The 70,480-nt window shown below is 36.7% G+C and overlaps 5 protein-coding genes across 13 annotated transcripts; 4 read left to right on the top strand and 1 right to left on the bottom strand.

The window, feature by feature from the left end:
- The first annotated feature begins 4,848 nt into the window (after positions 1–4,848).
- LOC113057908 (probable palmitoyltransferase ZDHHC24) lies at positions 4,849–7,864 on the top strand. 2 transcript variants are annotated; one of them, XM_026225500.1, is made up of 4 exons: positions 4,849–4,984; positions 5,218–5,619; positions 5,751–6,028; positions 7,005–7,864. In XM_026225500.1, exons 2-4 carry the CDS (start codon positions 5,315–5,317, stop codon positions 7,295–7,297), a joined length of 876 nt encoding a protein of 291 aa, XP_026081285.1. In that variant the 5' UTR covers positions 4,849–4,984; positions 5,218–5,314; the 3' UTR covers positions 7,298–7,864. The 2 variants fall into 2 exon arrangements, with proteins under 2 accessions (XP_026081285.1, XP_026081286.1); XM_026225501.1 differs by having other exon boundaries at positions 4,861–4,984; positions 5,255–5,619.
- A 780-nt stretch (positions 7,865–8,644) lies between these two features.
- LOC113057907 (sodium/potassium/calcium exchanger 3-like) lies at positions 8,645–24,197 on the top strand. Of its 3 annotated transcripts, none has more exons than XM_026225498.1 (18): positions 8,645–8,736; positions 8,912–9,167; positions 13,935–14,030; positions 16,895–16,971; positions 17,792–17,866; positions 17,953–18,037; positions 18,114–18,217; positions 18,295–18,369; positions 18,461–18,486; positions 18,579–18,632; positions 18,804–18,946; positions 19,038–19,123; positions 20,360–20,636; positions 21,779–21,945; positions 22,050–22,164; positions 22,286–22,398; positions 22,931–22,996; positions 23,118–24,197. In XM_026225498.1, the coding sequence occupies exons 2-18, from the start codon at positions 9,002–9,004 to the stop codon at positions 23,226–23,228; spliced, it is 1,836 nt and encodes a 611-aa protein (XP_026081283.1). In that variant the 5' UTR covers positions 8,645–8,736; positions 8,912–9,001; the 3' UTR covers positions 23,229–24,197. The 3 variants fall into 3 exon arrangements, with proteins under 3 accessions (XP_026081283.1, XP_026081281.1, XP_026081282.1); XM_026225496.1 differs by having other exon boundaries at positions 19,038–19,204; XM_026225497.1 differs by having other exon boundaries at positions 8,662–8,736; positions 8,980–9,167; positions 19,038–19,204.
- A 4,051-nt stretch (positions 24,198–28,248) lies between these two features.
- On the bottom strand, positions 28,249–34,457 carry LOC113057906 (chloride intracellular channel protein 2-like). Its single transcript, XM_026225495.1, has 6 exons — positions 34,228–34,457; positions 31,531–31,640; positions 30,992–31,117; positions 30,227–30,327; positions 29,173–29,342; positions 28,249–29,054 (listed from the first exon to the last, which is right to left on the bottom strand). Exons 1-6 carry the CDS (start codon positions 34,279–34,281, stop codon positions 28,896–28,898), a joined length of 720 nt encoding a protein of 239 aa, XP_026081280.1. The 5' UTR covers positions 34,282–34,457; the 3' UTR covers positions 28,249–28,895.
- A 3,427-nt stretch (positions 34,458–37,884) lies between these two features.
- LOC113057905 (protein eva-1 homolog C) lies at positions 37,885–43,061 on the top strand. Of its 2 annotated transcripts, XM_026225493.1 has the most exons (8): positions 37,885–38,084; positions 39,857–40,059; positions 40,167–40,290; positions 40,548–40,700; positions 40,883–41,026; positions 41,118–41,189; positions 42,028–42,108; positions 42,446–43,061. In XM_026225493.1, exons 1-8 carry the CDS (start codon positions 37,991–37,993, stop codon positions 42,832–42,834), a joined length of 1,260 nt encoding a protein of 419 aa, XP_026081278.1. In that variant the 5' UTR covers positions 37,885–37,990; the 3' UTR covers positions 42,835–43,061. The 2 variants fall into 2 exon arrangements, with proteins under 2 accessions (XP_026081278.1, XP_026081279.1); XM_026225494.1 differs by lacking the exon at positions 42,028–42,108 and having other exon boundaries at positions 37,886–38,084.
- Positions 43,062–43,362: 301 nt separating this feature from the next.
- Positions 43,363–60,286, top strand: LOC113057904 (inositol polyphosphate 5-phosphatase OCRL-1-like). Of its 5 annotated transcripts, none has more exons than XM_026225489.1 (23): positions 43,363–43,972; positions 44,556–44,635; positions 47,560–47,651; positions 47,941–47,979; positions 48,090–48,203; positions 48,801–48,950; positions 49,125–49,419; positions 49,502–49,603; positions 50,714–50,828; positions 50,975–51,091; positions 51,323–51,504; positions 51,644–51,755; positions 52,014–52,123; positions 52,228–52,363; positions 52,437–52,547; positions 52,981–53,146; positions 53,567–53,802; positions 55,398–55,421; positions 56,394–56,510; positions 56,588–56,672; positions 57,071–57,198; positions 57,697–57,808; positions 57,893–60,286. In XM_026225489.1, exons 1-23 carry the CDS (start codon positions 43,928–43,930, stop codon positions 58,015–58,017), a joined length of 2,793 nt encoding a protein of 930 aa, XP_026081274.1. In that variant the 5' UTR covers positions 43,363–43,927; the 3' UTR covers positions 58,018–60,286. The 5 variants fall into 5 exon arrangements, with proteins under 5 accessions (XP_026081274.1, XP_026081272.1, XP_026081273.1 ...); XM_026225487.1 differs by having other exon boundaries at positions 43,368–43,972; positions 49,101–49,419; XM_026225492.1 differs by lacking the exon at positions 43,363–43,972 and adding an exon at positions 44,188–44,204 and having other exon boundaries at positions 44,522–44,635; positions 49,101–49,419.
- The last annotated feature ends 10,194 nt before the right edge of the window (positions 60,287–70,480 follow it).

The following is a 70,480-nucleotide window of genomic DNA, read 5'->3' as shown; positions in this document are numbered from 1 at the left end:
AAAATCATATATGTACCAAATAAATATTAGAGGAACATTAAGATTATGCATATTAATTTATGAGTATGAGTTGGAAACAAAAATGTACATTTATGGCATTTATGTCTTTTAATGGGCAAATAAAATAAGTTATAAATAAAATTATTTTATCATAAAACATATGATAAAATAATTAAATAAATAATTTACCAGTATATGAATTACAAATAATAATAATAATGATAATAATGGCACAAACATGTATCTAAACAAGCAGAAAAGCAAACAAATAAATAAAAATACTATTGTATTATATATTATCAAATAATGAAATAATATAAAATTAATGTATATAAGGGGATTGTGTATATTACTTTACTAGTGCATTAATTTGGAATAAAAATGCTACATAAATTACAAATAAAATGAAATGATATGATAAAATTAATGAATAAAAAATTTATTTACAAGTAAATGAGAAAAATTAAATAAAAATGCTTATTTATGACACTTACATGTCCCTAAACAGTCAGGAAAAACCTGACAGATTCACTGATGATATAAGATAGGTTAGTGGTTAGTGTCCAGACATGGCTTGTGATTTTGACTAGTTGGTGTCTCATGGGCTGAATGCTAGCAGAAGAAAGGTTGCAACCCCCTTCATCCACTCCTAGCCTAACCTTTGATTCCTGGGTAAGCAGGGTTGTGTTGAGTGTGTGAGAACAATAGGAAGACACTGGTCTTAATGGTGGACCTCCCCAAAGCAGTGTCTTCTCAACAATAGGACACAGGGACACCCACAGCGATCTGAGCAGAAGCCACAGACGCCTCAGTGTGTGTCCGAGATTCAGAGAGAAGGCGAGACATGAGGAGTTCATAAGATTTCATGGTTATGATCTATTCCTGCACAGATTATTGCCTTCTTTAGAAATCGGCTCACGGCAGATTCTGCTGTATGTTGATGATGGATGACTATGGCTTTCTAAATATCTAAAGAGTCTGGCTATGTGTATTCAGTTCTTAGCATTACAAGGGTGTGAATGTGGATTTGTAGGGTGTGAAGATGCGTTCTGCAGGTCATCAGTTGGCCAGCTGTGAACGCAGACTGTGTGTGTGTGTGTGTGTGGTGGGGTTGGGGAAAAAGTTTGTCAAATTCAGTTCAGTTATTCTGATTAGTTCCATTTATCTTAAATACATAGCAACATTAAGCAATATATTGATAATTACAATGTTTATTAAGCACATTTAAATTAAAATAGAAAACTGTTACTTTATATTGCACTAATATTTCACAATATCACTCTTTTTAACGTTTTTATTATTATTATTAAAATAAATGCAGCCTTGTTTAGCAATAGACTTCTTTAAAAACACTTACTGACCCCAAACCTTTGAACACTAGTGTGCAATAAAATAAATAATAAATGTAATAAATCTTAAATAAATAATGCCATAAAGTTATTTATAGTTTATGAATAAAAATGTATATATGTAATTAAATTCAAACTGTATAATTATGTTCTGGCCCTTTTAAGCTTCACACCTTTTTGTTTTTGCAAGTTCATTTTAAACATGCATGTGTTGCAACAATGCTTAAAAGAAAAAAATTCATAGGTCATAAAAATAATCAGCATGCTCAAGAATGGCAACATGCTGTTTAAACCAGTACAACATTTCACTCCACATGGACATGTCACTTCCAAAACATATCAACTAAACGCAGATAATATTTTATTTCATAAGCATTCAAATGGCTGCTTTAAACATCTGATGGAGGTTTTGTTCCACTTGTCAAAAAGCTGGCATGTGATTGGCTGGAGAGTGGAAGCTGCCCTGTTGGCATGGCAGCGGCCGAACAGACCAGGCCATGTTGTTTACACAGTGGCCAGCTCTTTATTGCCTGTCTGTGCCTGCGCGTCTCCGTTAGTGTCCCTCCGTCTCCTTTCACAAGGGCTCGGGTAAATATGCCTGTTCAAATAGCCATCACTCAGAGGCAGTGACAGGCCTGTACTCCTTCCCGTAGCACCCCCTCTTCCCCCGAACCCCCACTCATGCCCCTCGTTTCAGGCCACGCTCCCCATCTGAATGAGAAAACGCTCAAACTCTTGCTACATTTAAACTAATGGCAAAGAATTCAGGTTAAACACTTTCATTCCCTATATGACATAACTAATACATGAATTTAGATAAATTAAATGCTTTACTGTTTTAGGAAAATGAAACCATTTTAGGTATGTGCTTAGAATAAAATCTATAACATGGCTTCTCTCATTTAACATCATCCACTAGTCATCTCCTCTATTATTCTCTCTTCGTCTCTGGATCCACCTGTGTTTGCAGAGTGACAGTGGTGTGGTTCTTTCAGGACAGTCAGATAAGCTACCAGCAAATAACAAAAAAAGATGAGGGACACCCAGCATCTATTTATCCCTTTCTTTTCTCTTTCATCCCTTTGTAATCTGATTCCTCTATTCATTGCTCGGCCTTGTGGCTCTCTGGCTGGTCTGAATCTGCTGTTTAGGGCGTGCACCTTGCTCATTTTCTGAAAGCATCGAGTTATTGCAGCTTCTGTCCAGCGTATTCATCCATTGTTGGTTTCCCCTTTCCATTGTTTCCCATTTATGATCTAGTTTCTGGTTTAATCTAGAAGTGGTCAAACTCATAATCAGACTCCACTATCTCATCTGTGGCTGCAGGATGGTTCTTCTGTGCTAGATTTTCCTCCTCTGAACCAGAGGGTTGATCTGGATAAAAAAAAATTAAAAAAAAAAAAAAAAAAACTATAAAACCTATGCTGATTGCAAATAATAAAATTTCACTAACTCAAGGTGACTAATATAATGCTGAATAGATAGATAGATAGATAGATAGATAGATAGATAGATAGATAGATAGATAGATAGATAGATAGATAGATAGATAGATAGATAGATAGATAGATAATCTTTAGAGATTATTAGAGAGATACGAATTCAGAAAGGTTAGTTAAACACAAATTCCCTTACTACAGAATGATGTAAAAGAGCAGTTTATGTCGTTGTTCCAAACTTGTACTTTGTAAAAGGCATAATGACAACCACCATTCACTTTCATTGCATCTTTTTTACTAAGCTATGGAGGTCTTTCATTTCACATAACCACATCTTCTACAGATGATACTACTTTAAGAGGTATCAAATAACATGAGGGTGAGTAAATAATTACAGAATAGTCAGTTATGTGTGAATCATCACTGTAATATTTTTTACAGCCTTTGTGGACAGACGATAGCGCCCTCTCATGGGTTTTAAAGGTAAGGGGGAGAACTGGAACAAAGTTTACATCACGGAAAATTTGCGCCACAAAACCTCGACATCACAAACTAAATTATTCTAAATAGAAAACGTAAAAGTAAAATAATAACTGAGTAAAATCATTTTAAAAATAAACCGATCTGGGACTGGTACTGGGACGAAATTAATAAAATAAAGTGCAAAGTGATCACACGAGCACTCAGAGATTGTCGTATTCCTTCCTTTGGTGACTGTCATGGCTCTCCTCCTCACTCTTTGTAAAGGATGTCATGTTAAACTCGCTCTGAATGGCTGTCTGCTTTCTCTCAGACAACAGTGCGGATTATGAGATTAGGGATTATTCTTTGAGATTGGGGTCAAAAGGAAAGGGGTGGTCAAAGGAAAATTGTGGTTGTCTGTGTTTAAAGATTACGTCTTACTATTACTAACATCAAGGCTTTGACATTTCACTATATTTTACAACTTTAGATTATTTCAGAGAAAACCGCTGCTGCGACATCATCACACTTCAGAAAGAGCATTCTTCAAATTACAGTTAATTATCTGAAATCTGTTCTTCAAATCCAATTTATCACGTTATACATATTTTTACAATAGTTTTTGAATAAAAAAACTGAAGAAAATGAAAATGTTAACATCCCTAGTTTCAATTTATGTGTGCATGCATTTACGTATTTAGCTGCAAAGACTTTAAGGCATATGTCTATAGCCTACCGACTTTCATAAAATAAAATCACTGGAGTAAACCTTGTGATTATTAGACACGGGCTCCCCTGCTTGTTAAGCGATCCAGTTCTCAGGTAGGGAGGGCCAAATGACTCAAAATTAAATAATTAAATAAATGTTTAAATATATAAATAAAACGTTAAATACATAATGAAATATTTAAACACATAAATAATTTCATAAATAAAAATTAATTATTTTATGTATTCATTCATTTCTTTATGTACTTATTTATTAATTAATTCATTTATGTACTAATTTATTTATGTATTTATTCATTTATTGGTTTATGTATTTATTCATTAATTCATTTATTTCTCCCCTCCACGTTTCATTTCCAGGGTTAGGGATGTGGGCATGTCACTTAGTGTGCAGTGTCACCTTTTAAAACTCAATTTCTTTGGTCCTTTTTCTTGATTTTCGCATCACGAGCTATGGCTGAGGATGGTACAGTAAAATATATATTTTGTTTTACTTGTATTAAAATAATGTCATAGTCAACGTTTTGATTGATAACTTCACCTGCAAGAGTAAACAACAGATCTTTTACTGTACCATATCCTCAGCCATAGCTTGTTTCGAAAACCGTAACCCTGAAAATGAAATGTGGAGGTATGAAATAAATGAATAAATAAATAAATGAACGAATAAATAAATAAAGACATGAATGGATAAAAAAAAATATTTATTTCGGAATTTATGCATAAATTTATGTATTTAATTATTTCAATATGTATTTCACAATTTATTTCAACATTTATTTACATTTGGAGTAATTTGGCACGCCATAGTTTCTGTACAATCACCTTATTTCCGGGAACATGGAACTCTTGTAGAGTGTCATTTGTGTTAGAGGGACCGATTCAGTTGCAACACACATATACATCAGTGCCATAGACAGTAAAAGAAGTGTTAAAGACAGCAGCCAGCAGGGTATCATTGGTTCTGCATTTATCGTCGAAAATATACTCTGAATGGAATGACAGGTCGGTATGCATTAATAAAAGGAAATCGTAGCAGTGTTTTATAATTTTTAATCGCTAGCTGCTGTCAGTGTGACTGGAACATTCAGTCTTATCTGTCAGAGTTTGTAATGTCTGTTACTAGTAAGCTTACTTATTTGTAACAGCTTCTATAAATGTCGTTAAACCAGCAGACTTTTGAAATATTTTTTTAATGCTTCTCTCAATTTGCCATCTTTTTTTATGTTTGTGTTCAGATTCAAGCAAACGTGAATCGAGTGGCTTTACATTTAGGAAACAGGTTGATCAGGTAACGTTAGAGTCTCACGCAGCAGATGATTCAAAGCTGAAAAAATGGCCAGGTTCATGAGTAGACTGTGGTGTAAGTTGGAGTCGTCCGGTCGTCATCTGCCCATCGTTCTGAACGCTGTGCTGGTGTTCTCCATCACTGCTGAGGTTAGTTATTTGGTGCTGGTCGAGGCTCCCCTTGAGCCAGAACAGAAGAAGACTGAGTGGTCCAGTATGTGGAAGGCCATGCATCTCTTCGCTCAGTACTTCATGTTGGGAAATATAACCTGGAATGCCTCTCTGTTTGTCAAAACTAACCCCAGTATTCGCGGAGTGTTTCTTGGAGGCGATGCATTGGGTCAAGGGTGGAGGTAATTGGTTTGTTTTGATTTTACAGTGTTTATATAGCATTTATTTCTGCTTCTAAATCTCTGTTTGACATTTTGTGGCATTCATGAATTCAAGTAATGAAATAATTAGATATTTTGTTCTTTTATTATAGGTACTGTTACAACTGTGAGACACACACTCCTCCTCGGTGCTCACACTGCTACGATTGCAATGTGTGTGTACTGCGGCGTGATCACCACTGTGTGTTTTTTGGCCAGTGTGTGGGTTTCTACAATTACCGGTATTTCCTGACCTGTCTGCTCTTCATGTGGGCAGGGCTGCTCTATGCAGTATTCATGAATGCTGAGGTTTTCATTGTCATCCTGAAGGAGGGTGTAACATTTCACAGTGTCTTGCTCTTGCTTATGCCCTGGATAATGCTCGTCTCTGGTACGTATGAAATTTCTTATCAGTGTCTGCTCTGAGAAATGCGTAATGTCATGAGAAATCAAACTTTCCTCCATCTTTTGAAATGAGAGTTGAATGTGCTGTGAATATTCTGCACATTTTCTAAGTCAAATTTAACTACATAGTCAAAATCTCAACAATGATGAAGGGCTTGTGCAGCTCTGGCTTCACATATTCCACATTTGTTTTTTATACTATACGTGTTGTGGTGCCCTGCAAAACTAAATACTATTTGTATAGTGCTGATTTTAATATGGTGATATTATCTTGGCTGGCCTTTTTCTTTATGTGTTGCTCATTTATGTCATTTTGGATAAAAGTATCTGCTAAATGAAAAACTGAAAATAACATAGAGGAGGATGTTTTGAAAATGCATGTTTTTGTGTGTTTTTATAGACTTTGGAGTTGATATTTTTTTTGTTTGAGGGGGGTAGAATTGAATATTTATATTCAGCAAGGATGCATTAAATTGATCAACACAGTAAAGACATTTATAATATGTAACAAAAGATTTATTTTGTAAATAAATGCTTTCTGTTCATTTTTTTTTTTTTTTTGCTTTGCCATCACAGAAATAAATTACATTTTATATATATATGTGTGTGTGTGTGTATATGTATGTATGTATATATTATATATATGTGTGTATATGTATATATGTGTGTGTATATATATATATATATATATGTGTGTGTGTGTGTGTGTATCTATATATATATATATATATATATATATATATATATATATATATATATAGACAATTGTAATAATATTGCACAGTATTACAGTTATGAAAAAGTCTTATTGACCCCATATTTTTGAATAGCTGCAGCAACAACAACAAAAGTTAAATTCTAAAATTATGATTTTTAGCTAAAAATTTAATTAAACTTAAATGTATTGTATGACCCCTTTTAAATTGTCACACAAATACCCATCTGTTTTTCTTCCATCACAGGACAAGTGACGGCACGAGCGTTTGCTTTTGCATTCATTGCCGACACTTGTGTAGTGGGCTTCCTATTGGTTGCTGCCTTCCTCTTTTTTCATGTGATTCTGATGCTGAGGGGACAGACAACACGTGAGTGGTACTCCACACGGAAGCCTTACAACCTGGGAGCAGTGGCTAACATCAGGGAATGCTTGGGCAAGTACTGGTACATCTGCTGGCTCTGTCCTTTGATACCTTCCCCGCTGCCTGGAGACGGCATAAACTTCAAGGTGACTGGTTCGCTTGAGCCCATGAAGTAGGATGTGCACTGATAGATACTTTCTCCTTGCAATTTTAATACATTTGCCCAGCTGATGCAGAATGAAGTTGTTGATCCTGAAGCAGCAGTTGCTCACACCAAACAATTAGCAGCTCTTACCAGCTCTTTTTTTTTTAATCTGAAGAACCAGCAGGATTTCGGATTTCACTTTACAGTTTGTTTTTGTTCATTACAGCACTCTTATGGTTAATTGGTGTTAATTTGGTGTATGTAAAGTACATAATTTGAAATATTTTATGCATTTTTTTTCTCCCTTGTTCTGTTGTGCAGTCTTTGCATTCGTAAAGCTAAACAAAATTTGGAAGGGGATGTATTTTTTCTGATTGAATTGGTCATACAGTCATTGATGTGCCAAATATCTGTTCAAACAAATGTGAATGTGCTATATGCCAAGCTGTCTTTTTCGTTTGTCCTGAGTTATAAAACATCTTTTTTTTTTTAATGATTGAACTGAATATTTTTTATCTCAAGTCTTATGTTTATATTTGTTATTTTGAATCTGTACCAATTTTAATAATCTTTATTTACAATAAATGCCATTTGGTTTAATTAATTGTTATCCAATGCAGTGATATTCATTTTTAGATATATCTTAAAAGGATCACCCAAAAACGAGAATTTGATGAAAATGTACTATATTTCAGGTCATCCAAGATATAGATGAGTCTGTTTCTTCATCAGAACAGATTTGGTGAAATTTAGAATTGCTTGCTCACCAATGGGGATCCTCTGCAGTGAATGGGTGCCGTTAGAATGCGAGACCAAACAGCTGTTAAAAACATCACAAATAATCCACACGACTCCAGTCCATCAATTAACATGTGAATCAAAAAGAGCTGTGTTTGTGAAAAGCAAATCCATTTACTAATTGCAGTTGTGTGGTTTTTCATTTTTGAGTGAACTGTTCCTTTAAATGTCCAAATTGTATTATTGACTGTTTCCATGAATGTTGTCATCCTTTCAGAAACAACAAATATTTTATCAGTAACCACAAAACATACTTTCGCCCCTAATATGTGAAAGGTTGCCAAATTTAGCCTAAACTGAGCTATAACTTCTACTATTATTATTACTTTTTAATTGTCAGTTAACTGAGTATAACAGAGACAATTGCAGAATCACTTTTAGAGTTACTAGTACTGCTTTTGCCCATGAGGATAAAATAATAATAACACGATCAAAGTAATTTTAAGAGTTTCTTGCCCCATTCTGTACCCTATTAAGTACTCCAAATATTTTTGAGGTCGGTACATCTAGCCTTGAAACAATCAACTGGGTTGATTTCCCCCAGCTGGATAAGTGTGGTGTTATTATTGTGAACCCTGGATGAGGGCGCAGTTGTGAGTTTGAGTGACGGAGACGAGCGCCTTGTGTGGAGGGAGGAGAGCGCGCGAGAAACGGACACGGATGGAGATGGAGGTGGGTGTGATTAGAATGCATAAGCTGAGACACAATACGTGAAAACATTTGAATATTTCTATTCTTTTCCTGCTCTGCGACATTTAAGAAATTTTCGTTGCAGCTTTATATTACTGAAATTCCTGAAGGGGTTCACTGTGGTTACGTGAAAGATGATTGTGTATCTTTATTGAAGCGATAGGATGCTGAGGCGACAGACGTATGACTGAACTTAAGCAAGCTGGTCCACCGTATGTTGAAAAGAATGCCAATATAGGTGTTGTGAATGAAAGAAGAGGGCTTCTCGCTTGGATGGACGTGTTTTGAGAGGTGTGGTGGAGGGATGAAGGCGGTGTTGGCATCCAGACGGCAGCGGCTCTTCTATCGGCTCTTCATATGTGCAGTCGGGCTCATCGCAGTCACCTGCTTCGCTCAAATTCTTCATGTAACAGGTGTGTTTATTCATTACCATAAGTCTTTCCGCTGCTAATTTTGATAAATATTTTTTTAAATGTTTGTGGGGAATTCCCGTTTTACTGCGGTGCATTATATAGGCTGAATATCATCCTTTTGAGTGTTTTTCATTGTCGTGGAGATGTGGAACATTCTTGATTAATTGACGAGTTTCTCGTCATTATGACATATTAATGCGTTTAAGTTATGCAATATGTCTGTGAATCAACCACATGAGCAGCAATAGTAGCGTGCATGATCAAAACAAATTATTAGATCCACTACTTTCAAGAAACAAAATTACGAATTTCAATTAATCAGACAGCAAAATAAATCAGAAATTGAGGTAACAAGAATAATATAAGTGAATATTTGTCACTTCATTGCATATTTACATATAGCAAAAAAGAAGAAAAAAAATATATATATATAATGTCTTTTGGGTGTTTGAGGTGCCAACATACAATCAAAGTCCTTCTATAGTCTTTGTTACAATTCATTTGTGGAAAAAAAAAATCTAAATTGGTTACAAAATTACAGTGTCAGAAATGTACTTTAAGTTGCTGAATAGGTTGGCCACTGATAAACAGTTTCTAAAGCATCATTTTAAAATGCCAAAAGCAGTAGTGGAGGAGCAGCAGGGACTGCATGGGTGGCAGACCATGGCAGCCACATAATTGGCTGTCTGTAAAGGGCATGACTGTGACAGCTGCCTCAGCTTGACATATTTCACAGTGACCTCTCCAGAACCTTGAGAGCATTGTTACCTGGACATTACACTTGTGTCTTGGGTCTTCAATATTACTCATCCCTAAAGGTTCAAGGGTTAAATTAGCAGGGGTTTAGAAGTTCTTCAGTCATCAAAGAAGTCAATTTCGTCATATTTCATTTTTAGTGATACAAACTTTGCTTGTAATTGAAGTTCTTGCTTTGAGCACTATGGAGTTTTAAAATGCCTTTTTTTATTTATTTAAATGGTATAAAGAGACAATCTACCCAAAAGTGAAAATTCTGTCATTATTTAATCATCCTCTTGTAATTTCAAACATGGAACGACATACATTAAAAATGCATAAATACTCAGTAAAAATCAAAAGCTCTCTAATAACAGACAAAGCAATAGTGAGCTCATATTAAAACAGTTACTCACTCTTGTGTGTTTTGACATTGGATCCAATAGTTTCCACAGCATCATCTTTTAGTCTTTCTAAAAATCCTGTATTGAATTGTATTTTGTTTGCAGACGAATCCGCAGTATGAAGTGAACAAAGAACCAAGTTCTTACTGACACAGTCTGGATCTTCATTAAAAATACAGTTCATCCACTCTTTCCTAATGTTGGGATCAGAAGGATGGCAATGCAAAAACTGTATTTTTTCCCCACAACAATCTTTCTTTCTTTCTTTCTTTCTTTCTTTCTTTCTTTCTTTCTTTCTTTCTTTCTTTCTTTCTTTCTTTCTTTCTTTCAGGACAACACACATAAATCAACATTTCTGTAAATGTGCCAGGGTTAGCCAGCTGGCTAATTTTCAACTGCAGTCCTTTGACAAGATGTTTAAAATAACAACAGGAAACAACAAAACATCAGCACAATAACTCCGTAACATCAAATACCATTTCCACAATTAGCTATGCAAGCACACAAAGCGGATACACACAAACCTAGATAGATAAGATGTAAACCTGCTAGAAAAATAGTAAACATAAAGCACATCAGATGCTATTTTGAGTTAATAAAAAAAAAAAAAAATTAGTATAACAACACTATAATAACCATTCCAGACAATTAATAAAATAATAATTAAATCATCCAAACATAACCAAGCCATGCATTTGGCCGTAAGCCAGTAAGCCTAAAACAAATTTACAAAAAAATAGGTGGCAGAAGTAATACACAAAGTAAAACTGTATACAGCAGTTACTCCAGCCCATAAGCCTTTTTAAAAAGATATGTCTTTACTAAAGATTTAAAAACGTGAATAGAAGTGACTGATCGCAGGTAAAGAGGAAAAGCATGCATACGAATGCTGACCGAAATGAATGTACAATGTGACCTACTTCTGCGTCACCATTCTGTGTTGCTTATAATTTGATCTTTTCACAGTGACTTTAACTTTTCCACCTTTGTCTGTGTGAGTAATGAGTTCCTCTGGGAGGCTGAGTTTGAATGTTAAGCAGCTCCTTAAAAAAGTGCCATCGGAATCTAGAGCTGAATGAAATGAGTGTGATTTCTTTCCCTTTTTGGTAACTGGAGCTTCACTTTAATAATAGACTGTAACATCACCATGTCAAGAACAATGCAGGTTTAGATGTGGATCTACAGATACGTCAAAAACCGAAGAATCCATAAATAGATGTAGAAACTGCTCTGTACTTGAAAAATAAATAAAAAATAGCAGGCAACCAATCATTGAATTTATATATAAATCTAAAAGTAATTTTCAAATATATAGTTTACAGTTATGTGTCAATCATGTGCTCTTGAATTTTATCCATCACTACCATGCCATTGCCTATATGTCTACATTCTGTCAACATATTCTAATACGCAGCCATGTTGCCTTTTGCAGTTATATTTGGAACTGATTAGTTTGCATATGCAAATGAGAACTATCTTTGTCATTTGTTTCTTGGGTAAACCACACCACACATCCAGTTCCATACCATTCATTAGACACTGCTTTTGGATGAGGTTTCCATGGGAACTTGAGAGAAGGGAAGGAAGCATTCTGATTGCCTCAATCTTTTGCCTATTTTTAAATGAGTTGGGGTTCAAGTTTAATACAGGGTGTCCAAAACTCAGAAAATTATTATTTAAGTAATTTAATGAAAAATAATGATAATAAAAAATAATTCATAATAATTCATAATAAAAGCATTTTAGCAGACTTTTGGACCCTGCACTTGATGGTCGTAAAGATTCTCTCAACTCATGATACATTGCAATACGAATACATGCAATACGATTCACAATACTGATTTCACGATACCATCTGCATTTTAATCATGACCCAAACAAAGATTCAACGATTCATGTGCAACGAGCAGTTTTTGATTTAAATTAGATTGTATAATTTGAACACAAAAACAGAATGATCTGACTTTAACTGTGTGAAACTCAACTACATAAAACATCTGGATGAAACCACAGCAGACATGCTGAATTAAAATTCTGACAGCAGGTGGCGCTTATGGAATAGCCACAATATAGTATTTCCTTGGTTACTGCTGTAAACAAAGCAGTGCTGCACTTATAAACGCTACATTTATATGCATCATACAGAGGCAAGCCATCTAAACTTTACTGAAGACTGTCAATTCTTCTCAGACAGAGATTCATATAAACCCCCATCCCCAGTTGTATTGCGATTCGCTTAGCATCTCAACCTACTTGAATCGTCACTTTTTTTTTCTTTTTATTTATTTATTTATTTTTTGTACAGATTTTCAACCGGTTCGGGGTGCATCATTACATCCCTACTGCACTGTAATGATGGTGTAACTAAAGAGTTGTGGTTAGATATGAAATATTGGTTAATCTAATTAATAATAATTACATTAATAATTATATTAATACATTTAATAATAGTAATAATTCTATTTTAGGTATCAATTGACTTGAACATTTGTGCCAATGTTTTTTCTTTAAAGGGGGGGTGAAATGCTATTTCATGCATACTGAGTTTTTTACACTGTTAAAGAGTTGGATTCCCATGCTAAACATGGACAAAGTTTCAAAAATTAAGTTGTACGTTTGAAGGAGTATTTTTGTTCCAAAAATACTCCTTCCGGTTTGTCACAAGTTTCGGAAAGTTTTTTTCAAGTATGGCTCTGTGTGACGTTAGATGGAGCGGAATTTCCTAATATGGGTGCTAGGGCACTTCTGCCGGAAGAGCGCGCGCTCAGGTACAGCGAGGCTGAGCACAGACATTTCACTGATCAGAGCGAGAGCGTCGCGAAAAGTCACAAAAGAAGTGTGTTTTTGGTTGCCAGGGCAAGACAACCCTAGACAGATTACCAAAAAAAAAAAAAAAAACAGCATTAAGGGACCAGTGGATGGAGTTTATTTTTACAGAGCATCAACGGAGTTGTGCAAGTGTTTTTGTTTGTTCCCTGCAATTTCGAAGATGCTTGTTTTACAAACAAGGCCCAGTTTAACGGATTTGCGTATCGTTTATTTCTTAAGGATGATGCAATCCCAACGAAAAAGGGTCACGATTGTGTGTTGGAACCGCAGGCGGTGAGTAAAACTGCTTAAAATATCTCTGCCTCCTTGTTAGTGCGTCCCCTCCCATGCCGGAGACCCGGGTTCGAGCCCCGCTCGGAGCGAGTCATTGCTGCTGCTGCTCTCGTTCAGTTTCAGCCTCGGGATCTGATTCTGGATCATAAATATACGGTGAATCTGACTGTAAACCATGGTTTGTTTTGGATGATGGTTTTTCCCTCACGGTAATGTCACAGTTTCCACATGCTCTCAACGCAAAAGCCTGGCGCTTGTGTTTGTTTAGCTCCGCCCACACGTCACGCCTCCAGTCGGTCGTGTTTTTCCGGGAAAAATCGGTACAGACTATCTTTCTCTTATGAATATAATAAAACTAAAGACTTTTTGGAGTTATGAAGGATGCAGTACTACTCTATAGGTACTCAAGATTAACAGGATATTGAGTGAAAACGAGCATTTCACCCCCCCTTTAATTCAATTAATCCGTAACTAAGCTGGACCAGTTAACAAGATAAAGATGAACATGTGTTTTGTGTTTTTACAGCCCATTCCAAAGAGGATTCGGACTTGACCTGGGCCCGGCGTAAACTAACCCAGCAGATCATAGAGGAGAACCAGACATCAAGTTCACCCAGAGCTGGTGAGTGAAACCCTGAGCAGTTCTCTCTCTGATGTTCTCTCCAAATCATGCTATCTTTCCCCCTGCCTCCTCATTCTGTGAAGTGATGCAGACAGGTGCCCTCTTCATAGTCAAGCCCCCTTTGAGGCTTGTGTTTCTAAGCAACGGAATCTCTAATTTCAGAACAAAGGATAATCTGTTCTAAGCATTCAAAGTGTGCCACTTTAGAGAGATACGTCATATGTCCTTTTTTTCTTTTAATCAACTCCACAAATCACTCATCCCCAGAGGTGTTTCTCTTTTTCATCTGTTTTCTTTTTTCCTCTTCCACCAATCCATCTCACTCACTTTCTAACCTGTAGAAAAGTGTTTTTTCACCAGCACAGTTTTCAGTGCCTTGTGTAGGTTGCAACTCTTTCTGAATTTTATTCATGATAATGGGCCCTATCATACACCCGGCGCAATGAGACACAAGTCGCGGCGCAAGTGTTTTTGCTATTTTCAGTCCGGCGCCATTCGCATTTTTCCATCCAGCACAACGTCGTTTAATTAGCAAATGCATTTGCACCCATTTGTGCGCCCATGGGCGTGCTGGGCTAAAAAAGAGGTGTGTTCAGGCACATAATTATGAAATTAATGTTTTTCTTTAATACACATTGGCCACAATTATTGGCACCCCTAGAAATTCTTATGAGTATAATATCTCTGAAGTATATTCCCATTCATATTCACAATTTTGAGCACTCCATCATGATTATAAACATGAAATCATCCAGCACTGGCTTTCTGTTTAAGAGAAATATAAAAAGAAGGGAAAACAAAGCCCAAATTCCCTTAAATCATCCATCACAATGAGAAAAACCAAACAATATATTTCTGATGTGCAGCAAAAGATAACTGAGCTTCACATATTAGTGAAGTGGCTATAAGAAAAGAGCTAGAGCAGTGCCCATCAGGGCAATAACAGAAAATGTTACAAAACTGCCTGGAAGAGGACATGTGTCTATATCGTCTTAATGTGCGGTAAGAAGGAGAGTTTGAGTAGCTAAAGACTCTCCAAGGGTCACAGCTGGAGAACACAGAAATGGGTCACTGAGCTCAAAACCAAGCTTCTGTTATAGCCATTCCAGTCCTCTGACCTGAACCCTAACGGAAAATGAGAGGAGACAACTGAAGAGGAGAAGCACCAACATGGAGCTGGGAATCCAAAGGATCTGGAGTGATTCTGGATGAAGGAATGGTCTCTGATATCTTGTCAGGTGTTCTCTAACCTCAAAATTTTGACCTGTTAAACTGGCAAATGGAGGTTTCAAACATTATTGAATTGTGACCAATGTGTATTAGAGGAAAACATTTATTTCATAATGACATTTTTGTAACTTTTTTAAATAAAAGACTAAAAGGATCAACAATGCAGATGAATTTTCACAGTCTTCTCTAAACACACTGTAAATATAAAAATGTAATGAGGGATAATCATTGCATGTATTAGAATTAGGCTACCTATTTCCAATTCAGCCTATTGGTTTATTGAACATTACGCCATTTACTCATTAAGAAAATAGGGACAACCCATTCCAAAAATGCGGCCATGTGCATGGACCGTTTTTTCCGTTGTTAAAATAGCAAAAGTGGATTTGGACACGCCCTGAGTGCACCTGTGCCGTGCGCTTTACACTTTGCATTTAGATCATTAAAATAGGGCCCAATATGTTCAGTGACATTAATTATATTTTGCAGACTGCATACGATTCACTTCAATCATGTAAAACACATTTAAGGTTGTTTTTTGTAATGCAGAGAAAATAGAGCCAATGGTTATTTGCTTGCACTGTTCATACATCACAAGTTATTGTTTGAAGTTATACATTTTTTTTATTTGATACTTTCTATTCTTATCTATTATTGCTGTTTATTGAAAGTTGATTGCAATGCTTTTTGGAAAATTAATGTTTAAAAACAGCTAACTAAGATATCAGCGGTAGCGCAGGCTGAGCAGATTGATTTTAGAGGACAAATGTAATAAAATGCAATGCTCTAAAAGCTCTTGAAATCATTAAACCCCTTTAATTATTTATAAATCCTTCTGATTTATGAAATTCAATTAGAAAGTCCTTGGTAAATTGAATCTTAAATGTAACTGAGCAGCTATTAATTCCAGCTATGCATCAAGATAACAGATTTAATAGTATTGCTCAGAGGAATCAAGACAAATTTCCCGTCGCTTTTGACATTATCTAGTGGAATAGAATTTTTAAATAAGCTAATTGTATGCAAATTCTATACATTTTCAAAATGTGAGAAGTTGAAAAACAGAAAAGCTAATTGCTTTTAATCTGTGCATTTAAAGCGTGCCCTTTTTCCTGCCTGTTTATTAGACAGCTGCCCACTTTAAAGCAGTCAAGCAAGAATCGTCTTCACGCTGATTGCATCTCAAGAAGTTGTGGGCTAAAGTATTACAAGTCATCTAATTTAACTAGGCCTACTCTTCCTGGCCTCTTAGTTACCACTTAGTTACCACGGATAAAAGCTTCTTAACAACCTTAAGATAAATGGAGAGCATTGCCTTGACATGGACTACATCAGTGAAGTAAGAAAGTACAACACTATATAGATCAGTGTATTCATAGATTAAATACAGTTTACTTTGCCTTCTTTTTGTTTGTTTGTTTGTTTGTTTTTCCTCTACTACAATATACATCTGAATGTGTGGTTACACTTTACCATGTCAGCCACAATTTCTTTAGGGCCATTAGAAATGTTACGTAAATCAAAATAAGGTTTAATAGCCACTGCGCTGTCAGATGCGAAACCTTGATATTATGTGACCTTTAATGTAAGCATGATTGCATAGTTTCTCTGTGTGTGTTCACTTTTCCACCCAGCTATTCATGAATTTCCTGAGGACATCTTCACTAAGGGACAGAGGAGGCATGGGGCAATTCTACTGCATGTGTTTTGTGTAGGTATACCAAAGTACGGTGAGAAATACAGAGAACTGTGATGCAGTGATTGACTGTATAATGATAATTACAGGACTGTTCAAAAGTTTAGTTTTTAAAAATATTTTAAAGACATCTATATTTTTATTCAGCAAGGATGCATTGAACTGGTCAGATGTTACTGTAAAGAAGATCTCCATTTGAAATAAATACTGCTGAACATACGTATTATGATTTGCACAAAGCAGCTGTTTTCAACATTAATATTAATATGAAGTGTTTCTTCAGCACCAAATCAGCATATTAGAATGATTTCTGAAGGATGTGACTCTGAAGTCTGGAGTAGTGATGCTGAAAAATCAGCTTTGTCATCTGGAATAATTACATTTTAAAATATATTAAAATAAGAAATGGTTATTTTAAAGTGTAGTATTCACAGTATGCATATATAACAATGTTACCATTTTAACTGTATTTTTGATCCAGTGAATTCAGCTTTGGTGACCATTAGAGATTTTAAAAGCATTAAAAACATAACCACTCCCTCAAACGTTTGAACGGTAGTGGACATTCCGTTTTTTATTTGTTTTAGTAGAAGTTTTTGTATTTGCATTCTGGTTTCACTTGTAGAATTATAGTTTGTAATTTGATTACACAAACACATTTGTTTACTGAGTGCATAGCAAAATTCAAAATAATGATACAACTACAGCTGAAAGAACTCATTCAGTAGGGTCTTTGATAGCACTGTTATTGGTCTTGTGCTATCAAATTAGTGTTTGTAAAAGTTAAGTAATGGATTTCTGCTGAACTATCTATTGTGTGCTCTTGTGACCACAGACGGTTTACATGTTTTATGCCCTTGCTATTGTCTGCGACGTCTACTTTGTCCCCTCTCTGGAAAAAATTTGTGAGGTGAGTGCAATTTGTTCTACAGGCGGGAATCTCAGTGTTCCCGGGAAACATCAGAGCATATTCTGAGCTGGAGTTTGTATTTTCAGAATCTGCACCTCAGTGAGGATGTTGCAGGTGCCACTTTCATGGCAGCAGGAAGCTCCGCCCCTGAGCTTTTCACTTCTTTGATTGGTCAGACCTCTAGCAATGTTTCAATAAGCTGCTGGTGTAAATAAGTTGTCATTAAGATAGTGTCTCTTCTTATCAGGTGTGTTCATCACCAAGGGAGACCTGGGGTTGGGAACTATTGTGGGATCAGCGGTCTTCAACATCCTGGTCATCATCGGAGTTTGTGGAATATTTGCTGGACAGGTAGTATATGCATATTTATTACATTAAATATGCAATGTTACAGATTCTTGTTACAATCCAGCGTTCCTGCTTCACAGACCATCACTCTGACATGGTGGCCGCTCTTCCGTGACTCTATCTACTACATACTTTCTGTGTTGGCCTTGATTCTGGTAAGCGTGAGTATGACTGTATCTGTAGGTTGAATTTATAGTCAACCCTAATTTATTTTTGTGCTTGTGTGTGTGTGTGTGTGTATTTCAGATCATATATGATGAAAAAGTAATTTGGTAAGTGTACTGAAATCATCATAAAGGAGGTGTAATATTACTCATTGACATTTAAGTGTACTGGGCTTTATCATATAATATAACTGTTGCAGGTGGGAGACTATAATGCTTATATCAATGTATGGAGTTTACATCCTTATCATGAAGTGAGTATTTAACATGTTTATATATTATATACAAGAAGAGTTAAAATGTAAGTAATGTTAATGAAATTAGATTTATTGTACTATATACTGCAAATAGTATAGTGTAAATGTATTTATTTTTAATGTAATTTTCACATGATATAATATGAGTTTCTGTGTGTTCGTTTCAAGGTTTAACAGTCAGATTTGGGGCTGGGTGGAGCAGAGGTTTGGTATCCCAGGTCAGCCATGTTTGGTGAGCAGTCTGCGCAGAGATGTGTCGGTAGGAGAGGCGAGCTCACACTGTGACACCTCCATGATCCTCTTGAAGAAAGGTGTGTGTGTGGAGGGTGGAGCTGTGCAGATCATACTGAGTGTGTGTGTGCATTATAAAGTATCACATCTCTCTCTCTCTCTCTCTCTCAGGTCAGGATGCGGGTGGCCAGGACTCCCCGGTGGTGATGGTGGATGAGATGATGAGTCTACACCCTCACCAGTTCTCTTTCTCAGAGGCAAGCCTCCGTGTCATGATCACGCCCCACTTCTCCCCCCGCACTCGCCTCAGCATGGCCGGACGCATGCTCATCACTGAGGTACTGGCTAGATGCTTGCTCGCTTTGTGCATGTCTGGATGGGACAACAGCACCTCCGTTTTTCAACCAAGAATATGAATTATCAAGATTATTTGATGGATTAAAGTAAGATATTAGAGTTACAGTCTTTTCTTTATTAGTGTATCAACTTTGTCTCCATTTTGTTTTCTTAATCTTTTTTTTTTGTCTTGTTTTCCAGTAAAATATTCCAGTGTCCTTAAAACAAAATAAAATTGATTTGAGAAATAAAAATGTATAAGATATTAAGACTAGAGCAAGAGAATATACTAATGTTCAAATGTTTGGGGTTGATAAGATTTTAAAAAATGTTTTTGAAAGTGGTCTCTTATGCTCGCCATTTATTTAATCACAAATACAGTTAAAACAGTAATATTGTGAAATAAAATTACAATTTAAAATAACTGTCTTGTATTTTCATATATTTTAAAATGATGTATTCCTGCTAAATTTCAAAGCTGGATTTATGCAACATATTTTCTCTAGTCTTCAGTGTCATGTGATCCTTCAGAAATATTTTTTTATTATTATTACTAATTTCTGGTGTTGTTTCTCTTACATTTATTTTATTATTATTATTATTATTACTGTCTTGGAGAAATATTAAAGAGATTTAATTTATGGTTTCTCTGTCCTATGGGTCCTTTAATAGGACCCTTCAGCTGTAACTTCTGTAACAGGTAGGATTTGTGACTGATCCAATTCTTAGATCATCTGCTATTTCCTGTATATCCAAACGTTTACACTTCAAATGTCAGCAGTAGTATTTCTTCCTAGGTTCAGGCATCCTCAGACACCACTCCTAATTTCCATTTTTGTTGAGACCCCTTTAACCTAATGTAACCATTCTGTTGTTTGTTTGAACAAATGCTTTATTCCATCTACAGTCCTTCACATGACTTACTTGTTGGCTTGACTCTTGCAGCTCTTGCATGTCCTCTCTACGACACACTAATGGACTGTGCTTTACCTTGGTCTTGGGATGTGTTCAACAAGCTTGACTCTGAATCTCTGTCCTTCCCATTTATCGTCTAATTGAATCTCATTCATTTGAAGGGGTTCACATTGGGTCTCCTCTTCTCCAGCCCTGCAGTGTCCGACTGTACATCTCTCACATCTCACACATGTAATCAACAGAGGCAGAGACTGATTAGAAACAGGAGCCCTGGAGACAGCAGTGGCAGCGGAGCAGGGGACACTCCTGGCCAAGATGGTCCAGGCATGGAGGGGGTTCCTTGGGGTCTGGAGAACGGAGGGGCCCTTGAGAGTGAAACGCAACCCCTGGAGGAACCCAGACCGAGGGGCCAAGGAGGAGAGTTAAAACAAGTAGCAGACATAGAGGACACACAACCTAAAGATGAGGAGGAAGAAGAGGCAGATGAAGAACAACACTTCAGACCTTTTACTGTGCCAGGTGAGTGAATATTAAGGATGAATCACATGGACACAATTCTGGATCAATCCACAAGAAAATCATAAATTAAATTAACATTCATTAAATTAACATCCAAATAATTAACATTTCTTTATCATGAATATTTTTTATCAAATTATTGTAGTATATTATATGCATTTATACAGTGAAAAAAGTGTAAGTGCAGAAACAGTTGTCACTCAGAAATTGTGTGTGTGTGTGTGTGTGTGTGTGTGTGTGTGTGTGTGTGTGTGTGTGTGTGTGTGTGTGTGTGTGTGTGTGTGTGTGTGTGTGTGTGTGTGTGTGTGCATGTGGAATCTTGATGCCACTCATCCAGAATCAATTTAGAATTTGATAACTCCGCGAATCCAAAACGAATTGCATCATAAGGGGCATAAAGTCTCCCACCCCTAGTGGATATGTTTATAAATGATTCCAAAACATGATATTAAAGCATTATTCAGATTATTCAGAATAACAGGACAACACATTGAGTTTATTATGGTTCATCCATCTCCATTTTTTACCACATCCTGATTAGAAAAATGGCCCTCATTTTCGGCCCCTTAAGGACCATAATGCATTAGTCTGAGAGCCATTTCTAGGTAATGGGGGCATGCATTTTAGATTAAAGCACTAGTGCTATGATTATAGGAAAGTGATGAGAGCGCTCAAACCTCTCGGGGGTGATGCGGCTTGCAATCAAATGAACTCTATCACTGCTGAACATTCAAACATCTCACTGAAGATACATGACAATAAGGGTGAAAATTGCAATTTGAAGAGCTCAAAAGGGAAAACTTTGAAGCATTTCAATAACAAAAGGCAAATTAAAAGAGATCATGAAAACAGAAATCAAGTATCTTTGTCTGTAGAGACTATCTTTGTCCTGTTGGTGATATTTTTATGTATACTCAAAGAAAAAAATGTATAAAAGCTTTCCCTGTGGCAATATGCTTTCAAAAGGTACACAAAGGTGCATATTATTACCCTAAATGTACTTTTTGAAATGTACCACCACAGTGACAGCTTTTTGTATCTTTTGTATTTTTACATAAATGTGATACTGTCTTTGTCCTGTAGGTGGTGATAAGGGGCATAGAATGAAATGAGGTAATGATTTGAAGTACTTTTATCCACAGAGGGGCGCTGGGAGCAAGTGAAGTGGGCGCTGTCATGGCCCTTAGGCTGCCTTCTGTACTACACTGTCCCCAACTGTGTTTTGCCCCGCTGGGAGCGTTGGTTCATGGTAACCTTTGTGGCCTCTACACTCTGGATTGCCGTGTTCTCCTACCTCATGGTGTGGATGGTGAGATCAACCCTTCAACGCTCATTGTCACTGACAAAACATCTTGTGGGAATGGCTCAGTGTATGATAGGATGGGCTAATAAAACACACTGTCTTTGTTGCAGGTCACCATTATCAGTTTCACACTGGACATTCCAGATGTTGTCATGGGTATTACATTTCTAGCAGCAGGCACCAGTGTCCCAGACTGCATGGCTAGTCTCATAGTTGCCCGTCAAGGTGCTAAGATCGCCCCACTCTTCCCTCTTTCTTTCCACATATTCAGTTTTAAAAGATCAGATGAGTATGTTTGTAAAGTTGATTTGATTGGTCAGATGAATGAATGTGTCTGGTGCTGCAGGTATGGGAGACATGGCGGTGTCCAACTCGATTGGCAGCAACATCTTCGATATTCTACTGGGTCTCGGTTTCCCATGGGCACTGCGCACTCTAGTGGTTGATTATGGGTCAACTGTGAGTTTTGATTGATTTTAACTAGGGATGGGTCACAGTGGTCACTGATGTTTTCTTTCTCTGATTGTGTATCGTTCGAGAGAAAAAAGATATTAAATTAAATAAAGCAATAAGAAATTAGCAAATAAATAATGTATTTAGTAGCATATGATATAAATATATATTTATAGCAAATTATATGTATTTCAGTCAAATTTTATAATTTTCATTTAGTGTAAGTTTTTTTTTTCAGCTTTATTATTGTTAACAAGTTTAATTAATTATTAAATTCCTATTTCTTTTCATAACTTTTACAATTCATAAGATCCACTTTATTTCATCCCTAATCTTATTTTACCATTTTCTTTCCTTTTACTTTTTGCTTTTGTATCTGTTTTAGTGGCCATATTTGATGTGAAGTGTTATTTCAGTATTAGTCTTCATTAGTGTTTGTTTTCATTAGGAATAATGATCCTGATTCTGTGTGCTAAATTTGAGCGGCACCAAAAACTTCTTTTGATTCTTACAGCATTCTCTCTCACTCTTCCTCCAGGTCTTCATTAACAGTAAGGGGCTGGTGTACTCGGTGATTCTTCTCCTTGCTTCTGTTTTTCTCACTGTAAGGTCATCACATATAATTTGAAGACCCTCTTGATCTTATCTTTATGCTTTTACATATTATGTCTCATGGCATGTACGTGGCTTGTTTTCTGTCTGTCTTTGCCCGTGTATTTCTCTAGGTACTGAGCGTGCACCTGAACCACTGGAGGCTGGACCGGAGGCTAGGCCTCGGGCTTCTGTTTCTGTATGCCATCTTCCTGCTCTGCTCCATCTGCTTTGAGAAACTCTAGATCCCACTTTCCATGTTTTGCTTAGCTGTTGGGTAGATCTAGACCTAGATAATCATATTTTACCCCCAGTCACTGCCTTATTAGTAGCGGTTATTCCAGCCATGGTTTGAGGCCAGAGTAGTGAACGTTACACTGTGAAGCGTGACTCTGCTTCGGTCGGTTCTACACACGGCTTTAAGCCAGTCACCCACTCACTACACAGTGCTGCCAAACTGAAGGAGACTGTCCTTCATACTGTACCTCTGAAACATTTCTTAGCACTCAGAGCTTCTTAAAGAGTTTTAATTACAAGGTGTGATGAATTTATACAACTGGTATTAAATGTTTACAGCACACAGGAGACTTTCTCTAGGCTGGGCTTTTGCATATTTCTATTCTGAAATCTTATAGTCACAAGCAAGCGTGATATGAAGAAAAATATGTCACTGCAAAAGTGTTAATACTAAAAAGAATTCTATTAACTGTTGTTAAATTCAATTTATTGCATTACTTTGCCTTTTTTATTTTTGACTTTAGGTCTGTAAAAGTTAGTGCTTAAGGATTCAAGGATTTTCCTGTTTCAGTATAATTAAGAGCAGTTTGTTTGTTCCTTGAAAAAGAAAATATTCTGGTATTTTGGAAGGCATTTCTTGTAGTATTACTGATTAGCCAAAAACATCCCCTGTCTTTGGTAAGTGTTTACGTTCCAAACATAAATAGTTTTATATAAAGTGTACCTTAGAGGTGTCTGTTGCAGATTTTGATATGTTGTAATGAAATTACTTTTGTGCTCTACTGCACTACTATGAATATGAACATGAGAAAATAACAATCAATTAAATCTTTAACAATGTTTAGCCATTATTCACAAAGAACTGCTTTATACACAGGCGTTGTCATTTTAAATGCACCAAATGAAGAGTTTGGTATCACAATATAGTTATTATTATTATTTTTTATTTTTTTCAACCATCATATATTGCATACTGTCTACAGGTCAGATGATGAATTATAATGTATATATATATATATATATATATATATATATATATATATATATATATACAGATAGATAGATAGATAGATAGATAGATAGATAGATAGATAGACAGATTATGTTCATAATCAAAGGCTTCCACTGTTTGAGCAGAAATTATTTGGTTAATTCTTGTACAGCAGTGTTTTAATTGTTGTAAAGTTATCTGTAAAGTTATTTTAGACATTTGACATCTTATTCTGATTATATGTGCTTATGTTTTAGTTCTGTTGTATATTTATTTTTTTAAAGACATGTATTTAAGTAAGACCCACACTGATTTGTTTTTTTTTTTTCTGTGTGGTTTGCAACTCTCTACTAATGAGCAAAATGTAAATTATTTAATTTGTCTAGAAGATTTTCATCTTACCACTCGCAATAAAGAGTGTTAATTAAATTGATGTGAAAAAATAAATAGTCAATGACAAGTTACAGCCGGATTGAGTAAACTGAATGTTTCAGTTGAACAACTTCCTGTTTGTTTTCGTTTTAGAAGTAACAATGAAGCAGCTCATTACCGTTTGTTACAGTTCTGTCTGTCTTCTTAAAGATTGTTGAGTGCAATAAAGCAAGGTCTGTGCAATACCCCAGATCATCACTCTAATGTGGCATTTGTAGTCTTCCCCTTGAACTTATGGAAGTGTCGCGAATAAAGTTATAAATAAAGAGTTCTTCTTAAGAGTTTATTTATAAGCTTCAATTTGGAAACAGTTTTTGGAAAGTTACATAGTTTTTTACATTTACAGCTTTTTACAGTGGATTAACATTTATTATAAATGTTTCTATCTTCCATGTGTGATCTAGCCATGTGTGTGGACCTGTTAAGACAGAAGAGTATTCAGCAGTATATTTGATAAAATTTGAAGAAAGCTGTATCTGGTTTTTAAAATTCGATAGGCCCAGAGTAATTAAACAAGAGCAATATTTAATAAAGTACACTACTGGTCATGTGTGCTGTCAGTAAGGTATAGTTTAGGTTTTATTTTATTTAATTTTTTATCAAAGATGCATCAAACGTCATAGTCATTAAAGACAATTATCATTCAAAAGGATTCTATTTTAAACAAATACTGTTCTTTTTAATTATGAATTTGTTCTGTTTTCAAATAGATAATAATAAGAAATGTTTCTTAAGCATCAAATCAGCATATTAGAATGATTTCTGAAGGGTCACGTGGAAATTCAGCTTTGCCATTACAGGAATAAATGACATTTTAAAATATATTAAAATAGAAAACAGTTATCTTAAATTGTGATTCTACTGACTGTTTCTACTGTATTTTTTATCAAGTAAATATTGCTTTGGTGAGCATAAGAAAAAAAAAACATAAAAAATCATAAAACCCTACATTTTTGAACAACAGTGTATATTATGTGTATATAAAATGTAGTTTATAAGAATTTACGTTTTTAGGTTTAAGTTTAAGTTTAGTTTGAGGCAACATAGTCATCAAAATCTTGCTTTTCTCCAAAGTAAAACCAAAATAAATTATGTTCTTTATTATGTTCTCCTTGTTTTGGGGCTTCCTAATTTTTTTTGTTTTTTTCATTAAAGCTGATGGAAGATGAGTGATGTTAGTCCAGTACTTCCACCTGCAATTCCAGAAACACAGACACGACATAATCCATCACCGCTCTGCGCTGTTTGTTCATTTGGCACCAAACCTTTGTGTCATATCATATACCTTTCACTTTGATAAATACAGCAAAAGAGAAACCAATAGCACTCTCCCAGGACAAACGTCATCTGGTGCGTAAGAGGGCTTCTTGAGTATTCATGGATTGCTTTGCATTGTGGGTGACAGTTTCTAACTCTGAATACCACTGAAAACAGAATTGCCCAAAAATAAACTGAATCAAATGCTTGTAATGCAATTAGCTCGTTCTGCTTATTTTATAATAAATGCACTGATTAATTTAACATTTGAGACTAATCAATGAAATATCAGCCCAAATACATCATGCAACATAAGGTATATCAGACATAAAGAATCAGAGGCAGAGCAGTCACAGATGGGAAGTGAAGAGTAAACATTTGTTAGGGGTCTCTGTGCAAGCAGAGATAGTCTCTGTCTGAATTGACAGCACACCCTTAATTGTGTCTATGACGAGGGAGCCATCACGTCAAAACCATAAACACTGGGATGGGGTGACATGAGCAATATCGATCCCTTCAGGATAGATGGCCTCTGAAGATATAAAAACTGAAGGTCCTGGCTGGGGCGAGAGTACTGAAGACTGGAGACACCCGCCGACCTCTCAACATGTTGTCACTGGCACTGCTCTACATTCTGGCCGTGGTTTGCTCTGCGCTGAGAACTGACGCAATGCCTCTATATTCAGACACGGCACTGCCTCAACAGGAAGGTAAGATGATCAGTGTGCTCTTGAGAAGTTGGTTCAGGCTGAACATGAGGCTAAATGGTAAAACCCATGTCTAATAGACGCTGGGCTTATGCTGAGTGCTCAATTTCCCTTCTGCTTTCATTGTAAATGTTAAAGAGGAAGTGGTGAATACAGGATTGGAAAGATTTGATGAAGACCCATGAGCTTGATCAGTGATAACTTAACATGATAACTCAATCCGTCTTCACTAAAGCTTTTAAACATGATCATTCAACTTAGAAACAAGGTTTTTTGGGGGGTGAAAATTCGAATAAAACTGTAAAACATTTTCAAAGTTGTATACAAAACAAATAATATTGGAATATGTTTTACAAGAAGACACGATTGCGGTGTTTCTTTCAAATTCCATGTTTAAGTCAATGTATCACATGCTGTTTCTTTGTGATTATTTGTGAAATTGACTTGTTTCACCACCAACGTTTTTTTCAGTGTAGTTTTGTAGTTCATAATTGAATTGCTTTTACCTTTTTTTCTGTCTCAGAACTGATTCAGAAACTGGTGGCAGAGGTTGAGGACAGACAGAATAATGACTTAACAGAGCAAAGAGACATCAAAACTGTGCTCCCTGTCCTGCTCCAGAGAGGTGAGACTGTGACTCCTGGGTGCTTATTATTACATAACATTTCTAATATTATTACAATGGATACATCTTTCCAAAAATTCCTCCAGTCTAATCATGTTTTATTTATTCATTTATCATTTTTTTTCGGTTTAAACTTTCTTTCTAGGTGCAAAAGAAACTTTGCAACAAGAAAAAATAAATAACATGGTACAGTATGATCCTACTCTTTCTAATGAATTTACCATTTCTTACTATCTTTCTTTCTCATAATTAAAAGGTAACTAAAGTGACAATGAATATGTTGTGTGTCTTTAGGAGGATGATTTCAAAGCAGTCATCTTGAAACTGGCAGCAGCTGATAACCTGCGTTCTCAAGGCTATCTACGATCTGAGCAAAACTTGCCCAAAAACAATAAGAGAGGTGAGCAGTTAAAGAGACAGAGGTCCTCATATATGTTGTGCAAATAAAAATATATCAATGTTTTCATGACAACAAGCAACAACAACTACTTACTAATATTAGGTGCAGATTTACTCAGAGACAAAGTATGTCAAAGAGACTAAATATGTCAAAGACAGCATCATGACTATCTTTATTGCATTACTAAATAAATTTTTTGTCCTTCCTTTCCAGCCTGTTTTTGGAAATATTGTGTTACAAACTAGGAATTAATCCGCTGAAATGGACAGAGGACCAGTTTAACATACCTTATGTACAAACATATAAAATGTATGCTTTTTGTATGTATGTATGTATGTATGTTTTTCCCCATAAAATATCCATCCGGTTGTTGTTTGACATTGTGTATTTATACACATATATATAAATGATATATGTAAATGAATATGAATGTATTTTTTATCATAAAGGAAAACTGACCCAGTGTGTGTGTGTGTGTGTGTGTGTGTGTGTGTGTGTGTGTGTGTTTGTGTGTGTGTGTGTGTGTGTGTGTGTGTTTAATCCATCTTTCATCAAAGCTCTTGATTCAGACTGGATATACTTCATGGCAGATGCTTCAAAAAGAAAGACAAACTTGTGATGTGTATGATATTGATTTTATTTTTAAGTAAACTCTGAAAGAATGCAGTTTAATCTCTTTCTTAAACAATCACAAAGTCTAACAATGGTGTTTGTGTGACTCATACACCCTTCACAATAACCCTTGATACAAAACAACCATTACCGCTGCATGACTCGCTGACTCCAGTACTGCGCATGAATCGACTTAACTTTTGTCTCCACAGAGTTTTTAGCTCATTACAGATGATTAAAACACATAGATTTTTTAGGTTTACATTACATGTAACCGAATACTCCCCAATTAATGTAAAATACATATATACACAAATATGCACAAAAAAATACATATGATATGCATTTAAAAGCACTACTCTGTTGACTGTTGTGCTCAAAATCATTTGCAAAGGATCCTATAACCTCTAAAACTACTAGAATAAAGCCTCTTTGACTGTAGCAGTCACTAGAAGTAGTAAATCTAATGGGCTTTGAGATCACAGGCACAATGAAAGCAAACTGTGTGTGTGTTTTAGTTTTGTCCTCGCTGTAATAGATTTCTATACCTGTGAACTACAACTATGTAGATGGCTATAAAACTTGTTTGTTTTTTTATTTATTTACACTATTTAAACGTTTTATCACAACATTGCTTCATTAATCTGAAGCTCAGTTCCTCTTGGTCACACTCAGATAGGATTTCTCGATTTCTATGTCGGCTGGACAGGTCTGGCTGAACTCTTGTCTCTCATATGCGTTCTGCAAGTAACGCCACACTCCAGTGAACTGAGCAGGTATCTCAAAACTACAGTACTTTTTGGCAGCAACCTACAAAACCAAAAAACAGAATGAACACATTTATAAATATGTATTTAAAATGAAATAGCTTTAATGAATCATACAGGCCTGTGTATGTGTGTGTGTGTAAACCACAGAGGCATCTCACCTTGATGACGTGCAGCTTTGGCAACAGGTTGCAGTCTGCCAGTGTCAGGCGGTTGCCATCAAGGAACATTCTTTTGGATACGCTGATGTTTTGATCCAGCTCATCCTGAAGCGGAGTGTTCAGATAGTCATCCAGGCGCTTAAACTCTCTCAATAAGGCTTTTTCGTGGACTGAGGAATCAAACAGTAGAGAAAAAGAAATATTTAGGAGTGCTTTAGTACATTTTAGTCTAGTTGTGATGCCACAGTGTCTACATGTGCAAGAATACTTAGATACTAATTTTGTTTTGTTCCATTATGTAGGCCTAGTAACTGAATCTATTTAAGTATCTAAATACTCTCTAAATATCATCTTTGCTGATACAAACAGGGAAAATCTTCATAAAACTGGTTATTATAGATCACCCAATGTCTGTACTGGGCAGTGAACGTTAATCTGAGCATTGATGGTGTGGATTTTCAATTATCTTTCTGCAGAGCACATCAGTAAATGGGGACAAAATACAGTCTTTATGAGTAATTGAATTGATTCATTCCAAAAAGCAGATTCATCTTGACAGGCCACACTACTGTTATTTTGAACGACTCATTGAATCGTTCACTGAACTGGTTTGTTCAAAACACTGAGTCATGCAGGAACGAAGCACTTCAGTAATGTTGGGGATGCTACTGTAAGTTTCTGCTGTGGCTACGTTTGGAACTTTGCAATATTGTGTCTAAAATGTAACTTGATATTAACTTTTTAATGTATTGTTGTATAAAAGCAATATCACACAATCGTGCTACCTCTGTGCTACTCAAATAAGGTACTAGAAGAATATTTCACAATGGCACCCTCCACGTTGACCAACAGAAAGCTGCTTGGTGTAAAAGTGAATAGAAATTTCGTCAAATGTGACTGCACCTTAAGACAACACACACATTCTGAACTAGTGAACAGCATCATGAATCTGTGGCGTAAATTAGTTTTAGACACTGAGCTGTTATGACTGTGTAAATAAGCGAGGGAAAGCATGTAATTTTGAAAAGGTTTTGTAAAACTGAATGAAACTTACAAGCATTGTTTGGGCTGTTCTTGATGTAAGCGGAGAACTTGGCAAAAATGTCAGCGCCAACATCAAAAGACTCTTTGTAGCGGGGACTGAGATGAGGATAGCTGGAAGGATAAGACCGAGAGAAACATTTACAGCAAGTCTTCACGCACCGAAAAACTTGGACATCCAACAACATTCACATTATTATGCTGACATTTAAAAAGTCTATATGTCTATATGCATAATGCATGTTAAATATGCCATAGGGTTTTATTTAAAAAAATATTGTGTTTATTTGATTATTAAAAAGTAATAGTAAAATAAAAGTAAAATAATGCATATTTGTTGTATAAACATTATTTCTTTCAAAAATTAAAAAAATAAAAATAAAAAAACAGTATATGATTTCAGCCAGAGCTAAAATTATAGTATTGTTTAAAATTAGAATAAAATTATAAGTCAGCATCAATCAATCAATCACCTTTATTTATATAGCGCTTTAAACAAAATACATTGCGTCAAAGCACTGAACAACATTCATTTGGAAAACAGTGTCTCAATAATGCAAAACTATTCTGCATGAACTATTCTGAAGTGGGCGGGAAGTCTTTGATGTGGATGATTTATTAATACTTTATCAATGCATCAGATTTGACTTAATTAAGTGCAGCCGTGTGATTTATGAAAGAATAACACTAGAATAATATGTTTATGAAACAGTTTTGTCAGAGTGAAAGCCAATATGTTTGATAGGGCATCACATGAGGTAACGGACATGCACAATACCTGGGAGGAGCGAGGGTGGTCTCCAGGAACTCTTCGATCTTAATAAAGTCGGTTTTCAGTGTGCCATTGTACAAGAGGAAAGGAGGGTTGGTACCTGGAGCTAAGTCTTTTAGCTCTTCTGGCTTCCTAAACAACACAGGGTGGAGTAAAGCAGAGGGAGTGTAAACCACAGGGTGCGGACATGGTCAATATCAAGTCATTTATTGTACACTGGGAGCCTCTGAATGAGAGCTATAGTGATTAATGCTTTTTTAAAACAATATTAAGCTCAGTTTAATCACTCAACACACACGGATATACTGTAGGAGTGTCCGGCTGGTAAATGGTTGAAAGCTGAAAGAGTTAGATCTGAACAGTGCGATGGGAAAGTTCACACTGCCTTGATCATGTGAGTGCTTTGACCGCCCCCAGTGTTATTAAACTCAGTCCGGTGCTGGCCCACAGTTCCTCAGATTTTGCCATTTGTCTACTGAATACCATTCCATTAGACAGCCTTATCGTCATGTTTCCGAGATATTAAAGCTTAATTTGACACTCACTTCCTCATGTCAACAGTGGTTACTGTGAACTTCACTCCTTTCAGCCAAAGAACCATGAAGAGTCTCTGGCAGAAGGGACAGTTCCCCACGTTCTCTCCGTCATGACCCGCCTTGAGACGGAAAAAAAAAAGAGAAATCCATGGTCAGTATCACATACCATCAGACTGGACACTAGGTCACATAAAGGTCATCACATACTGAAGCACACACTTTCCTTAACCCTTACTGTTTTTTTATGTTTGAGGTCCCAGAGACCCTGTGTGTATAAAATAATTAATGGCACATTTGCCTTTCTTTCTTCTGCGGAACTTAAAAAAATATGTTTGTGGACAAGAATAATGCATCAGTGTCAATAAACTTAAAGTCAATGGGGTTCAGTGTTGTTTCAGTTTTCTTCAGATTCTGGAAGGACGTGAGGCTGAGCATGATGACAGAATTTTCTTTTGTAATTTTTTTTTGTGAATTATCCCTTCATTCAAATCCCAAGAGAGGAAGATAACAGTACATAAAAGTATTACTATGTTTGCATTACTAGAAAGCTGCTTTAGACGTAAAATGGCATTTGTGTTTATATAAGCTATTACTCTCTAGGATGCTCTTAGTATACTAGCATAAGTTTGGAGTTGGTACTTTTTTTCTGTTTTGGAAAGAAGCAAATTGCCAAGGCTGCATTTATTTAATGAAAAAGTAAAAACTATCATTACAGTTGCTATTATCACTGTAATTCTAGTCCTCACTGTAACATGATCCTTTAGAAATCATTTTAATATGTTGATTTTGGTGCACAAGAAACTTTTATTGTTATTATCAATGCTGAAAACAGTTTCAGTTTCAGATTATTTGATGACAATAACAGCATTTAACATTATAAATGTCTTTACTGTCACTTTTAATCAATTTAATACATCCTGTCTGAATAAAATTGTGTATATATATATATATATATATATATATATATATATATATATATATATATATATATATTTTTTTTTTTTTTTTTTTTTACTAACCCCAAAACTTTAAACAGTACTGTATATAAGTGTTTTGCTTTGTCCACAACTTTCCATTTCTTTAGTTGCAGGTTTCATCCACGTTTATGTGTACTGTGTAAACACGTTAGAATGCCTTGCAAGCATTTCCATGACAGAAATCCAGGTATTTAACTATGAGAAAGTTATGTTGCACTGAGAGAAAAAAATCTGTAGAAAAACAGAAAAGGTACTGCCATCATTGGTTTTCTGCCAGGACATTATCCATTATCAGGACATTTAGTTTACAGACATTTCCTTTAACCCTAAAACACAACACAGTGCAATCCATCGTTTAAAATACTCATAAAACACCTGTAAAAATTCAAACAGAAAATTCCTTCATATTAACACAGTACATTGGGCATATTTTTGGGCCCTGACTTTTTCTTAGAATGTAGCATAAGAAAACTGCATTGGTGTTTACTTGATGTTTCAGACTGCTGCTCTTTTGAATAAGCGATTTTCTTAAAGGTACATAAACATAGTCAATCGATATTTTAACACCGTTGGGGTCTCTGAGACCCTCATTAGTGTTATTATTAATGGATAGCTTTTATTTCTAACTAAATGTGGCGCTCCTTATAAAAAGAATAGGACATAAATAGCACATGTTTTGTGTGGGTGTGGTTGGACAATTCAAGAGCTTAATCCAAATAGAGGAAAAGCAGGAATTGTCTAGAAGAGGGAGATAACAGATCTGAACAATGCTTCTATCGCCCATGATGCACATTTTTGTTCAAACGAGAACATTATAATTATAAATAACCTGTTGAGCATCTACAAAGCTTTGTTGGTCTTTGGGATCTAAAGGTCACCACTCATCCATATCCTACTCATTCAGGTTATGAACTGTAGCCAAACTGGCAAAACATGTTAATGCGATCTACAGAATAGGAAATACAAGCATATTTATGGGTGTGATGACAGGGAGCCAAGAGCTGTCAGTCTTTCTGTGTGCGTATGTTTGTGTGTTGATAAGATGACTTCAGTCCTGTCTGTGTGTCTGTTCTGATAAAGAGCAAAGTAAGTGTGAACAGTTATATATCAAGCATACTAGCCAGTTTTCAGTAGTATATGTGTTGACCGTGACGCCCATATCAACCTCTGATTCATGGTGCCCAAATGAAGACCTTCCCTAACGGAAAGCACCGATAGAGAGTAAACCCACAATAAAACCACTTTTGCCAACTTTTTAAAGAAGTCACAAGCTGTGTATTTTTAGTCCATAAGAGTGTAGGACTTTATTCCTCCTTTCTGCCAGAAACAAATTACTCTTACACTCTTATGATATAATAGATGGACAGTAAGAGGCGAGCTGTACATAAACTATTTTATAAACTACTACAATTAAATAAAAAGTTTGTATAATTCTGTGAGTTTAACATGACTATTCCAGAAATAAGGATTACATAATAATGGAGCTAATAACAGTTGACATGCTCTGCTGACGCCTTGACACGTCTCCACTTCAATATTCAGATTAGTGGATGATATAAATGGTTGGTTTTTAAATTTTATATATATATATATATATATATATATATATATATATATATATATATATATATATATATTATAGAAATAAATCAATATTAATCTTTAATTTAATTTGAATTTGGGAATAAGAGTATCTGACCAACTAAAACTTAAAAGTTAAACAACTTACCTTTATGAAGAGCTCGATTCGTGGTTCTTTATCTGAGTCTTGTCTGAGAGCCATTTTTATTTATTTTTTCAGCAGGAAAAGATTTTAGTCAGTCCAGACCTCTGTGAAAAGTATTCCACAAATTAAGCAGAGAGCCGAAGATCCCCTGAAGATCCGTAAGCAGCTGTAATGGGTGAAAGTTATTCAGACTCCTGCTTTCTGCTGTCTCCCTGAGGCAACAGACTTTAAAAGTTAGGAGGGAGGGAGGCTAGGGAGGATGGGCGTGACCTCAACTATAACTATATAACTGCCAGAATGTGACAGAGAGCTCAAAAATAGCTTTTCATTTTATCCAACATGCGTTTACACTCACAGTGTTATCTCAGACGTGAAGCAGGGGCACATTCCATTCATGTAGACTATTAACACTTTTAACTGACCTCTTAACATTCCTCCCTCCCATATGTTCGATCGCAATGTGTTGCTTTCAACTGTGTAATGTAGGGATATCAGTTGATCCGCTTCACATTTTCACTTTAAAGAAAAAATATAATTGCTACCACATGTCAGACCGCACAGTCACTTTCTCTCCTCTGTGTTTCAATGATTTAGACCATTTGTGATTCTGACTCATTCTGTTCTTTCATATTATCTACTTCTCTGGAATTTTTCAAACTTCCAGTAACCCGTGTTGAAACCTTTCAAAAGCAACCTGATTTCACTTTTGAAATCAGTTGAAACACAGCAACAGCAATTTTGTTTTTTACCCAAACTGTGAGCTAAATCCTTTGGGGAACACTCGGGGATGTCCTCGGTTGGAATAATGATTCATAAATAAAGTGTGTGTGTGTGTGTGTGTGTGTGTGTGTGTGTGTGTGTGTCTATATATGTATATATATATATATTTATATAGCCTAGTAGAGTAGGGTACAGTATGTGCTAGGGTTGGTCTATAGTATGTGAATAGTTTATATAAAACAACAGACGTTTATTGTTAAGATACACTCAGTTGTGTGTAATGGACAAACTAGGGTGTTTGAATGTGATCAGTCTCAAGGGATTGGTTCTTTTTAAACAAATAGGTTGTTCCCCTCATTCCCTGTGAAGTCCTCTTGAGTCACAGATGTGGTTTGAGTCAAGGGAAACAATTATGTCATCTCATGGCTTTCCTTCATAGCCGCGGATATTAACATGGAAACACTCTCAGAATAACTTACAACATAAAGTCAATCTCTAACATCGACTTAGACTGTAAAATTCATCCTGTACAACAATGCTATATAAACAGAAATTAGTGATGTAATGTCATTAAAAAAAAAAAACTTAATCCACTTAACAGGACGCTAATGATCAAGAGTTTCATTTCCTCATTCATCACACAGATGTTGTTTTAAGGGTATTTATTGCATCATTTTGGGGAATTCACAATAGTTTGAAATATAGTGTTACCATAAAAGTAGACACCTCATGTCTGTCAAGTTTGAATTTTAAAGCAATATTTTTGTGATGTAGTAAGTTGTAACTTGAATTTGTGTTGTCCCAGATATCATCCACTTTCAGTTATTGTTTACTGCACAAACAGCTTGTTATACTGCTTTACATTGCTAACTTGTATTTCTTATATTATTTTGATGTATTTCCATAATAAACACATTTGTTTGTAGCACAAATAGTTTTACCACACTTAATTATTCTTCTAGTTATTTACCTATAGTTATTAGCGACTAATAAATCAGAATTCTCATGCATTAAAATAATGGCTTACTTCCGGTGATAAATAAGCTGAAATAAGGTGAAATAAGTTGACTAAACAATATAATGTATAAGTAAGGACTATTTTTTATGACGGAGCTTGTCAGACCATGCATGGTGCCTAAAAACAGTTCATTGTTTGAAAGAATGCAGCTCTGACATTTGGCTAAATATCTTCTTTTGTGTGTCACAGAAGTAAGATTTCCTTTAAGAGACTTAAGAATGTGTAAATGAAGACCTTTTTTATTTTTTATTTTATTGTGAACTGTCCCTTTAAGGATAACGAGCTTGTTGATCGTACTGAACTGTTAACAAAACAAGAGCATGACATGGAAACTCCTAACAAATCCTGGAAATCAAGTGAGATCCACTTCAGCCAGCACAGGAAATGAGCCGTTGCCAGTTTACCCAGTGTACTCCCTCCTCCTGGGGCCAACAGGATACTATGAGTAACATTTCTGAGCTGTAAGCTATTTAGTCCATTCTAGCTTCTCACTCCCGTTATACTGCTCCACCGCAAAGAATATAGCACCAAACAAGAAATCACTATGGAGATGATGAGCTGTAAGGAGGATGCAAGACTAAGCCTCTAATCTGATGTCATCGTTGCAATCACTAAGCAAACATGTCAAATGCACAGCATTTAATTCACAAAAAACATTCCTATCAGGCACTAGACCAGTCTCATATGTGGGGGTGGAACTTTCTTTGCTTTGGAGAGGGTGTTTGTATTGACAGATTGCACTTTATAGATAGTCCTATGTGTTTTCTGTCTCCTGCTTAATAGGCAGCACATGTTGGGATAATGTACTGTCCTTATAGAGAAAGCAGACTGACACAAGACTCATATTTTCTGCTAGACTTGTTAAGTTTCTATGGCAAAAGAGTTGCTTTTTCTAATGTTTCTGGAAAACAGAAATGTGATGCACTCACTAACCACTGACCTCTCCTCTTCAGGCCGAGGGAGGAAGCACTTATCCTCAGATGATAAGCTATCTACAGGACATCTAGCAGCTGGGAACACAGCTTGGAAAATCCTTAATTTATCTCCTGAAACAGGACCCCAAATGTTGATCATGAGGGCCCACTGCTGTAACTGTACATCAACACAAGCAAATGAAACAAAACAGTCAAGCTCAGCAAAGATCATTTCTTGTTTTTTTTTTCTTAATAGAGGAATCTGAATGTAGGGATAAATGCATGCCAAAAATAAATACATATCAAATTAACCTACTTAAAACAAGATAAAAAAAAAAGAAAATTTGTAAAATAATGACACTTTCAGAGAATATCTATTTTATGTACACTGCCTTCAAAAGTTTGCATCACTTTTGTTTAACTGAATGCATACTTGCTGAAAATAAAATACTTGCTAATTTATATACAGTTTTGGTTTATTTTTCTTACTCTACCAGCAAATGTGTTTTATTTTAAGTGTATAATTTTCTGTGATAAATGCTTAAAACAAGAAAATTAATTATATTTCAAAAAGTATTATTTGTATTATGTATAATATGAACGTAACATATTTAAATACATTTTAAGATATAGTAAACCTTTTGAAATCTACTTATATGAAAGCTATATATGAAAACAATTCTTAATATCTTACACTAATCTTCTTTTCAGGTTAATTGAACTTATAACAGATATGTTTACTTTTAATTAAGACTAGATTTCTGATTCAGACTGATCAGTATTAATTACTGAAAACTGATATGTGCTGAACTTTTGACTGGAAACTAAATTTATTATCATCAGAGTAGCTGCTCATTGAAAACAGACGTGTGAATTTTGTCACCTCGAAAAGCCCTTTTGATAAATAAATGGAAAAAAAGCATGAAAACAGTCTAATTAGGGCAATGACACAAATGTATGTCAGTCTCATTGCTGCTGAAAGAGCGCTTGTTCTCTGCTCAACACAATGCCACCATTGACCTCTTTCTCCTTGTCAGAAGTAAGAGGGCTGTAAAAAGCCAACCAATTTCTCCTAGTTAAAAATCACAGCGCTTCGTAATGTGCATTGTGCACTATGTCTCCATGGAGCTCTTGTTGGTCCTGGTGTTTCCTCTCTGTCGCCCTAGCTCTCAACACACGGGAAACCTCGTCAGCTCCAGATTTCTCTGGTGAGTGTTTTTCTCAGATTTTGTGGCTGTGATAGAGGAAATTCAGCATGCTGTCCTCGAGCGAACTTCCCAAAGGAAAGAGATCATTTTGTATTTTGTCTTTCAAATAATCCTTGTCAACAATCTGTAGTGTATCAGCTTAAGAGAGACGGGTGTTAAAGAGTCACAGAACTGTCCCATCCTCCTCCACCGTCCTAGGACAATCCATAAAATAAAGGAAGGCTGTTATCTACATTAATCCATTCTGAACCAAAGACAAATATTTTTTGTAAAAGCTTGGCTGAAGGAGTGCAAAATACACTATATTTGGGCTTCAAAAGACATTAGAATCAACAAATATGAAGCCAGCTGCAGTGTTTATGTGTCACAGTACCACAGAAGTCATGATTTAAGTGTGCCTGACAAATGTTGGCTTAATTCCGCTGTTCTGTAGCTTCAAGTAGTGATAAGCCAAGAATAGCTCATTGTGTTTATTTGTGAGTGTGTCCGTGCCTGGCACTGCATAACAGAGGATTCTACAGATGCAGAATGGCCTAACCTCGAGAGAGTGAGCGAGAGAGAGAGAGAGAGAGAGAGAGAGAGAGAGAGAGAGAGAGAGAGGTACAGGCCAAACATTACAATTGGCGTAGATCCAGTTCCGTCTCTCTGAATACTAATGGATATAGACTGGTGAAGGAACGTAGCCCTGCTTGTTTAAAAAATAACAGTCTAGAAACCTGAGATGTGTGGAAAAGTGGAGGACAAGAAAGAAATCTTGGCAAAGAAATGTTCTGAAGTATGTTCTCCAAAATTTAAATCCCAAGTCTGCCATTCAGTGAACAGGAAATCTTCTTTCAAATCCTATTGGGGTCATTACTCTGACCTCTGCCTTTCTTTCACTGCAATTTTCTGACAAAGTTAGCTGAGATTTAGTTTATTTTATTATTATTTTTTAACTATAGATTTATTTAGTCTAATTCTTTCCAAAAAGTATTAATAAAATTATGCATAGTGTATTAATAATATAAATAAATCCATAGGCTTACCAGTATTTTTTGTTTTATTATTATTATTATTATTTAATTCGTATATATATATATATATATATATATATATATATATATATATATATATATATATATATATATATATATATATATATATATATATATATATATATATATATATATATATATATATATTCACCATTTCTCCCTCCTAAATCACTGAAGTTTATTAACTTGTATTAATAATTTGTAATAATAAAATTTGCAATATTAATAATTTGTATGGTGTATTTGCCTTTTTCTGCTTCAAAACCACTGAAATCTATTATTACAAAAGTTTCATAAAGCTTTTCATAGGCCCGCCAAAATGCTAAATAATTAACACATTTCTTTTATGTTTTCCTTTTCTTTTTTTTCTTGTTGTAGTTCTCCCTTCCTGGATTCCAACCCAGTTGGAAATCTCACTTATTGAATTTCTGTATCTTTAAGATTAAAACAGCAGTTGTGGTAGAAACCAATATGCATTATAAAGTTTTAATGTCAGCCACACCTCACAAGATTTTATTAGGGAGGGAGTTAGTTTTCCCATTGTCATTCTGCTGGATTTGCCCTGCAACAGGTTGGGAGAATCAGTGAGCATTAGTTGTGGTCTACAATGCTGTTTTCTAAAAGCATTCATAATGCCTTGTTTGTATGCAGAGCTATGACATAGGCCTTTATCTCGGCAACAGTGATGCTCAAATTATGTTTCATCTGCAGCTGATGTCTGCATGTACTTTCTTTTAGATTACCTCCACAGGATCCTTAAGAACCACACTGCCCATGCGTGTGATGGAGAGACGCTGTCCATCAGATGCCCCACCAGAACATCTGTGGCTGTTATCTCAGCATTTTATGGACGCCGTGTTCCAAGTCCATATCTATGCCCACACGCAAACCCAAACATAACGGAGGAAAACACAGACTGTATATCAACCGCAGCCATTCAGGTATCTTTGATCACCATTTCCTCATTCTTAACTTCTAGAGAGAACAAATCTCTAGAGCTCATAATAATGAATGAATTTCAGTCAGAATGTGTGTTTTTAATGTATAGAAAGTTATGTCTGAGTGCCAGGACCGACGGCAGTGTCAGATTCCTGTGGCAAGTCCTGTGTTTGGTCAAGATCCCTGCCCTGAAACCAGAAAATACATCATTGTCTCCTACAAGTGCAAGCCTGGTGAGACACCTTTATCTGTGCAATATTTTGTAACCAAACAGGACATCTATATCTACATTACATGCACCCAAATAATCAAAAATGATGGCTCAACTGGATTAAAAACGCTTCAGTTAATCCGACGGAGCTTGATTTGAATGAATTTCGATCTGATTGAAAGTAATGGTGAAATAGTCTGATCAGTAGGCATAAAATAAGCATGTAAACCCTTGAATCCACAGTTTTCCACACACCTAATGACTTTCCCTTCTTCACAGAGCATCATCGCTCGAGAACAGTGTGTGAGAATGAGCGGCTGAAGCTGGCCTGTAAGAATGACACGGTTTTGGCCATCTATTCAGCCACGTTTGGCCACCTGGAGCATGACAGCCTTGAATGCCCTCAAGAGGCTAAAACAAAACCAGACATAGGTCTGAGACTGAAATAACACACTTCTCCCATCTAGTGGGAAGGTTTTGCTACAACAGCAGAGGCACCAAATCATGTGTTCAAATCCTTTTTTATTGAACAATATAGAACAGAGATCATCAGATATGTTTAAAAGCACTCATTCATTTAATGAGATTATGTTTAAATGCTTGTTTCCTGTTAGAGTGCTTGTCTCCATCAGCTTTAAGGAGAGTGTCAAGGAAGTGTCATGGCAGGACAAACTGCTCTGTGCTGGCTGATGCTCAGGGATTTGGAGACCCCTGTTTCCCTGGGACCAAAAAGCACTTGCGAGTCTCCTTCACTTGTGGTATGTTTCAATAGGTTTAGAGAAACTACAAATACTTTACATTAATGTTGAAGCAGTCATAAAAATATGTACTTTGTTGTTGTGTATTTAGTACCACGGTATCTCCTGGAAGATGTTGGACGTGGAAACATAGATCCTTTCTTGCTCTCTGACTATACACATGGTAAGAAAAATTCTTTTATAGTGCTAATTGTCTTCATTACTAAGCTAATTTTCAACTGAATAAACCAGATTGTATTAAAAATATAATAACTGTAACTCATTCGTGAGTATTGCATATGAAAAAATGACAGCAAAGTTGTGGTAAAAAGATTTACATACAACTTGCAGAATTTTCAGTATGTTAGTAGTTTTGATAAAATAAAAGGGAACATAAAAATAGCATTTTTATTAATTTATTTGTTTAGTTTTTTTTTGCCCCAAATAAGCTATTTCACTTCGCATATAGTCCACAAGACTAAATAATATCTATATTTATAAATAAGTTTGCATACTCTTGATTCTTAATACTTTTTGTTCTTACCTGGATGATTTATGACTCTATTTTTGATAACTGTTTATGATTCCATTCACTGATTGTTCTGAGCAGTTAAGCAGCCTACTGTTGCTCAAAATAATCCTCCAGGTACTGCATATTTTCCAGCAGTAACAGTATGATTTTGAGATCCATCTATTCACACTGAGGGCAACTAAGGGGCTCATTAACAGTTATTGCAAAAGGTGAAACATTCACTGATGCATAAGAAGGCAACACAATGCATTAAGAAATGGGGGTGTATTAAAAAGCAAGCATTTGTAAACTTTTGATTAGGGTGTAAACATCTGTTATGTGATATTCAGATAAAAACTAAAAACCATTTCTACTATCCTTGATATTATTTAAAAATGATTAACATTTAGCAGATTTTTAAAGCTAAATGTAAACTTTTGACCTGTGGCTCAACACAACTGCCAGTCATCGTTGTTGATGGTCTTGCTGACTGCTGGATCCTCCTTCACAGGAGGGTGGTACACTGGCCCCGGTGTGTCCAGACCACAAAACATTTTCACCAACTCTCTGGAAATCTTTTCCCAAATCCAGGGTATGTTAGATATTTGATCTGATCCCAGAATGTTCCAATGATTTAATGCCATTTTTTACTTAATATTATTCATCTTTCTTTTGTATGATCAACTATTTATTCAATTTTAAAAATGTACACGTTTTGTTATATGCAACATACATGTAAATATTCAGTAAACGCTTAATATACACATGCCAAAGCCTTAGAGAACAAATTAATATGAATAATTATGTTTTTTTATTTTATTTTATAGTTTGCTAACATCCGCAGTCAGCAATGGCCTTCATATACGATATTGTCCTCGATATTGTTGATTGTATTGTTCATCCTGGCCTCACTTTTCCATTTCCCCAAGGTCTTCCGGAGGCAGTGGCTTTATACTTTGTTTCTGGTATCTGTGCTGGTCTGTTTTTCTTGCTGTGTTTGTTCGGTCTCAAGTCCACCCTGATTAGAGATCTGAAAGACCTGGCCTCTGAGCTAGGAGATGAGCTCAAGTCCTCCAGGAGGACACATGGAGGACAAATAGATGATTTTGATGAAGATGATGCCTACTTGCGGTCTTCTTTTCGTCACCTCGCGCGCCCTTACTACACGCCAGACGTCTTCAACCCAGAGATGATAATGACAGTGGTGATGGAGGACAGGAAGGATGAGGACAAACCTGAGGCAGCCAATGGAGACATCTGGCCTCATATCAGCTCCAGCCCTTATGCTATGCACAAAATCAAAACCTCATCTGCTTAATCTTGATGTTCTGTGCATATCTGACGGTTTTCCCTATTTAAATTACTACTAATTATACAATATAACATGAGTGAAGTACAAGATTAGATTTTCTTAAATGTGACAAGAATCAACCTGCTTATGTTTTCTAAATAGACTGTATGTAGCCTATGCAGTTTCATATTTATATATAATTTAAACTGTTTTTTTTTTTAATGACTGGAAGTCTGTAAAATGATTTATTTGGAGTGCACATTACAAATAAAATAATAGTGTGCTTATAAAACAATTTATTTGGAATTTGCTTTGAATAAAAACATAATTTGTTCTGGGTGTGACTGAAATAATAATACACTTGCATTACACACACACACACACACACACACACAAAGTTATGCACCCAAAAAGATGCCCACAAGCCCTATATCCATTTGATATTTGAGATTAGCAACAACTTCCTCTCTGATTAATATCAGGGCGTTTGACGGAAACTCTACAAAGTCAATATTTAAAGTATGTCGTGACCCATTTTTTATTGCGAAAAAGTTGAGTATCCATGACGTCCCCAAGCATTGCATAACACGCCCAATGTTGTTGCTGCGTCCGGGACAGCGCGGTGATGATGACCTCAGAACTCATACTTGACCGGTTATGTTTTGTAACATATTTTTGCCAAACCCGAACATCACTCGAGATGTCATTTAACTATTAACGCGACAACAGACCCGTTCCCTTGTCGAGGAGATAACTCAACAGTCTCGTTCCCGCCTAACAGGGAACCGAGGATACGATAGTAACCGGAGACGTTTTCTCTGAGGTTCAAAGACTCCGCATGGGCTCACAATCTGACGCGCGCTCTTTTACGTCACTGCTTTTTGGAATAGCGAGTGTAACTTTTCATTGACTGTTTTGTTTTTACCACCCGTGTTTATTAAAAACCCGTTTTACGGGTTAAATTATTTCCCGATAGAGATCCGTCTCAATCAGCCCGGAAGGCCAGCACAGCACGCGAGGGTGAGGGGTGGAGCCTGACATGAGAAAACACTCGCGCTGAGTTGTTTAGCCTGTTAGCTAGCCGCCTGACGGCTTTAATTCAGAACATTTAACAACATTCATGATGGAGTCTTCACTCGGGAAATCCGATAGCCAGTGTTTGGCCGTATCCTTTATTTGGAAACTCGGTTGTTCATTTAATTTTGTAAAGAGCAGTAGCTGTGTCATTTAGCCGTGTCTTGTTAGCCTAGTTCAGCTAGTAGCTGTAATGGTAAAAAAATAACAATTATTTTCGTCTCGTCAGTTTATTAAAGAGGCTGAACCGAATTCAGATGTTGTCATCTGGGTTGCCGTTTTCTCTCTGCTGTCTGACATAATTCATACACAAGCGTCTCATGGTGAGCGTTTTGTTTGACCATGCTTTTATATTTCTTAGGAATAACTTGAACATCATTGCGTGACATTGTTGCCACTTGATACGATGTGTCTGTAAGTTACGACATTATAGATGTTACAGAACAGGGGCTGTTTATTATGAGAGTAGCGCCTTTAATGATTTTTTAATGTATATCTTGAAGTATGATGGAGATTTTCACTAATCTTTTATTACTTACCCATAAAGTCCAACAAGTTCTTTGATTGTGTGAGAGAGGGAGCATGGGAGAGCCACGAGACGTCTCACTTTCCACCCCATTCCCTTTCCCTCTGCCTCCAGCTATTCAATTGAATCCTTAACAGTGATTTTACAGACTGTTAGAGGACATGAGCTCAGAAACGGACAAAAAGAACCAAGACTCCTGTCCCTGTTAGAGTGTTCTGGACATTTCAAGTGAGTAGACTGTTTAATCTCAGTTTCCATTCCACTTGATTCACATGGTTTTGCTGTTATACTAAACAGTGCTTTTGTGTAAAACAGGATTTGTTGAGAAATATGAGCATCAGAACTAAATTTCCTTTCAGTCTGATGTACGTGATTCTTGATTATCATCCCTAAAACTTAGCAACTTTGTTGTAGTCTCTCTTTCACTACTGGTTTATCCAACTGTGACAACCTCTGCTTCTATGAAAGATGAATGTGAAAGAAATGTGAATTGCATATTGCCCTAGATGCTGGTTGCTATAGGTGTCAGAAGACTCTGTGAAAGATTGTGCGATGAGGCAGTGTGGCTTTCGTTGTGTGTTTGGTGGATGCCAGCGTGCTGCCCATTATTCTGCATTCCACCTTGGTGTCCTGGAGCCTAATAGGGCTCACATGAGCATGCAAACTCTTTAACTGCATTAAAACTGTACACACTCTGCTTTACGCCAAGCTCAAGAATTGCCTGGGCAAAAGACGTCACAAATGTTATTTTTTGAATACATCCATTTGTGTAATGAAAAGGATCTCATAATAATTAGAACAAAGTGCACAGTTGATATTTCAGACAATGACTGTGAGTATTAGGCATTAGATGTTAAAGTATGCATTGAGAGGGTAGCACTTTATTTTACAGTCCTGTTCCTCATGTACATACTATGTACTTATTATAGTTATTACAATAACTATGTAATAACTAGTTACTAACCCTGAACCTACCCCTAAACCTAACCCTACCCCATGTAGTTACCTTGTGATACCAGAACTTTCTTAGATACACTGTAAGTACACTATAAGTACATGTTAGTACACGTACTGTAAAATAAAGTGCAACCGAAATATTTTATGCAAATTGCTTTTGTAGTTAGTCATGCTTTACAAAACTCCTGGATTATGGGAAATCAGTTAGAGCAGTGATTCTTGAGAACCTCCAACACTGCACATTGCAGGTGTCTCTCTAATCAAATACACCTCATTAGCTCATTCATTAAAATTAAGACCTCAAGTGTTTGTGTCAGATATGAAGCACATCGAAAATCTGCCATGTTGGGGTTCTCCAGGATCAGGATCGGGAACCACAGAGTTAAAGCAACAAATTAAGACTAAAATGATAGTTTACATAAAAATGACTAATTTAGGCATTTATTCACAAATAAACATTGATCATAGCCTATAGAGCACAAAAAATACAGTCAACGGCAGCTCAACTGTACCTTGCTTGACGTGCAAGAACAAACTTCATTGGTTATTGAGGAAACTCAAACATGCTTGTGTGACACAAGAACAAACACACTCAAGCTTTCCTTTACCGTATTTGATTAGCTCAATTTATGTACAGTGCTTTGATCAGTGTTTAAATGTTGATAATGCCAAAATTATTAAATTTCAGGTTTCTCTTCAGGTTTGTGGTTAATAGCTGAGCAAAAGTCTTATGGGTTTGCAACAATGTAAGGGTGAGTAGATGAGAACGCAATTTTAATTTCACCTGAACTGGTAGAGCATCTTTGTATAGATCACTGAAGGCATTATCAGCTAATAAAAGTATATAATGTTTCATTTCGCCTGAGAACCTTTGGGGTGGATGGGGAGTGCTTGAACTACAAAACAATTTTGAATTGTGTAGATAATGAAATGTTAATGTGGCAGTGAGTGACACTTTTTAACCTCCGAGATTAAGGAAATATTTTTGGCATGAGCAGATTATAACCATCATCGCTACACTGGGCTATTATTTGTATTGATTGAATGTGAGATTGCTTAGTAAGTCTAGGCCAAATTTCCCTTGTTCATGAGTGCTGCGTTTCCTGGCAACAGCATCCATTACAGCAATTAGCGTCTTCTGAGACTGAATGAGAGGGGCTCGCTGGCAGCAGAGTCTAGTCTTGTCTGCATGCATTTGCAGAGCACACTTTAGGCAGTGATATCTGAAGGTTTTTCCAATAATCCACTGTAATTGAGTTTTTCATGTAGTGTAATGTAGGTAAGACCATGTTGAGAGGAATCTGATGCCCTTGAGTTGGCACTGTTATTGTCAGAGTGAAATATGGTCTGCAATTAGCCCTCCAATATGCATTTAGCCGGCTGCATTTCCAAAAGCTTCCCTCCACCCTCTACATTCTGAAGATACATTTTTGATGAGATAAGATTATGCTGGACCATAGTGGAAATATGAGAGATACAATACCATTCAAAAGTTTGAGGTCAGTAAGATTTGACAATGTCTCTTGTGTTCACTAATGCTGCATTTTATTTGATCACAATTACAGTAAAAACAGCAACCCTGTGAAATAATATTCTCACAATTTAAAAATAACAATTTTCTATTGTAATATATTTTAAAATGTATTATTGTGATGACAAAGCTGACTTTTCTTCGGTGTCACACGATCCTTCAGAAATCATACTTGTATACTAATATGATTCGCTGCTCAAGAAACATCTATTCTAATTATTAATAATGTTAAACAGTTGTGCTGCTTAATACTTTTGCTGAAACCTGGATGTAGTTTTTTTTTTTTTTTGATTCTTTGATGAATAGAAAGTTCAAAAGAACAGCATTTATTTGAAATGGAAATCTTTTGTAACATTATTCATATATTGTAGCATTAAAATGTCTTCTCCATGTCACTTTTGATGAATCTCCTTAAAAAATGAAATCGAACTGACCCTAAACTGTTGAATGATACTCTACAGTGTACCGCATGCTAAATGTATAAACAATTTTTTTTTTTTTTTTTTTTTTGTAAACTGAGCATGCTTCTGTCGAATAAAACTAAATGTACTGTATAAACCGACTGTGTTAAATTCCTAGATTAAAATGAATTGATAAAGAAAGTATTGTGAAACAGGTTATGTATTCTTGTACAACATTTCATGAATGAATCTCTTGTTGTTAGGTTGGATATTCTGGCAAATCCTGAAACAATTGTATCAAGCCCAGTGTCCCAGCTCTCTATCCCCATCAATAACCATTTTCAGATAATTCGAGGTAAACTTCTATTGTCTATTTATACTTTACAGAAGGATTTTTTGTGACCGTGTAAATGCATTTGCTCTCTCCTCACTATAATATTTTCCTCCCTGTTCAAACTCACCTTTGGTCTCTGTCAATGAGGCTAAGATGATAAGCACTGTTTTGAATGATGAAATCTCCCTCTCCAGATCAAATATTTGAAAATCATTTGTCACCATAGAGGGCAGGTTATTTTTATGTTATGTCTTTCCTGGTACAGTCCTCTTAAAATCTGTCCCTGACTTTTTTAAATTTCCTATTTCAGAGATTGAAGAAGTGCTTCTCATTGACATCTCCAATAACAGTAAGTTTTTAATTAATCCTCTTTTCATTTGTTTTACATTTTACATTGCTTTTGTTAATGAATAAAATGCATAGCTCGATGTGAGAATATGACACAATGTTCCTCAACAGCGACAATAAAGATTCGTCTTCAAGGCGAGCAAACGCCGGAGCTTCTTCTGGAGCTGCAGGATGATGTTCACACTCAGTCCTTCTTACAGCATGTGACGGAGGCCAAACAGCAAGGTGATCCTCCTCATTTTCCCTGCTCAGAATGCAGCCACAAACATCAAGCCACATTTCTTATTTATTAACTACTCTAATCATTTATTTACCAGAGTAACCAACACCCAGATTTATAGGGTTGTTGGTAATGAATGCTTCCTGGAAGAATTTGACCTCAATGTCAGGCAGTAACTTTGACACGCATAACTCTTTAGTATTGGTTTACTTTAGTTTATGTTAGTACAACTACAATCAAGTCAAAGGTTAAGCCACCAACAACAAAAAAAACATTGCCCTTGCTAGATTTTTAGAATTAGATTTTTATATTCATTCTTATGAAGAGATTTGAAAAAAGAAAGATCATGTCCAGATCAGGGAAACATTTAAAGTAAAAAACCATGAAAACCTGCTTTTCTTGTTTTGTCTTTCTTTTGGTTGTTGTTTATGCCTACTGTTCACTGAAGCAGACCTGTGCTTTACTGTCCACTCTTGAAAGTAGAGCTGCCTATACTAAAATGGTGACAATATGAAATATTTTTAAATGCTGAAGACATTTTAAAAGCCATTCACCATAACTTCATGAAACATCACTGTTAAATGGTTTCATCCCACCTTTAGCTGAGAGGAAGAGTTTACTGCCCAGAAAGATGGAGCCTGTTGTACCTGTTCCGGTCAAAGACTGCATTCCAGTCCCACCTCAAAGAGGAACCTCCAAATCCACCTCTAATAACATCAACAATAGCACTTTAGTAAAGCCCTCAAACACAGGTATGTTATTAAAAAAAAATGGCACAAATAATACAAGAGCATTACCATTTCTACATTGGGTTACATGGGTAGATACATCAAAGACAGTAGTTGCTAGTGAACACTTTGTCGCTTACAATCTTGCTGGTCTGTTCCTCTCTATGTTTAAAGACTCCGCCCTCTCACTGACCACAGATTTTGGCTTTGAAGAGAAGAAGAACAAGAAAAACCGTATAATTGCGCAACGAGGCCCACCTCCTCCACCACTGCCCCCTCTTCCCCCTCGCAAGGGCACATTTACACCATCCAATAACGTCACGGCAGGCCCAACTACTAAAGAAAGGCCACCATCTGCACAAAACTCTGACAGCCCTTCCAGCTACACCATGAGACAGGCCATGATGAGCACCCACGCAGGGTCAAGGGAAGGCCTTCTTAAGTATCGTCTCAACAAGAAGGAGAAAGAATACGTGGACATTAAGAACTTTAGGTAAATGTAACATGCCTGAAAATGTGTGATTGATTTTGTTTTTACTGATTCCTGACATTTGACTTGAGTCACTGTTTTACAGGTTCTTCATTGGCACTTGGAATGTTAATGGTCAGTCTCCTGACAGCAGTCTTGAGCCCTGGCTGTGTCGTGACCCAGACCCTCCAGATGTCTACGCACTGGGGTGAGTGGCAGAACATGAAGTCCTTGCTCCACTGGAAACACATTTGGATCATGCAGATGGGGCAGTGTTTGGGAAACCTGTTTGAAAACAGTCATTGTCATTGTCACTGGTGCGACAATTTTTTTTAGAGAGATCACACTGGTGCGACTGCCGAAATGTTATATAATTATATTTAAAATCAATGCACAGGTCGATTTTGTTAACGGCCCATCCAGTCAGTCTCTGTTTTCGCTTCCCCTCCCCCGCTATTCTATCATCCTCTCAGGTTTTCGCACTCACTCAGCCTGGTTTATACTTGCCACGTCAGCACAAGCGTGAAGGCAAAAATGACGTGAATATTGAGGAAACTATGGATGGTTTTCAAGCTAAAGTAAAAAGACCGCTTCTTAAACCAATGAAGGCACCGACAGCAAGTGTAGTTATAATTTTCTTCTTTTTTTCTTTTCGAAAAGCTTTTTATCTTTGCTGTTTATCTCGCGTTATGCTATGGAGGCTGTTATTTTTTGATTCCTCAGTGTTTGCTAAAAGTTCTGTAATTTATTCATCTGTATATAATACAGCATGTGGAGCATCTTATTCGTTTTGGTTAATAAGCATTTTGTAAACTAGTTTGTCAATGTATCTTACTGTTTTATTGTTGTGCTTTTCACTTAAGAATAACAGTGAATCCATATTTTTGTTTTAGTCTTACAAAGTGAACGGTGTGTAGATGTATGCAAGCCAAACAGACAATTATATTTTCTTGTAAAAGTGACAACAAGATTGTGAATTCGAAAGTGAAAGCATCCGAAGCCTGGCTTATAGCATGGCAAAAGAGGAACTCCCATTCACAAAATTCAAATAACAAATAACACTACTGATGGAAAAAGAACAGGTTGAATGTTAACCGTTTCCATATAATTATAAACTATGATTAAAGTTCATCAGCATGCATTGATTAATCACATGTTGTAAATATTGCGACCAAATCATGTGCTCGTGCAACTGAAAAAATTAGGTCAAAAAGAGCGACCAGTGGGAAGAATAAGTCTGGAGCCCTGTACATTATTAATTGTCCATTCGTAGATTTGATTGATTATGCTCATGTTGATTTGTTCTGTTATTTGGCAGATTTCAGGAGCTGGACCTGAGCACGGAGGCCTTTTTCTATATGGACTCATCCAAAGAACAGTTATGGGTTGAGGCAGTAGAGAAAAGCCTCCATTCGAAAGCCAAATACAAACAGGTGAGCAAACGACAACTGATTTTTGCTTTTCAACATTTAAAATGCAAAGAACAGTCTAGTCTTTACCATGGTCAACTGAAGAAAGTATGTGGTGCTTGTTTTTATTTTATGTGAACTTTTCATGAGGCTCAGTATCCTGTCTTTAGATCCGTATCATTCGCCTTGTGGGAATGATGCTGGTGGTCTATGTCAACAAGGAGCACGAACATCACATTCGAGAGGTGGCTTCTGAGTCTGTGGGAACTGGCCTCATGAATAAAATGGTGCGTTTGAATTTGTAACAATAGGAAGTGGTTTGTCAAAACAGGAAGTACTTCTAGCCTATCAGTTGGCATATAATTTGAATCTTTTGTTGTGTTTGCATTAGATATAGTGTAATCTTAGAGGGTTATCGATTACACGAATTACTGAAATAACCACAAAGCTAATGATGCAGTAGATCAGTGTCCGTGACCTGAAAATATTAATCCACTTTTGTTGTTCCATTACTGTAGGGGAATAAAGGAGGAGTTGCTGTGCGCTTTGTGTTCCATAATACTAGCTTCTGCTTCGTAAACTCTCACTTGGCGGCTCATGTGGATGATTATGAGCGGCGGAACCAGGACTACAAAGACATATGTGCCCGCATGAGTTTCCACCTAATGGAATGTCCACGTCTAAGTATAGTCAAACATGAGTGAGTGTCCCAGACATCTGGTTATACAGAGTAGTCATTTTTGAAACTGATTTTCTGTGATTAGATAACGGAATTTTATAGCTAATGTTGGGTCTACTGTATGTTTAAATGGTTTGGTGTTATGATCTCTCCTCTTAAGTGTGGTGATTTGGCTTGGAGATCTCAACTACAGGCTCTGTTTTCCTGAAGTTGGGGACGTAAAAAAACTTATTGCTGAGAAGGAGCTGCGGAGGCTTCAGGAGTATGATCAGGTGAGACCTTGCAATGATGCTACTTCATAATATTATTTTAGAATCGTTTCTCTCATTATTAATATTTGTAACTAAATAACAAACTTGTGTTCATTAGTAAAAAATTTTATCTGGTTTAGGTTATCTTTTGTTGCTTCTTCTTTTTCTTTTACTGTGTGTGTATGTGTGAATGGCAGTTCTTTAAGTGGTAGCCAAATACAGGCATACTTCCATTTTTGGTCTAAAAGCTACTTAATAGCATCTTTTTCATTTTGTCAGCTGAACATCCAGAGAAAGACTAAACGTGCCTTTACTGACTTCATGGAAGGGGAGATTAATTTCTGCCCAACTTACAAATATGATGCTAAATCAGACCGATGGGACTCAAGGTAAAGTTCTTGGAGATTAGGACCTTTTCCTTTATACATCATTGTTTGATGATCTTAAAAAGGAAAGAATTGACATGACATGATTTGGTTTTTGTTGCCCACAGTGGGAAGTGTCGAGTCCCTGCCTGGTGCGACCGTATCCTCTGGAGGGGGAGCAATGTGAAGCAGCTTCACTACCGCAGTCACATGGAGCTGAAGACCAGTGACCACAAACCTGTCAGCGCTCTCTTCAGTATCGGGGTGAGGTTTACTGTTTTAATCCTGCTCCTATAAAGGAGTTGAGAGCATCATATTGATTTTATGTGTGCTGCAGGTGAAGATGGTGATTGAGCATCGCTATAAGAAGGTGTTCGAAGAGATTGTGCGGGAGATGGACAGGATGGAAAATGACTTTCTGCCCTCTCTGTCCCTAACAAAACGGGAGGTGAGTAATGACAGAAAGCCAGACTGGGGAGTGTTAGCATTTCTCTGGACTGCAAGTAGATTATGGGCTGATCATAATTGTGCCATAATTGCTTTCAGACTAAATGCACCAGGCTATGTCTATAAAATAAAAGAAAGAAGAAAATACAGTAAAAAATAAATTGATCTGCATCAGTGCACACCCAAATCAGTGCACACTGAGGATATGTTGTAATTCATACATGAATGTAAAATATATTATGGTATCCACACAAATATTAAGCAGCAGAACTGTTTTTAACATTGATCATAATAAGAATTTTTTTTTAGCTCTTAAAGGATCATTTGACACTGAAGAATGGCTGCTGTATATTCAGTTTTGCCAAAAAATTTTGAATGGTATTGTATGTGCTTACAGCGTAATTTTCATGCTGCACCTGTTTTTTATCCCATAGTTCACTTTTGAGAATGTGAAGTTCCGTCAGCTTCAGCGTCAGAGTTTTCTCATCACTAATGACGGACAGGTTGCTTGCACCTTCGCCTTCATTCCCAAACTCAATGATTCGCAATACTGTAAGCCCTGGCTACGTGCTGAGCCCAGTGAAGGGGTACTAGACCCTAGTAAGTATCTCAAATGGCATCAAATATAAATGAATGTTGTAGTTGACAAGTACAAAGTGTTTGATTTAAAATTCCTTTTATCCTTTACTGTGTAAAAAAATAATTTAAAAAATAATGCAATTTCATGGAAACTTTTTTGAAAAAATATTCCATTTAGATGTCAGTATAATGTCAGTGTAATTAATTTGCATCCATGTCCAGAAGGACCACAGAATTTTATGGAAAATATGTGAAATTTGTTCACCATCATTTTGTGAATGGGTCATTTTTCCAAATGATGAAAACGAGAATAAATAAATTGCCTTTTAAAGTGTCTTGTCAGCTGGCCATATACAGTTTAAAAAAAACATGATGTATTTTTTTAATTCATGTGCAGAACGTGCATCCTCCACATTGTCTATATATTCCTATTCCTTGTAGATGAGGCAATGGAGATCTTCCTGGAGGTGTATGTCAGTAAAGACTCTGTGATGCTGCTAAACTCTGGTGAGGATCAAATCGAGGACATCCTGGTGCTTCATCTGGACCGAGGGAAAGACTACTTCATCACTATTGCGGGAAACTACCTGCCCAGTTGTTTCGGCACATCTTTAGAGACCCTGTGCCGTATGAAGAAGCCCATCCGTGAGATCCCCATCACCAAACTCATCGATCTGGTGAGGCACAGGCCACAGCTTCAGTTGATTAGATGGATTATAATCACACAGGATACAGGAATTCTTCCCCATATTTTAGATGTCCAGGGATACAAGATTCTTCTTTGAGGCTATAATGAGGAAGTCCATAAATAAATGTTTTTATGGGATACAGGTTGTTCAGAACCAGTAGGTCATCATGCAAACCACCCGTGCTGTTCGTAACATTTCCATTTGCTTCTATTTTCTCAAAATATGGTTAGTTTTTAATTAGAGAGTAGTCTTCTTTAGTCATTTTCTGTCTCTGCTGTTCAGTTATCACATTTGATAAGGTTGGGAATCGTTAGAAATGTTCCGGTTCCGGTTCCATTAAAATCATTAAACAACTATTAAAACTGCACAATGCTCAACTACTCAATGCTCAATACTGTTCATTCCTTACTGTCAAATTAATTTAAAGGTAGGCAATGTCAAAATTCAAAATATATTACAATATAAAAATGTTCAGGTTCTGATTCTGGTTCTATTTAAATGAACTATTATTATGTTTTTTACTATTTTACCTTCATTGAATGTAGTGTTGCTGGAAGGTAAGTAATGTTGAGTAATGCTAGTCCATCGATCAGCATGTGCGTCAAAGTTGATATTTTTTATACTAAGTAGCTGGTTGGCCAAATAATCCCTTGAGGACTAAGACACTTGTTCATTTCCCTAAATTAATGAACTATAAACTGCTATACTTATATAATCATGTATACACTCTCCATAAAACTCCATATTTTACAAATAATAATGCAGTCAGGAGATGGTGTGATGCAATGAGTGGTTTCCACATTTTTAAACATTTAAAATGCATGAAAATAAATATTTTCTATCACTTTGTTTATCACTCTTGAAATGACCTGTACACTAAATAATCTAGCCCTCATACTTGCATAACAATAGCAGTCTATTTATTCAGTGGTCCAAGCTGAAGTCAGTATGTACTTTAATGACAATATGAGATGAATATGATGTAATTTAGCGGCACGCTACCGGTACATGTACAGTCAGACAAAACGACATGCACAGTTATCAAAGGCGCGAGTACGCGTACAGTCAAGGGAAACGTGTTCGGCAGTTAAAGACGCAATGTGGCACATCGTGACTGTGGAATGTGCTTCATTGGAAACAATTTCCTCTGTATTTAAAGAGGCAGGGCGGCATTTCTGTTATTCTGTTTGTGACATCCCTTACGGGAAAAGCCAAATCATCAGAACACAGCACTTGGTCACGTGTTGCACCAAAACCGTTTCCGGAACCGAAACTTAGATATTGGTTCTGGTTCTGGTTCTTTTAAAAAACAGAACCTGTTCTGAATAAATAAAAAGAATATTCTACCAGGTTGAACTGGTTCTGAATAAGAACTGGTTCCACTTATCCACTGAATAAGAACCGGTTCTCGGTTCCCAACCCTACCTTTGATTGCCAAAAGCTGCTTATCTGTGATTTTGTAATACTGGCTCCGTGTTCTCACTTTTGGTTTCTCTATGGTCTCATCTCTGTCAATTCTTTGAATCCTTTCTCCTCTGACTACTCCTTTCCGACCAATCATTCTGGGTCTGCATGACTCTCAGGGAGAGGATAGCTGCATGGAAAAGGTAAAGTCCCTATTTATCCACAGAAAATATGTATTAGGTTATGCAATAGGACAGCTGCAATCATTGTGACCTACATGTGTGATAGTGGGTGACTTTGTCCTGCTTTTAAACGTTTGTGCCAGTGTGACAGTGTCTCGATGAGCTTGCCTGTTTCTACGGGTCAGCTTGCTGCAGTCACTCTGCTGGTTCAGGCTAATGAAAGTCACTGAGGCTTGAATCTCTCAGCTTGAATTCTACCCCTCCTTTCCTCACCCAGCTCACTGCTCACCAGCCAGCGATATTAGATTAGTAGAGAGAGAAAGCAGCCTCACAAATCAGTGTTTGTAATTTGGAGTCAACTGTTCTACAGAGTTGTTTTTGCCTGTGAGGCTCAGCATGAGTTGCATTCCTGCTAATTGCATGAGTCCTCTTATATTGTTCATTGGTCTTGGGGCTGTCACTTATTTCCATGTAATACAATTCTGGGTCTTTAGAAGAGAGAGAGAGTGCAATACTATTTGTCACCTTTTTCAAATGTCAAATGGATGAATTTGTTCATCCATTGCTGTTATATGCTCTAAGTTATATGCTCTAAGTTCTTAAGTTTAAACAAAGTGGCCATTGTCCAGGTTGTACTGGAACCATCTTAACAAACATCTTTTATTTAAAGGCACTATCCACAAAAAGGGTACAAGTAAAATTAAAATAAAAAACAATATTACATTATATGTATTTAATGTATATAATATTTCACACTATTAATGTTTTTACTATTTTTAAATGTAGCTTTGGTGAGCATAAGAAACTTTCAAAAAGATTAAAATATTTTTAAGAATTATTTTTTTAGTTATTTTTGGCAGAAAGGCATGCAGTTCCATTTAATTAAATATCAGTAAAACTAAAAGTCAATGTTTTAATATTGTGTGGTACCTTATGTCTCTGTTAATACATTAGTTAATACAGTAAGAAAGTGATCTTTTTTCTATTTCACAGGAGAAATGCCGGCTTAATTTCTTGTTGTACAGTTCTGGAACAGAGGATAACCCTCTGAAGATTCCCAAAGAGGTCTGGTTGCTTGTTAATCACCTCTACACAAAGGCCTGCCAGCAGGTAAATAAAATAAAGCATGAATGCTCCAATGGTTAACCATAACATCTCAAATAACTGAGTATTTGTTTAATACACAGGAGGACCTTTTCCAGACCCCTGGCCTGCAAGATGATCTACAAAGTATTATTGACTGCTTGGACACCAGCATTCCTGAATCCATCCGTATCCTTTCTCACCAAAATACATATATAAATATGTTTATAAATGAAAAGGATGAGTTTTTCCCAGCAAATAGATTAATGTTTGGTACTCTGTATAAACATTTTTAAAGGACTCTCAGAAATGCTAATGTCTGTCACATCAATGAATGTGACCGAGTGGCAACCTTTAAAACTGCTTTTACTGGCCGGACTCTCCTACACAATTCATCCCTCTGCAGCTGAGGGACTGAGAATGTTTCCTCTGTCCTACTGTAATGGTGCTCCAGACATCCCTTGAGACACTGTGTACTTTCTTTTCTCTCCCTGTCTTTTCCTTTTTCTCACTGCTGTATTTTCTCTTCCTGATGCTAAAATGTGCATTCTCACTGTTCACCGTGGTTCTCCTTGACAATTGGTTAGCTGGCTCGAATCACTCAGTTGCCGAAGCACTATTGATTTTCTTGGAGGCTCTTCCTGAGCCTGTGCTGTGTTACGAACTCTATCAGCGCTGTCTTGAATGCTCTCATGACAGCCGCCTGTGCAAGCAGGTAAACATGTATTAACATGCATGACAGTAACTATACTGGGACTGTCAAGACTATATATTTAATATGCTCTTTGTGGTAGGTCTGGCAGTCTATGTATGTTCTTGTTTCAGTTCCTATTCACAAGCTCTCCATATGATTCTGCATTCAGTGTGATTTGATTCTGATTCACTTGGGTGTATTTTATTGTCCATTTTGCTTATATTGAAGAATATTGATGTAACTTATATAGAGTTAACAATGCAGAGTCTTAACTATGTAGTTTTTTTTTTGTGATTAAAAAAACCCTAAAAACTTTAAATAGCATTTATGTAAAACTATTAATATAACTCACACACATTTTGACCATCCAACCATATTTTTTTTATCTTATGACAAGCATCTAAAATACAGTGGCTTACAAAAGTTTGAAGCCACACTGATGAATATAAGATTCAAAGTGCATTTTAAAACAAGAAATAAAGTTCAAGGATTAACTCTTTGTTTTCCTGTAAACGGCAGCTAATATCTCAGCTCCCACGAGCCCATCGCAATGTGTTCCGCTACCTGATGGCCTTCTTGAGAGAATTACTCAAACACTCGATTGACAACAACCTGAACGCCAACCTCCTAGGTGAGTCTGACTTTCTCTAGTGCCGGCGGATTGCAAACGTTCAAGTGTGCCGCTGTTATATCTCTTCTTGTACCTCTTCACCAGCTACTCTCTTCGCAAGCCTCCTCATTCGGCCGCCTCCCAACCTCGCTGGCAAACAGACGCAACACGATCGTCAGAAAACAAGTGACTTCATACTGGGGTTCCTGATGGGAGGCGACGAAGACTGAGAAAGAGGACTGCAGAACGAGGTGTCATGTCTTTTCTCTCAGAGGTGTTCAGGTGAAGCAAAAAGACACTTGAGGTGTGTTTGTGGCTGGTCCTCTGGGAGATATTTGGGCCACCCTGCACTAAGCTGGCTAACAGCCTCCGTGATGAAAGTTTGACACTGTTGGGTAGTGCCTTTTTTGCACAGACACTGCCCATTGGTTTCGTTACGCTGTTCTTCTGTTCCTTCTACAGAGGAATAGGTGTCAGCTAATTTCTGTAGTATTAATAACTACAATTTAACCCTTACAAACCTCATCTTTTTGACTAGCGTCTATAATGCTATGTACAACCCCACTTTCTCTAGTTTTAGTCTCTGGATCAGAGTGCTGTAATGCCAAATCCGATATTCCCAGCCAGATTTGACTGATTGTGTGTGAATGGGACTCATGGGCACTAAAAAGAATGACTTTGTTACACTAAAGGAAAGCAATGTTGTGGAGATTGTATTGACTGCTGCTGCCAGGTTAAATGCTCCATCAAAGCACCATTTGCACCAGTCTCATGCTCCCTTCTTTTTCTCCTTCGAAAATTACCTTCACAGAGCAGTGTTTCCTACAAGGTAACTTTGACAGTTGACTACCGTTTGGAGTGGAGGAGAAGTCTGGACTATGATCTTTACTCAGTTCTATCTGAATCATGATGAATCAGCCGGCATTGTCCGTCGTGGTGTGCACGTTATGTATGTTTTCCATTCTCTTACACCATTGTCCGCAGCAGTGGGTATTCGGATGTTCTCCACAGATAAATATAAGTCTGTTATTCTTCAGAACCTTGCTCTCTGGTCTGCTTTTCAGTCCGTTATGATGGCACAACCATACCTATGATTTTCTTAGTCACCTTGAATGATGCCAATGAGCAGATGTGATTACAGTACCTTCATTAGATCTGGATTCTGGTGCTGAAACATTTAGTCTTTTGTGGTCTTATTCTTTTACAGATCTGTAATGGATTGTGGTATAGAGACGTTAACGTTTTAACTTATGTGCTCACTGGGTCTTTTATTGTCTTTTATCTGTCCTGTATTGTAATGAAGATGCAGTTGTGGTTCTTCTATTTACAGTATATGAATGGTGATACTAACCCAGACTTGGGGTAATTTTGTGTACGTTTACTGTCTTTGTGTCCTTTGTTGGTGTTGTTTCATGTTAGTTACACTTTGTTTTTCTATAGACTTTTTTCTGTTTCTAGTGACAATACCGGAGTGTGTTTATCTCTCTTGAATTCATAATGCACATGATTCTGATGATTCTGCTGGTTTTAAACTTCTTGCACAAAGTCTGGCTTTGTACTACAGTGTGTAAAGAGGAAGTCTCCTCTGTTATGCTCGTATTAATCATCGTCCCAATGCTGAAATGTTATTGGAGCACAAACCACCAAAGCTGTTTCGCCACAATGTGTGTGACATTTCCTCAAAATCTCACAGGAAATGTTTTGTGTCAGTCTTGCAACTTGGAAAAAGAGTTGTAAGCAGTTTCTGTCTTGTTGTTCTGCCTTCCCTTACTGTCAGAAAAAAAAAAAAAAACCCTAATCTAATCCACAAAGGTGCATATTAGTACCGTTGGAATAGTAAAATGTGCCTTTTAAGGTACTGATGTGCACCTTTTAGTTGTAAATAAGTTACAAAGATGTAAGCTGTTACAATTTGTTCAACACTTAATGAGTGTTGAAAACTAAATAGTGACAATTCTGTGAATGATATAATGTTAGGTTCAATGTTCCCTGATTGTCATGTCTAAATCACTTCAAATCCTCTACCATGTTTACCAGCCCTTGTCTGAGCTTTCTGTTGGCCTTTTTTTATTTTCTAATTTCTGCTTTTGAAAGGACCACTATGGAGCTTGACTGTCTTATTCAAACACTTATAGCCTGGAATCATTCTTCATTGCCAGTAGATGATGTTTCTGGGAGGACCTCATTGCAGGAGACTGAATCAGTGGAACAGAAATGCAAATGGCCATTGCACAGATTTCTGGTATGCTGTGAGCACCACCTGTTTGTTTTATTGTTGGGTCCTTTCTTTCTATCCATTCAGTTTTTGTAATGATGTTTCTGGTACTTAACAGATGGGTTCTTGCACATACTTTGTTTTATTTGTGGGGAGGGGCCGGGCATCTAATTTATTCAATGAAATAAAGACATTGTGATCATATTATTTAGTGTTCTGGGATTTTTTTTTATTATTGGTGCTTGCCAATTTAATAATTCTTAATAAAGTTATTGAAAGCTGAACTGTCATTGTCTCAGTATAACTGCTTTCTGAAGGAGTGACTTCCAGTCCTGTTGCAGTGGCTGGATTGGTTCTGCTCCGTCGGAAAGGTTTATCTTCTGATGATTGTTCCTCTAATTAGTCCACCTTGTGTTCAGCGGAGATCCCACAAGTGCCTGTGACATTCTCAGCCATGGCATCTATAAAGACCCCTGGTTTGTGCGGTTGTCATCTTTTCTTGCTGTCCTGCTGCTGTCATGGCCCTGCTGAGAGTGTCTTCCTATACCGTAAGCTCATTTCAGAGAATTCCTCCATATAAACTCATTTTTGTTTCACACTTCACACTGTAGTAATTCTACAGTAGTTGTTGTTGTTATTATAGGTAAAAGTTTGGGGTTGTGACACTTTTTAATGTTTTTGCAAGTCTCTTACGCTCACCAATGCTGCATTTATTTAATAAAAACGTATATTGTAAAATATTACAAAAGTTGCTGATTTCTATTTTAATTGTTAAAGCTGAATTTTTAAGCATCACTCCAGTCTTAAGTCACACGATCCTTCAGAAATTATTCTAATATGCTGATTTTTGTGCTCAAGAAATGCAGCCTTGCTGAGTGTCATCTTTCAGAAAAAAAGAAAGTTGTCGTACTCCAGTAATTTTGAATGGTAGTGTATTTAAATGTTTTGTTTCTTAAAATACTGTAATTTGAAACATTGAATAAATAAAAAAAAGTTTTCCATTTACTTGTTTGGATGATATTTACCTATTGAGTATTCCAGAGTAATTGGATCATGAGACTTGGGGACTCAAATGTCTCATTGAATAGGGTTATCTTATAAAATAATGGGAGGGATACTGTCTTTACACGCACACATAAATAAATATATATATATATATATATATATACACACACACACACACACACACACACACACACACAGTACAGACCAAAGGTTTGGACACACCTTCTCATTCAAAGAGTTTTCTTTATTTTCATGACTATGAAAATTGTAGATTCACACTGAAGGCATCAATGAATTAACATGTGGAATTATATACATAACAAAAAAGTGTGAAACAACTGAAAATATGTCATATTCTAGGTTCTTCAAAGTAGCCACCTTTTAATTTGATTACTGCTTTGCACACTCTTGGCATTCTCTTGATGAGCTTCAAGAGGTAGTCACCTGAAATGGTCTTCCAACAGTCTTGAAGGAGTTCCCTGAGAGATGCTTAGCACTTGTTGGCCCTTTTGCCTTCTGTCTGCGGTCCAGCTCACCCCTAAACCATCTGGATTGGGTTCAGGTCCAGTGACTGTGGAGGCCAGGTCATCTGGCGCAGCACCCCATCACTCTCCTTCCTTGATGCCTTCAGTGTGACTCTCTTTCATAGTCATGAAAATAAAGAAAACTCTTTGAATGAGAAGGTGTGTCCAAACCTCCAAACTTTTGGTCTGTACTATATATATATATATATGACACACACACACACACATGTATACATGTATACAGTCACACACAGAGATACTGTATATCTGGAAACTAGGCATGTATTTCCATCTAAAAACCTAAATTGACTCATGTAACAAGGACTTCACTCTGTATTCTTACTTTAAATTCTAAATAAACTACATAAGCTCTTTTGTGCTTTGGTATTTCCTCTCTTCCTTCAATATTTTGCTTACACAGCAAATAAACAAGCCGTTGATGTCGTGAGACATGAAAATCTTCCCACTCATACATACCCTTGGTTCTGCTGGGTAACAACCAGCTGTGCTCATGCTGGATTTAACGGGTTCCCTGTGTGTGGCCCAATTATCATATTTCCATGATGTTTAATGGGGTCAGTCATTTGCCTGAGGGTGTAAGGAAAATCATATTAAGGCCATGAAGATGCTGCAGTCACAGTGTCCTCTACTGCATTGTGAAATATGATAAAACAGTTTGAACATATGCATTTATTCGTATATGCTACATGTCCTCTACTTTTGGAATTCGTACCATGTGTTATGTGGCTATTGTAGGTTTGGTGTTTAGAAGAGGAAAACGAATCTCTGGAGGCTGGAGTCAGAGCAGATCTCCACTAGCACCGTCAGCATCAGCGGTCCTGTGGACTACAGTCTGGAGTCTGTGTTAGAAAGACTGCGGAAAGAGAAAGAACCACTCAGAAACTCTGGCCTGGGTGGTGCTGCACATTTATGCCTCACTTGATAAAATGTAATTCATAAGTTGTGTTTGTTTTCTCCTCAAATGTCATAGTTTCTTTAGTACATGATCTATTTTATTGGTTCTTTCTTTGCTACTGGCCTGTCGTTTCCCTCAGGAGGAGATTTTATGCAACACAGAGGAGCTAAAGGGTGAACTGCGGCGTCTGCAGATGAAATACGATCAGGTGGTTGAGCACAAGAGACTCATCCAGCAAGAACCAGAAGATGTTTCTGTGGTAATGCCATGAATACTGCAGATGTGATGTCCTATGCAGTGTATAGACAGGCTCCAAAAAGTATTTGGGCATTTCCACCACACTTAAAGTTAAATTCCACAGCTTTTGATAAATTATATCAGTACCAAAGTCACTCTTTAAAGAAATGATATGTTATTTTTATTTCTCAGAATTTTTTAATTTTCACTTTTCTTGTTATTTTTGCTATTTAATTTTAGACCAACTGCCCCAAGATCATTTTAGTGGATGTGTAAAGTCAGTTTCCTATTCACACAATAAATCACTAGAGTACAAATATAGTATATTACTTTACATACCATTTGACAAACACAAAACCCCCAGTACTGTTTTATTTTAGTTTGATTTACTATTATTATTATTATTGAGATTTTAATTTGAGCTTGTTTCAGTAATTTGGTTGAGATTTTGTAATTTGTTCTTTTACATATATTCCTGTTTACCTTTAACTTTTCTTTTTTTTTTTTTCGTCAGATTTAGTACTTTTAGTACTTCAACTTAAGTAGTTTTTATTTATTTATTTAATATTCAATTTTATTTATAGTTCAGTTACCAAAAACTATTTTAAAAAGTTTAAAAAGGGTTTTAGTTAACAATATCAACACTGATTCAATAAAAATATCCACATATAATGTCTTATGAAATTTCATCTAAAGAAACTTGATACAGAAAAAAAAATCTATTATTGCAGGGTAGTAACACTTTGCAGTAACCTTAATCACTACTTAAACTCACACCTTCCCACCAGAATTAAATCTATGCAATTATACACCAGAATGTAGGCTTTTATATGAACTTTTGCTAAGCTCTACACTTCCCCACCACCAGATGGTAGTGTTAGCCTGTGCTGTGGCTGGTGGGTGTTCTGTCTCCAGTGGAGGTGTGTGAAAGTCCCTGGAGTGGCACAGCAGAGCTGCTGCTCCCAGATCCGCTCTGGAGAGTCCTGATTACAGGCCCTGCTGACTCCCGGCCAGTGGCGACTCTGAAACCCGAGCTGCTTTGTGTAGAAACCACTCCGCCACCCCACAGATGTCAGAGCACATCTATGTAAAAGATGTAAAAGAGCAGATGTGGGAAAGCTTTCACCATGCCTAATAATTCACTCATTCAGCCTCTCATATCTCCTAGATGCAACAGAGCAGGGCTTAGCTCTACGGCTGGGCTGAGGGAAAGAACAAAACAGGAATAGAACCAAAGAGGTAGTCAGAAAGATCATTTAGAAGTGGAGTGGCAGCTGTATAAATAAAATTCTTGAGAAACATAAACCTGGCATTCTATATGCATTTTTGTATCTTCACTAGTTTGGATTCACTAAACTAGTTTGAACTAGCATTTTAAAGACAGTGGTTATATGAGAAAAAAAAATTGCATGAGAAAGTATGATTTCAAGCATCTAATTGGAATGCGTCCACCATTGTGAAGTTCAGCCCTTTGGCGGTGTGGAATAGAGAAAGCAAATCAGCATTGAAACATTGTCTAGACTCTCTCCAGTACTGGGCTTGTGTTCACGCTGAGATAACGGGAACATCAGCCACTGTGCCAATTCTGGGTTCCAGGGAAGCGTGTGTGTGCAATGCGCCTCCTCTGCTGCCCAGACCCACCGTCACATTGCAGCATTCACATGCAAATGCTTTCACTCTGAGTAATTGAATTCATCGCCAATTAATCGGGCACTTAAGATACCCAGATGAGCCGAATAAAGTGCAGCTTTGTCTGAATGTTGGATGTCGGTCTACATATGTGGATCTCTTCTTCCCTGCATTACTGTCTTTGCTGGGGGAAACTTGGTGGCACCAATGATGCTCACGATAGAAGATGTTGAGGGTAAGTGCTTTGTGTTTGAATTGACCTTTATTTCTGCTGCCCCGCTCAGGAGGTGGAAGCATTTACCCCTGACTGCCTGGCCCTGCAAGAGCAAGTGGCCATATATAAAGAGCAGCTGGCTGCCATGAAACGGTAAGACCATGCAGAATGTTGCATCAATAACACTTCTTGTTACTTCTTAGTTGTTATCAGAAAAGGCAATTTTACATTAGACCTCTGAATTCTTGGAATGGTCTTTTAGGGGTTTGGCCATTTAAAGTGTCTCCTCTGATCGTAAGGGGAACAGGTTTTGCGGAATGGAGACTGACAGGAATCACGGTCCCTCAAAACACAGAATGAAAGAATATATGGGGAGTCTGCGGGTACTCAAGTGCTGAAAACAGAAATTTCCATTGACCTCCCTCTGGGATGTGCAACATAACTCACAGTTCAGGCATATGAAATGAAAACAGAAGTTCTTCTTGTTTTATTAACATCTGCTGCTTACTCACTCATTTTTCACATTGAGGAGAACAAGCTGAGACTTGGACTCAATCTCCTTTTCATGAACACTTCATCAGATCAAGATTAATGAACAGCTGCCCTGTCTCGCATGGGCAGATATTGTTACCTGAGGAGAAAACGAAAGTCATATTGTTGTGTTTGCCCACAGAGGATGGAGAAATTATGTGAGCCCAGGACTCCGGATGGAGGTTCTCCTACTGTATCCCTGCAGTTCTCCTCCTTTGATATCACTCCATTCATCATGAACATCAAAGAGTACTACAGCAAACTGGTGATTTACACACAGATAGAGACATCGACTCTGACACCTCAATGACTGTTGACATTGTGAGTACAAGCTAAATTGACAGCTTTTGTAGCATATACTCTGCTTTTCAAACATTCGGGGGAAGTTATTTTTTTAAATGAATTTATTCTGCATTAGATTGATTAAAAGTGACAGTAAAACAGTGAGAATTTTAATAATCTCAACTGATTGCTGCTGAAAAATGTTAAGCAGCACTACTTTTTTCAACATCGATAAAAATAAGAAAGCTGTCTTAGCTACCAAATCAGCATACTGAATGATTTATGAAAGATCATGTGACACTGAATACTATAGTAATGGAGTAAATTACATGTTTAAATATATTAAAAGCATTATATGTATATATATATATATATATATATATATATATATATATATATATAGGTATATATATATATATATATATATATATGTGTATATATATATATATATATATATATATATATATACACACATACAGGTCCTTCTAAAAAATTTGCATATTGTGATAAAGTTGATAAAAATTAAACTTTCATATATTTTAGATTCATTGCACACCAACTGAAATATTTCAGGTCTTTTATTGTTTTAATACTGATGACTTTGGCATACAGCTCATGAAAACCCAAAATTCATATCTCAAAAAATTTGCATATCATGAAAAGGTTCTCTAAACGAGCTATTAACCTAACCATCTGAATCAACTAATTAACTCTAAACACCTGCAAAAGATTCCTGAGGCTTTTAAAAACTCCCAGCCTGGTTCATTACTCAAAACCGAAATCATGGGTAAGACTGCTGACCTGACTGCTGTCCAGAAGGCCATCATTGACACCCTCAAGCGAGAGGGTAAGACACAGAAAGAAATTTCTGAATGAATAGGCTGTTCCCAGAGTGCTGTATCAAGGCACCTCAGTGGGAAGTCTGTGGGAAGGAAAAAGTGTGGCGAAAAACGCTGCACAACGAGAAGAGGTGACCGGACCCTGAGGAAGATTGTGGACTGAGTCTGGAGTAGAAACATCCAGAGCCACCGTGCACAGGCGTGTGCAGGAAATGGGCTACAGAGAAGCAGCACTGGACTGTTGCTCAGTGGTCCAAAGTACTTTTTTTGGATGAAAGCAAATTTTGCATGTCATTTGGAATTCATGGTGCCAGAGTCTGGAGGAAGACTGGGGAGAAGGAAATGCCAAAATGCCTGAAGTCCAGTGTCAAGTACCCACAGTCAGTGGGTCAGCTGCCAAGTGCCATGTCAGCTGCTGGTGTTGGTCCACTGTGTTTTATCAAGGGCAGGGTCAATGCAGCTAGCTATCAGGAGATTTTGCATCCTGGGCCTCCATCACACCTCAGCAGTGCCACAGGCTGATTGCCTCCATGCCACGCCGCATTGAAGCAGTTATTTCTGCAAAAGGATTTCCGACCAAGTATTGAGTGCATAACTGAACATAATTATTTGAAGGTTGACTTTTTTTGTATCAAAAACACTTTTCTTTTTTTGGTCGAATGAAATATGCTAATTTTGTTTAGATTTTTGGGTTTTCATGAGCTGTATGCCAAAATCATCAGTATTAAAACAATAAAAGACATGAAATATTTCAGTTGGTGTGCAATGAATCTAAAATATATGAAAGTTAAATTTTTATCATTACATTATGGAAAAGAATGAACTTTATCACAATATGCTAATTTTTTATGTAAATTTTTAACAATATTACTGTCTTTACTGTATTTTTGGATCAAATAAATATTGCCTTGACTCCTTTCAAAGAGACTTATTTGATAAAAAATAAAATATCATAACATTTTAAATAGTAATTTGATAACCACAGAAAATAATAAAAAAAATATAACCTTATAAAAGAGTTAAAGTAAGGCTGTTACAAGTATACATACATGAGAGAACATGAAATAAGTTGTGTTGTATAAGTACATAAAACCAGCATTTCAGGGAGTTTAAAGGATGAAATGTAAAGCTCATTATTTTTTAAAGCTCTTAAATTAAGTCTTTAGTTTATTATTTGAGTTGTAAAGTTGTCTAAACTTATTCATATTGCTTTTCAAATTTTTCAAGTGGGACCATTGTTTTATTTTTTGTTGTACATTGGGGCATTTGAGCAGTTGTGGCCTAATGGTTAGAGAATCGGACTTTTAATCCAAAGATAGTGGGTTCAAGTCTCAGTGACGGCAGGGATTGTAGTTTGGGAGAGTGGATGTACAGCACTCTGTTTGCCGGGTGCCACAAAAAAACTGGCTGTCCACGGTGTGTGTGAACTTACTTCTGTCAGTCGAGTTTGTATCATCTTGAATTGTTCCTTTTAAAGGATTAGTTCACAAAAAAAAAGTACTTTATTCTGTGGGATAAGGAGAAATGTAGCATAATTGGGGAGTTGCGGCGTAATGGTTAGAGAGTCCGACTCCCAATCGAAAGGTTGTGAGTTCGAGCCTCAGGCCGGCAGGAATTGTGGGTGGGGGGAGTGCATTTACAGTTCTCTCCCCACCTTCAATACCACGACTTAGGTGCCCTTGAGCAAGGCATCGAACCCCCAACTGCTCCCCGGGCGCCGCAGCATAAATGGCTGCCCACTGCTCCGGGTGTGTGTTCTTAGTGTGTGTGTGTGTGTTCACTGCTCTGTGTGTGTGCACTTCGGATGGGTTAAATGCAGAGCACAAATTCTGAGTATGGGTCACCACACTTGGCTGAATGTCACGTCACTTTCTTCTTCTTTAATAGCTGCTCTTTTCTATATTATGAAAGTCAATTGAGATGGACACTATCAAACACTGTAAAAAGGTCTAGAATAATTAAATAAGCCTTTAAATAATGACAGAATCGTCCTTAACACATCTCAGTGTGGCTGGTTTGCTTGTTTTTTTCCTTCCTCTTTCATACTTTACTTCAGGGGACAGTTTTGTGGGACCGAGAGCTCTGTCCACATCTATTACAGAACACTATTGTCCCCTCTGTGTCTTTTGAGGAGTGATGGCTCTCTAAAGGTCATCCTACAGCATCAGTGCCCTTTAACCCCATTTGCACCAGGAGTGGCTGCTCTCGATCAGGGTTGCGCCAGTAATCAGAGATCTGGAGCCTTTCCCAGGCTTCTATGCAGAAAGAGTCTGGAGATGAGAATAGATCGCTTTTACAAGAAGACACAGGAGAGCCTCTATAGGCTTTCAGAGATTTCTAGTGTGTGTGTTGTGTGTGGGTGTAAAATAAGCAGGCCAAGAACAACTCCTGCTCTTCTGCCAAAAGTTGTGCATGCACAAAAAAACAGCTCACGCATGCACAAACACATCCTTTACCATCCTTCCCTGTTTTCATTTAGTCTGCTTTTCCATTCATTGCGCTCTCTCTCAGGTGGTTCCGGAACCAAAAACTAGTTCTTTGATTCATTAGCACTGCACAAGGTCCAATTGTTTCACTTCCAGTTGATATTGATTGGGATTTGGGGGGAACAGTAATTGGAGGAGGATTTTTGACTATTTGCACCTGCTTACCTGATGGGCCTTCATTTGCTCTTCTTTCTTCTGGGAATAATCAGTGATTCATCTTCATTGCCTGCTCTCTGCAGAATTTGATGGATGGTTTCTCTTCTTCAGAGATGCAAGAAACTTAAAGCAGTGAACCTTTCCTGCTTTTCAGTTTGAGTCAAGACCCTCGAGGGCTGCTGCCATTGATGCTGCAGGAAAGGAGGAAGAGCAGCTGGGTTAAGTTGACTGGTGGGAAAGTGAAGGACGTCTCCAAAGAGACTGACATGAATATCCTCAAGAACTTGATGAGTGCGTTTACCTTCAACAACACACTTTTGCATCAGTGACACAGCTCTGAACCATCCAAAGTCACACCAGGGCTCCAAACTAAATTGGTTGCAAATTACACAAAAAAATAATTACATTTGAATCCACTTTGGTGGATAATTTAAGTCTAGGCAGATGACGTCTAATTAGAATGCACACCAATTTCCTATGTGAAATAATGAACACCATCTGATTTAAGAAAATATGCTTCTTATGAACCAGTACAGAATGGTCTTGAACTTGCATGTGAGTTAGCAGGTTGAATCGGACTCGCTTAGTGAATCGATTAGAGCTTTTACCTATGTTCACAAAACCTCCCTCTCCCTCACTGAGTCATTATTAGTGAATTATTGGTTGTATATAAAAATATTTGCAACAGAGATTTGTTGTAATAAATGGAATTCTAACATTTTTTAAAAATGCTAGAAGTATCATTGGTTGTTTAATGTAGTAAGATCTGATATCCATTGTAAAATCCATTGTACAGGAGACTTTGTTTGGTTGTAATAATATTTCACCTCTAAAAAAAATTGCAACATTTAAGCATGGCGTTTCAGCCTATTTGTCTTCATCAGATTGAGATTTGTAGAGTGAGTGTTGAATTATTTCTAGATATTAAAGAAATTATTTTATTTTTATTTTTTATGATTAAAATTCAATTGATATATTTTATATAAACCGGCAGAAATATTTCTACAAAGCAGTGACATTTATGTCAGAAATACAATCAGGATCAATCAGGATTGAATAACATTGAAAGGTAACCAAATGCTGCTGACGAACCATTTGAACAAATCTGTCACTTGTAAAATAAAGTCATTTGGCTCCTAAATGTTTAATTTTAGGTGACATTGACTTCCTAGCTAGTCTGTTATTGTGAAAACAAAAATGAGCCTTTGAGTTTGAGGGATAGAGGTACTTGTCTACATATGTTTGTCTTGCTGTTTCATGCTCTTGTAACCTGTAGTCACAGAACAATCATTTAGGGGAATTGGCCCCACATTTAAATGCACTTGTTACTCTCAAACCTGTTCAATGTGTACATGGCCACAGCTTAACTCAAATTATTGACCTGAACTCCAACCACCTCAGCAGCTCAGCATCAGACGCTAGTTCCTGTGTCAGCCTCTAATGCTGAAAATCAGCATTTAGGAGAGCGGGTAAAAGCTGAGGAGTTTCTGTGGGGGAAGGTGTTTTACAATGCATCGTCCTCAGTCAGACTGACAGCTGAGAAATAAAGTAAGAGAACTCCTGCTGCCCGGAGTGATTATTCTGAGAGATAGCACCAGGAGCATCTGAGGAGTGCATCGTCTCTAACTGTGTTTATCTCACTCACTGTCTTCCATTATG

The sequence above is a fragment of the Carassius auratus genome, chromosome 39 (genome assembly GCF_003368295.1).
Source record: "Carassius auratus strain Wakin chromosome 39, ASM336829v1, whole genome shotgun sequence".
Lineage (NCBI taxonomy): Eukaryota > Metazoa > Chordata > Actinopteri > Cypriniformes > Cyprinidae > Carassius > Carassius auratus.
This window is presented reverse-complemented; position numbering and strand designations above follow the sequence as displayed.

Bases quoted from the DNA above. Each gene is read 5' to 3' on its own strand.
- LOC113057908 (XM_026225500.1), top strand. From the start codon at position 5,315: ATGGCCAGGTTCATGAGTAGACTGTGGTGTAAGTTGGAGTCGTCCGGT. The intron at 5,620-5,750 runs GTAATTGGTTTG...CTTTTATTATAG, and splicing joins GCATTGGGTCAAGGGTGGAG to GTACTGTTACAACTGTGAGA. The intron at 6,029-7,004 runs GTACGTATGAAA...CTTCCATCACAG, and splicing joins CTGGATAATGCTCGTCTCTG to GACAAGTGACGGCACGAGCG.
- LOC113057907 (XM_026225496.1), top strand. From the start codon at position 9,002: ATGAAAGAAGAGGGCTTCTCGCTTGGATGGACGTGTTTTGAGAGGTGT. The intron at 16,972-17,791 runs GTAGGTATACCA...TTGTGACCACAG, and splicing joins TTCTACTGCATGTGTTTTGT to ACGGTTTACATGTTTTATGC. The intron at 19,205-20,359 runs GTACTGGCTAGA...TGTAATCAACAG, and splicing joins GACGCATGCTCATCACTGAG to AGGCAGAGACTGATTAGAAA.
- LOC113057906 (XM_026225495.1), bottom strand. From the start codon at position 34,281: ATGGCTCTCAGACAAGACTCAGATAAAGAACCACGAATCGAGCTCTTC. The intron at 30,328-30,991 runs GTATTGTGCATG...TTATCCTTCCAG, and splicing joins ACCACCCTCGCTCCTCCCAG to CTATCCTCATCTCAGTCCCC. The intron at 29,343-30,226 runs GTAAGTTTCATT...TTGATTCCTCAG, and splicing joins GAACAGCCCAAACAATGCTT to TCCACGAAAAAGCCTTATTG.
- LOC113057905 (XM_026225493.1), top strand. From the start codon at position 37,991: ATGTCTCCATGGAGCTCTTGTTGGTCCTGGTGTTTCCTCTCTGTCGCC. The intron at 41,190-42,027 runs GTAAGAAAAATT...CCTCCTTCACAG, and splicing joins GCTCTCTGACTATACACATG to GAGGGTGGTACACTGGCCCC. The intron at 42,109-42,445 runs GTATGTTAGATA...CATTTCCCCAAG, and splicing joins AATCTTTTCCCAAATCCAGG to GTCTTCCGGAGGCAGTGGCT.
- LOC113057904 (XM_026225487.1), top strand. From the start codon at position 43,928: ATGATGGAGTCTTCACTCGGGAAATCCGATAGCCAGTGTTTGGCC. The intron at 43,973-44,555 runs GTATCCTTTATT...GTGATTTTACAG, and splicing joins CCGATAGCCAGTGTTTGGCC to ACTGTTAGAGGACATGAGCT. The intron at 53,803-55,397 runs GTGAGGCACAGG...CATGACTCTCAG, and splicing joins TCACCAAACTCATCGATCTG to GGAGAGGATAGCTGCATGGA.